The sequence below is a fragment of the Lepidochelys kempii genome, chromosome 3 (assembly GCF_965140265.1).
Source record: "Lepidochelys kempii isolate rLepKem1 chromosome 3, rLepKem1.hap2, whole genome shotgun sequence".
NCBI lineage: Eukaryota > Metazoa > Chordata > Testudines > Cheloniidae > Lepidochelys > Lepidochelys kempii.
This window is the reverse complement of record NC_133258.1, coordinates 203719434-203790403: the sequence shown is the minus strand read 5'-3', so window position 1 is coordinate 203790403 and position 70970 is coordinate 203719434. Positions and strand designations below refer to the sequence as shown.

Here is a 70970-nt window from a genome sequence, read left to right as displayed (position 1 = left end):
ACTCAGCAGTCCAAAGGGGGCAACACCTGTGAAACCAGCTTCCCATGGATCTGAGCAAATCAAATATGTTTATATCTTTTCCAAAAGGCCATGTGTCAGCCCATGTGACTAGCGTACAATAATAATCAGGGTTTTACTCATTAATACAATACAAAGAGCTAAAAGACTCCACACAATAAACATAAGTCGTTTGTTTGTGTATGTAAATCCAGAGAGGTTTGATGATCCTGTCAAAGGCAAAATCCTGACTCAGCCTGAAACTATAGCCCCACAAACAGTGTCGCCATAATAAGTTATTCGTTTGTATATCAATCTACTGCAACCATTGGAATCCACTTTCAAGAGAGGACCAGATTCATCAACTTTATTTTCCAAACCAAAATTATTTGGATGAGCAGATGTCTCACCTCTGTAACATCGCCTCACGTTCAATAACGAGCTCATAACTTGGGGTCTCCTACGTACGCAGCGCTCTGTGTTAGTCACTGAGCAGTATACCATTTCTATAGTATAACATGAACATAGCTACACTTTGGTCAGGTCAATAACATCATCCTGAAAGGTAAAATAAAATAACGTTGCTCCTCTGCACATGTCTAGGGGTTCACAGGTCAGCTTCCCATTGGAGGACATGGATTCCCAAATCAGTGACATGGAGTCTGGGTATATTCTTAGCATAACAGATTTTATTTACACTATATACAGTATTCCTGGTCAGAAACAACTCTTCCAGAAATCTCAGCCCCATCCCAATGCCTAGTATCCAGGAAGCTTCTGTCTGCAAGGTTGACTTGAGTGATAGGGATCAAGGCAGAAAGCAAATTCTCCTGCTGCTGGATACAGCGGATTGTAAAAATCTGCAACAACAAAACTAACAATTCAGCATTTCTTCAAAGGCTAAAAGCTTGCTCACACACTAAGGAAAAGGACTTGTAAGACTATGCGTAACAGCACAACCTGGTGACTTCCACCATAACAACTACTAAATGTTAGCAATACAGCTGGGAACACATTCCTGTGAAAGCTCAGCCCATGTTTTGACTAGCTCTAGTCAGCATCTTCCCTGACCTTCTTATGAGAAAATCCTTATACTCCTTTCCCCCTTCTTGTGGCACCTACTTGAACTGTCCCTTGCCTGTAGTTAAGACACTATATTGGTACTACCGTGATCTGCAGTCCCCAAAGATATAGGCCAGATTGCTCAACAAGCCCTGAACCAACTATTTATCAACCATCCCCTGCAGCTGGCCTAACAGACTCTCTCATAAGGGTACGTCTACACAGCAGCTGGGAGATACAACCTCATCTGAGATCCTAGGTACAGACTCGGGCAACCAGCCAAAGCTGCCGCTGCCACCACACTGCTATTCCCAGGTTTCTAGTCTGAGCAGAGCTAGGGTGTGTACAAGCTGTGTAGACGTACCTTAAGAGGTTTGAGAGACAGCTTGGCCTTGGATACACAAGTGAGCCTTTTTGTAATTACTCTGCTGAGCCATTCACCACTTGATGAATCCCTCTGCCACAATACTGCAAGGTAAGCGTCCGTAACCCAGAGGGCAGAGCGGGGGAATGAAATACCTAGGCCTTTTACTTTTATTTTCAGTCAGGTTTCATCTTCATTACTATTGTTCTGCAACATCTGCCCTTGTGACAATAGTTACTGGATACTCCTAATAACCAACTCACTTTACACAGCGATGCCGACTCGCGAGTAACAACTTGCACTTTGCATGTCTGGTTGTAAGGTTTGCTACTGCCCTAACGCTTACCCCTAGCTGCTTTAACCACCGATTCCCATTGCCTGGGCACCACTCTACAAACACTCGGCTGGATGGCTTAGGTTAGTTGCAGGAGTCGATTTACAAACAGGAACGCTACACTCGCCTGTGGAGTCCACTTCTCTTCTCCATGCTGAGCATATTTCCCTCCAGCTCTCTGAATATAGTCTCCACCTCTCTTCATCCCTTACTTTGAGCCATCTTACAGGATCAAGGCTGTTCTTATTAACAGGAGAGAGGCTCTTTCCATGACCATGCAAGGAGTTCTGCCTAAGTCTGCTGCTGATGCCGGAGCTTATTGTTTTCTTATGCTACAATGAGCTCTTATATGAACTAGCAAGGGCTTGTGAGCAGTCCTGGTTTTATTCACCAGTGCTTTAGGGTATATGATAGAACAACTTGATCTGGAACTATGTCACTTCAACTAACTAGGACAGATCCTAGTCAAGTGTAAACTGGCATTAATGTCAATTGGAGCTTTCAAAATGTTTTCAATACAATATTTTTTTTAAAATGGCATTTCAAGGGAGCGGAAATTTCCATTACAAAAATTCTGTTTCTTTTGGAATTGTTCTGGATTTTGTCAAAAACCCAGATGGAAAGTTTTTCAGTTTGGGGGATTTTTGACTTGCCAAAAAAAAAAAAAAGTTTTTGGTGAACAACTTTAAAGATTTTCAACCGAAGTGAAAAAACTGTTTGATTTTATCTAAATTGCTCATGGGGCCAGGGGATGACATCTCAGTTCCCACCCAGCTCTAACGTCAATGGAGCAGTGCAGATTGCCCACGCTGAACCTCCGGCTCATGTTTGCTTTCTACCCCTCTCCAATTTGAAAGTTCATTAAACTAAATTAAGGGCAGCATTCCTTGCAGACATTTGTTTTTATTAACAGAGGATACATGCGCTCTCTCAGGATATCCTAAACCTTGCAGAAGAAGGTTACAGCTCCATGAACCCTGCTGTCATTATTTTCACAAAGACAATCGATAGAAATCGTTGTAAGGCATTCCGGGAGAATAGAAAAAACAAAACATGACAGCTCTTTCTTGACCGGACACAATGTGCCAACTAGAATATTCTCATTAGAGCTGCTTAAGCAAACAGCATTTTTGCAAGCATAGTCCGTTAATATATTTTAGCTCATTGCTACATTCCCAAATAACTTGCCCTAAGCCTGAGCATCAAGATAGGAGCAGATGCTAGACCCTACCCTGAGCAGATGCTTAAATTTTATCTATATTAAACCAAGAGAAAAGAGAATTTAGCATGTGATATTTGAACTTGACCAGCCTGCGAGTCTTGCTGTTGACTTCAATGGGCTTCAAATCAGGCCCTAATGGCATAACTGTACACGCAAATTAAAGGTCATTGTCTCAGTAACTGCTTATCAAAAACGAAGCAGCAGCTTTAATTAAAGCTCTAGGTAGGTTATGTTATTAGCATGAACTCTTGTCCTCCTAATCTCTTTTCTTGCTCCTCATGGTTTCTTGGTACCTTTTCCACAGGTTAATTGAGAGAATCAGAGCAGATTAAAATGCATCTTCAGAGTTTGTCATGGAGTCTCAATTTCACAGAAAGTTTTGCATCCCCAGGTCATATATTTGATTCCCTTCCTAATCTGACCCACTCTGACCTGAGCTCAGTGGTTTAGAGAAGGGAAAGAATAGCCAGCTATGCATTCCAACTGCATCCCCATGTAATTAACGTTTTCAGACCCTGGCTACTGCAAAGAGATAAGTTACCACAATAACACACTCTTCCAGCATTTGGTATCTGAGAGAATTCATGGAACAGATACTGGTGCCCCTCCTAGAAGAAAGGCCATTGCAGTCCTCAGATCTGAGATTCCATTATGTTATTTGCTTCTTTCAGCTTCTAACTAAGATCTGAAAGGCATTTGCCATTCGAGAGATATCAGACACAGAAAAGAGATCAGAAGGCGAAGATGAACAGAACTTACAAAAAGACATAAAAGGGCATTAAGAGATGTGCTGGAGAAACAGAAAAGGAAGGATGTGTAAGGGAGAAAAGAATGAAAAAGAAAAGGCCTAATGTATTTTAGACCCTTGACTCCTAGTACATGCTTCTGATACCCTTACTCATGATGAGTGGTGCCTGCCTCCATGACAGGTCTATAGTGATAACTGGGGCCTGGTAGGTCTACCCCACTGGTCAGCCTAACTGTGGGAAAGTGGATAAAAGTTCATAAAGTGTTACAATAACCTATGACAATAAATTTTGGGGGTGGGGGGAGGTGCAAAAGGGAGACAGAGGGACTGGCTCAGTCTAAGTCAGTGGTTTTCAACCTTTTTTCATTTGCAGACCCCTAAAAATTTTCAAATGGAGGTGTGGACCCCTCTGGAAATCTTAGGCATAGTCTGCAGACCCCCAGGGGTCTGCAAGCCACAGGTCGAAAACCACAGGTTGAAATAAAAAGGCTTACTGATATAATTCAAGGACTGTGTTAAGATCATATTTGGTAAACAAGGGGATGGGATTTTCTGCCCATCACTCGCCTTAAAAAAGACTTTGGGCGGAAAGCTGCCTGCTGCAAAGCTGGACGACTGGAAGATGAGAAAATGGGAAGGAGCAAGCTTTGCCATCACAGCTACCACCCTCACCTCCTGGGACATTATTTGTCCTTTGTCCCCCTGATCTTGAGAAATGTCCTGTAAATGTACAAGAAAACAGGCCCCTTTCGGGGCACACAGTCCCACAGTCTTCTCACAGTGCTCTTAGCTGGGTCTCTATTGGGAGCCCTGTCCCTGGGCTCAATCCCCAAACAGTCCAACAGGGCCTATCTTTAGCCATCTCGCCAAGCTTAGTGCTCAGCCCTCCAGCTGGGCTGGCTTTCAAAGGGTCGCGGCTCTGGGATGGAGCAGTGCCCCCAGGATTTCCCTCCTTGGAGACTCTTCTTCTCCTGGCAAGCCTCAACTGACCCCAGCTGAGTTGCCCTCTCAGTTCAGTTCCCTTCCGGGGGTATCAAAGTCAACAAATGCTGACCCTCTTTGGGGTCCTCAGTCCATTCCCCAGACCTGTTTAAACTTCCCTTCTTTAGGGTTTTTGGCCACTTGACCTGTGGCTGGAGAGGAGGGGGGGCAGGGAAGAGACCTGGGCCCACCCACTACTCCAGGTCTCAGCCCAGGGACCCTATAAATAGCAGCCACGTGCTGCATCCCTTTTAACACTGTGGCTACTGTTCCCTGGGCCACTTCCCCACAGCCCCTGCACCTTCACTTTCAAGTCAGGGCTGAAGATCCCACATGTGTTCCCACAGCTGGCCAGGAACACCCTCCTTGCTCCAGCCAGCAACTTCTCTGTCTAAACCATCCTTATTCCTCTGGCTCCAGCCAGCAACTGGTCTGCTCTGTCCAGCAGCTCCTTTTTATACTGGGCTCTGATTGGCTGTTCCCAGCAATCTCTCTAGGCAAGCTGGAGGACCCACCTCTACTGCTGCCTTTTAGGGGCGGGGTGTGGTAGGACTGCTAGGCTTCCAGTAGGGGCCTCAAAGGGCCTGATACACCCAACCAAAGGGACCATTCGAGGTAGATTGGCCCATTAACACCTCTGCAGTCATACAGTAAAAAGAGGGGGTTAGTGGGTTATAGAATGTTGTAATAAACCATATATCCAAAATTTATTCTAAATAACTTCTTCTTCGAGTATGTGCAATGTGCCTCAGGTGGCACGTGACCAGGATTCATCACCGAATTTGGTCCGTTGCTTGGATCATTAGCTTTCCCAGCCCGGGCACTGACGGGGAGCGCGACATGAATGCTGATCCATGCCCCCCTTCTAAAGAACTAAAACAACAACAAAGGATATCATTCCATAACATCAGCCTATTTGCCCATCCAAAGTTCTCCATCCATCTTAGAACAAGCTGAGGTTCTTCCAGGTGACCCTTCTGCACCAGCCTTGCAACTCTGAGTCCCTAGCTGGGGGAGGGAAGGGGAGGTGAGAAGGAAGCGGGGAGAGCTCAGTGTTTGACAGAGAGCTTCCTTACCCAAAATCCTTTGCAGAGAAGGGAAGTCAGTCCAATTTCTTCATCAAAGGGACATTGAAAATGGGGAAAAAATTTTGATCTATGTAAAAGTTATCCAAAGAGCAATGCATCACTGTCACCGTGCCCCAGTGGGTCACAGTGGTGGATGACAGGTTCAGGACAAACTACTGAGAAATAGGGAAGACTCATCCCACACTGGTGGTTTTTCTACCATCAGATATATCAAGCCAGTAACAAAAGTAAATTTCTGTCTCACCACACTGGTTAACAAGAAGTCAGAAATGCAGTCTCCTTTAGCATTCCAGCACTCACTTCACCACCCAGACACTGGACTTTGTGATGAGTGGTTATTTAAAACCAATTTCATCAAACGAAGGATCCTTCTAATCCCAAGAGCTTAGCCACATAGGTCAATAGACAGCAAAAGCTGATTTATCCGGCACTTCACCAACTGGAAAGCTCTATAAACCAGCATTTCTGATCTTCACTGAAATTCCAGTTTATATTCCGGTCAGTGCGGGGCCAGCAGCAGGTTTGGGCATGGGAAGGAGTGTGGAGTGCAGGCTCTGGGAGAGAGTCTGGGTGCGGGAGGGGTCTTGGGAGGAGGCGCGGGGTGCTGGATCCTGGGGCTGCTCTCCTAGGGCAGCTCCCCGCAAGCAGCGACCTGTCCTGACTGCTCCTAGGTAGAGGTGCGGCAGGTGGATCTGCGCGCTGCCCCCGCCCCTCCCCGAGCACTAGCAACACAGCTCCCATTGGCTGGGAACTGCCTCCATCTAGGAGCAGCCCCCAGCACCCCGCACCCCAATCGACCCTCACACACCCAAACTCCCTCCCAAAGCCCGCGCCCTGCACCCTATCCCACACCCTCTTAGTTAACTGACATGTTTAACTTACCAGCACCCCCCATTCCCCCAACATTCTGGATAAAACAGCTTTTACTGTATAACTTAGATCTTACCCAATAATCACGTTGCTGCTAATCCTTTAGTACCTAACATGGAAAGGTTTATTTATAAGAGAAAAGAAAGAGGAGAGAGTTAAAATGGTGAAGGAAGTCAAATACATACAACCATTGCAAAGTTCTTGGAGCAGGTTTGTAGCAGTGCTGTTACAGACTGCTGGCTCGTAAAGTCTCTAGTAATTTCCAAAAGATTGGAAGGTCCTCAGTCCATTGATTGAAATGCTTCCTTTAGCACAAGTCCAAAAATCAGAGCAGGAAAGAGGCAAAACGGAGAAGCTTCCAGGGTCCTTTATATGTAAATGGATGGACTGCTCCCAGACTTAGTTTGTGGAAAATTACAGGCACAAGATGGAGTCCAGGGCCACATGAGCTAGTCACATGCCTTTGCATGCTTTGATGACTCATAGGAACAGCCATTACCCATATTCTGGCTAAAGGGTCCACAGGAAGGCTCACCGGGCAGGGACAAGCTTCTTCTGTGGCCTATTGTGTTCTTTAATGGGCCACCAGCTTGAATGGTCCATTCACAATGTGCTGGCTAGCCTGGATGTAAACTACTTTGTGGGTGTTATCCCAGGAGCAAATACAGTTGAGATATAGCTCTATATAGCCTATTTTCATAACTTCAGATACAAAAATGATACATGCATATAAATAGGATAATCTTACTCAGCAAATCATAACTTTTCCGTTGACACCTTACATGATATACTTTGTACAAGATTTGTGGCAATTGTTTAAGAGTGGCAATATTTGTGATATAAATGGTCATGTTTCAATCATACAGCATCACAATCACGAACATGTTTGCGCTGCTACAGTTTATTTTTAAAATCGGATCTTGCTATTAGTCCTCAGTGTTCTCTCATCTCTATTAAAATACCTTGATTGGAAAGCATGCCTTACAATGAGAGATTTAAGGAGTTCACTCTATTCATTTTATCAAAGAGAAGGTAATAGATTGATCAAACCACCTCTTAAGTACCTACCCAGGAGAAGATATCTGATTTTAGGGCTCTCTCTAAGCTAGCAGACAAAGGTATAACAAGATGTATTAGCTGGGGTGCAACTTTTTAATAGTGAAAGTAATTAACGGCTTAATAAAGGCAGGGATAAATTCAGCGCCACTTGAAGGTTTTAAATGGAGATTGACGTCTTTTTACAAAATGCAGTCTGATTCAACCACAAGTTGTTGGACTCAAACATGGTCACCCAGGTAAAAAGGCAGTATCACTCCCGCCCCTGCAGGAATGATTGGGTGCAGTTCTCTGGCCTATGTCATGCAGGAGATCAGGCTAGAGCAGTGTTTCTCAATGACGGGTCCCTGAGATCTCCCTGACGCAAGCCAGTCCCTGGTATCCAAAAGGCTGAGAAACACTGTGGTAGGTGATCACAGTGCCCTCTTCTGGCTTTAAAAAAACACAGAAGCTTTGATTTGGAGGATGAAAGGATTCCCTCCCCACAGACAGCCCTACTGGTAAGGAGCAAACATTCAAGAATACGTGCAACTTTACTCAGCAGAGTAGCCCCACAGACTTGCCTGAGTAAGTTTACTCATATGCTTGTGTGTGTGCAGGATTAGGGCCACCCTGAGGAGTGGGGCTGCAGGGGCATGGGAGTTTTCAGAGGAAAGTGGGGGCAGGGCTGTGGGGCTCAGGCAGAGAACAGGTTTGTGCATGGGGGTCTGGGGGAAACCCAGGGGCCCATAGGGCTGCAGGTGGGAGCATGGCCTGTGAGCGGGAATGTGGGAGACACAGAGGGAGCATGGATGAAAAGCAGAGTTTGAGCTGGGTGGGGAGAAGCGGAAGGCAGAGGAGTGATGTCCGCTCCATCAGTGCAGTGCATCCATCCCCCCGCAAACTATTTGTTTAGCTGGAAAAGGGCTTCTAGATAAAAATAGAAATTTTCACCAAAAAAACTCCCACCAATTTTCATTTAAAATGTTGTGGGGGAAGAGGGGGGTTGTCTGAAATCCTGTGAGGAGGAGCAGGTTCTCCTGCCCAGCGGTTAGGGCCCAAGGCAGAAGTCACACCCAACAGTTCTTCCCCGGCGGCAACCCCGCCTCGTGGGCACAGTTCTGGGGGAACCCGGGCCCTCCCACGCCACCGGATTCCAACCCAGGGTCCTGGGAGGCTGGTTCCGTTTCGCTCGCCTGATGGTGTTTTTCGTCAGCCTCAAGTCAGCTTCCCTGGGTCACTTCCTCCCTCATTCTGCATCCCCGTCAGCCGCCCCTGGGGAATGCTGGCTTCCAGCCCTGGTCTCCGTCTCCTGTTGCTCCTCAATTCCCTGGCTTGGTGTGGGCTCAGCTCATGTCCTTCCCTCGAGCTCCCAGAGCATGTCCTTCTCCCTCCTCTGCCAGCCCATCACTGAGCTGTCTCGCTGCCTTTTAAAGCCTGCCTCTATCCTGAGTATATTCTGCAGGGGCAGAGCCTCCATAGCCCAGAGCTGCTCCTTAACCTCCTCCTGTCCAGTGAGGACAAACCCCAAAATTGTTTTTTTGTTCTTGTGTTTTTGGTTTTGGAAACAATGAAATTTGGGGTTTGGGTTTTCAGATTTTCTGTAAATAAAAGTTTCCTTTCACTGAAATTTTTTGCAGCCCTATTTATCAGAGCATAGAATTGACTGTATGGAGAAATCCTTTTCCCCATAAGCACTCCCATTTGTCCAATGGTGGGTACATTCTAGCTGCCAGCAGTAAAAAGGAGGGCCATATTCCCAGCTGGCGTAAACAGGCATAACCACACTGATGTCAATGGAGCTATGCTGATTTACACCCGCTGAGGATCTAGCTCCTTGGCATTAACCTATAGGCAGGCAGGCAAATGCAGTTCACCTCTGAAAAGAGACTCTAAAGCAGCACCTTGAGATCGCGTGTTTAATGTGCCTCAGTGATTCCTTATCAGTTGTGCTCAGCTTATAAATCAAATGAAGCTTCTTTCCTGGCTGCCAGGCCTTGTGAGGTTCTGGAGGCTAAATATTGCCTCTACTTCCTGAGCGGAAAGACCTTGGTCACCTCACCAAGGCTGTAGCAGGCTGTTCGGTGACCTCACTCTTTTAGCTCAGGCAGGAGAGGCTCATAAGATGGAGAAGCCCAGCCATGAGAGCGCTACAGTGACTAAGGGTGTGCTACACCTCTGCGGCTGCCGTTAGCACAAAGCAGTAAAACTTGTTCTGGTCACTCACGTCTGCGACTCTGACCCTGAATACACCGACAGCTGAGTAACCAAGGGGCCGTCCTTTTAGTCAGTTCTGGGAGGAGACACCATGCAGATATCGCTCGACAGGTACCGGGCCAGATCCTGAGCCTAGCCCCAGTGAAATAAATGGAGCTGCACTGATTTGCACCAGCTGAGGATTTGGGTCTATGATTTAAAAGCGAGTTAGCACGCCATTGACAAAGCCTTCGTCTGACGGACCACAGGCAACGGTTCCCAGCCGGTCCTGAGGAATTCAAAATCTCTGGTTAATGAGCCCCCTCATCACATATACATTATTGGCTTTTCTGGAGAAAGCTGCTTTGGCGAACCATGACAAGGGCTGGAAATGCTGCCAGCTCACAGCTAGTCTGGCTCCCCCTGTATTTTCTTGCATAGGTCTCTGTGCAATGCTGAAGACAAAATCTCTCTAGGACTCTGCAGATGATAGATGGATTAAATCTCCCAGCAAACGAGAAGGGAAGTGGCATCTGCGGTGACAGCAAAATGTGTAACAATCGCAAAATGGCAATTCAGCCCTTCTCCAGCATATTCAGAATGAAGACACTTTGACGTACAGGTATTTCAAATGAGGTTAAGGGCACCTGGAGTGAGGGGATACATGATCTTTTTTGCCCTGTATAAACCTATGCCCCAGCTTGTCCTAGCCCTTACTTGAAAGTGCCAGGGTAAAGGGCCTCCTCAGTGCCTTGCACAGAGCGTGACTGTCAACACAGTGGGCAGTAGGAGAGAGCAGGGGGCACTTGCCAGGCACCCTCCATTGCAAGGGAGTGACAGAGGAGGAGGGGGAGAGGGGCGGGAAGTGGGAGGAGAGCCTGGCTCCACCCCCTTGGCTTGCCAACCAGAGTAACTGGTTGAGGTCACAGGGGTGAGAAAACTGCTCCACAAAGAGGACAAAAGAAATTTACTCCTCACACCTAGAGCAGGGTGGGGCCCAGGGAAGGACTCATGCTCTGGGTTGCCCCTGGGTGCGGCGGTTACATGCAAACCCCTTACGTAGGGCAGAGTGGAAAGATACCATCTAAATAAAATAAATTAGATGATTCTGCCACCACTTATAGTGTAAGGGCTTTTTGTTCTGTGTTTGTACAGTGCCTAGCACGGTGGGGTCCTGGTCCATGACTGGGGGTCCTACATGCTACAGTAATACACAATAATGATAGATAGTACTTGATGAGCAGTACGCACATGCATTATGGACTCAGGTGATGGGGACACCCTCTTTGTCCTTCGGCTTTATCTCAAGGTGGATTTTTGCTTCTGACATGAAAAAATAAACCATTAAATGTGTTTTGGTACAAGAGACAGAATACTAAAGTTTACAACCATTTACCTAACGATGATCACAGGCTGCAGTTCAGAGAGTCATAGGTTCCAAGGACCAAATTCTGTGATGAATCCTGTTCAGGTGCCATTTGAAGCACATTGTATCTAGGCTAAGCAGAAGAGGCCAGCAGGGACCAATGTGATCTCCTAGTTTGACCTCATGTATAACCCAGGCCAGGGAACTTCCCCACACTAATTCCCAGAGCAGATCTTTTAGAAAAACATCCAGTCTTGATTTAAAAATGATCAGAGATGGAGAATCCAACATGACCCCTTGGTAAATTGTTCCAATGGTTAACTACTCTCAGTGTTAAAAATGTAAGCCTTATTTCCAGTCTGAATTTGTCTAGCTTCAACTTCCAGCCATTAGATCCTGTTATACCTTTCCCAGCTAGATGGAAGAGCCCATTATTAAATATGGGTTCCCCACATAGGAGAGTCCTGCAGGAAGCATGGGGAGAATGTAAAGACTACAGATAAAGGCCACATTAGAGGAGCATAAGGGAGAGAGGCCTCATGAACTTTCAGAAGATACTAATGCTGTTTGTCATAATGCTACTACCAGAATAGTTGGAGTGAGAAGACAGAAAGTAGGATATGGGGCATTAGCAGCAATTTTTAGGGAAAAGGGTGGTCTTGGAGTTAAGGCAATAAACCAGAACTCAAGAGAGGCAAGTTCAATACAGTTGAACCTTGGAGTTATGAACACCAGAGTTACAAACTGGCCAGTCAACAACCACACACCTCATTTGGAACCCGAAGTATGCAATCAGGCAGCAGCAGAGACCAAACCAAAAAAGCAGTACAGAACAGTACTGTGTTGAATGTAAACTACTAAAATAATAAACGGAAAGTAAAAAAGAAAGAAAAAGATTTGACAAGGTAAGGAAGCTGTTTCTGTTTGTTTCATTTAAATTAAGATGGTTAAAAGCAGCATTTTTCTTCTGCATAGTAAAGTTTCAAATCTGTATTAAGTCAACGTTCAGTTGTAAACTTTTGAAAGAACACCCAGAACGTTTTGTTCTGAGTTCTGAACATTTCAGAGTTCACAAGCAGCCTCCATTCCTGAGGTGTTCGTCACGCCGAGGTTCTACTCTACATGGCTCTCCCACAGACTTCCTGTGAGATCTGGGTTTCTTTGTGTCCAAGTTCCCCCCAATCCTTGCTGCCTCCTCCCCTTTTCTTGTCGAGAAGGTAAGCTCCTGGGAGAGGGGCTATCTTTGTCCACGTGTATGAACTGGTCTGCACCTAGCACTGGTCTGGAAGGAACTGATTTCAGATGCGACCTCTAGGTGCCACCATCATACAAATAATAAATCTAATTATACCAACAGAAAGGAATATTTTTTAATGTTACACTGAAAATGAGCCCTACGGACTCAGTGAGTGTTTCACAATAATACATTCAAAAATGATGAGTATCCAGTCAAATTCCCTTTGACTTCAGTGGGACCAGGATTTCACCCTCCATGTATTAGATTACAGGTGCTTTGAATGCATTACCTTAACGCATACCAGTTGTGGTAAGGAAGTCTAAGCAATAAGCCTTCAGCACTAGTACTGTATCTCATATGAAATTACTTCAGACAGTTCATGAAATCAAGAAGGAGTGGGTTTGTAGCTCCATAGTTGCTGAATCCAAAAAGATGCACCACTGAGAAAAGCTTCATGCTTGAAGATGAAACTCTAGGTTGACCATATTGTAGGGAGGACAGGACGTATTTTCATTAGCCAGCTGTCAAAAGATGCAAAGCCTCACCCATTGATTGCTTAGCAGATAAACAAATACAGTGCAGGGGACAGTTTCCCTAAATCCAGATTGAGCAAACATAGTTTTTCACCCAGACACGTGCAGAGCAGGAGGCGTTACAAGATAAGCATATTTTCTTCTCTCCATAGAGGGTAAATCCTGAGTCCTGTTACAGGTGCTGAAAGCCCCTGGCAGCGGAACCAGTGTGCTACAGCAATATAAGGTTTCTAGGACTGTAGGGGTTATGCACGAGACTTGCACATCCTTCTTGGGGTGGGTCTCTGTGCAGCAGGGGATAGGGGAGTTTGGTTGTGGCGCAGTGTGAACCAGAGGAGGGACTAATGACCTGCACCACACATTCTCTTGCCTGCCTCTCCTCTGTAACGGGGGGCATGAGGAGGGAATAGCTTCTGTGGAATAGCTCTACTGTTGTTCCATGTCTTAGGAGAAGGATTCCTCCTTCTCCTGACCTCCTGTGGATCTTTTCAGGATTCAGTTGGGTTCTGGGAGGTGGATTTCCTCCTAAGAGAAGTTCTTCCAATAAAGCGGGAGGGATAATTTTGTGAATTCTGTTTCTTCTGGTGTTTTTAGCTGTGCTTCACCAAAGTCTAGTACAGTACAGACTTTGGCACCCAGTAGGCACCCACAGGACAACTTTAGAAGAGGGGACACAGTGTTCTCATTCATTCATAGGCATTGCCATTCGGGCAGATCTTGATTCCCTTTGCTCAAGTTGAGTAGCACTGATAGCATTTGTGGAGTCCGATGGTATTAATGGGATCAGAATATGCTCCACAGAGCACTTAGCACTGTCCCACCAGTTAAGGGTATGAGAGAATTCTGTAAGTGAGCCTGGGATAAACTGCTTCACTTTGTCCTGGGCAATGGATCTTCTGGAGATCCCTCCTTAAAATTCTCCTTTGCTGTGATGCCTACAGAACACTTGACAATAGTTAGACAGCTGATATGCTAAGACTGCTATCAAGTTGTCTAGTGTTGTCTCACTGTTTCCTTGTGTCCCCTTTGTCTGTCTATATTCACCTGTTGTCTTTCGACCTCTACTTAGATTGTAAGCTTTTGGGGGCAGGGACTGTCTCTTTGTTATGTGTTTGTACAGTGCCTAGTACCATGAAGTCCTTGTCTGTGATTGGGGCTCTTAGGCAGCAAGGCAAGACATAATATTATTAATTATTATTATATTGATAAGGAGGGACCTTCCAAAGCTGTTGATCCAACCTAAGTCACAGGCACGAAAATTCACAACCAATGAGAGCAAGAGAGAATATACAGGAGGATACATGAAGTGTTATATAAAGATTTCATAAGCATGAGTTGGGAATGGCCATATCACTCATGAGTCCAGCTGGTGGGCATTTTCCAAATTTTGAGTTTTCACCGGACATTTTCATTGGAAATTCAGTTTCTGCCCCAAAACAAAGACATTTTTCAATAATATTTTTCCCAGTAATTTTCAACACTAAAGCTGGGGGAGATGTTGTCATTTTTCAAAATTTAATCAAATTTCCATATATATTTTCTTACCACTTGAGAGGTGAAAACCACAATTGAGTTTCGCTAATCATCTCAATGAAGGCCTGTAAAACCTTTACACCACACCATTGTATATTTTCTGTATGGCACCTATTTTACACACAGTCAGGATCTATGCAGTATTGTTGTAGCCAAGCTAGTGGTGTGCACCAACACTTCTTAGCAATTACTGAGGTTTTAGCAGTTACCATCAGCCTATTCCTACCATGGAGTTTGGCTTGAAAAACTAAGAATTAATCCTGTGTGCTACAGTACGGCATTTAGTTGTTAGTATACTGAGTCACCAGAAACATCATCACCTGGCAAGTAGAGACCCTGTGTTTTGACCTGAAGAAGAGCTCTGTATCGCTCAAAAGCTTGCCTCTCTCACACACAGAAGTTGGTCCAATTAAAAGGTATTATCTCACCCAGTTTGTCTCACAAATTCAGAAGGTTTTAAAACTGTTTTCAAATTTTTGTTGGGACTACTATTTTCTACCTTTCCAATTCCCTTAGTTACACTTGAGTTGGTTGGGAATTGTCCATTGATATAGTGGGTTTGGTTTCTTATTTTGTTTGCAGAAAATGCAGTTTCTGCAAAATCAATGTTTTGATTTTGGCAAAATATTTTTTTTTCTGAAAATTTTCACTTTTCATGTGAGATATAATCTGACCAGGGAAACTCGCCCAGGGAGGATAATGAAGGCATGAGCAACTTAAACTACGTCTCCCATGAGGTACTACAGCAGGGGGACACAGCAGGGACACAGATTAAAGTTGAACCATGCTGAAATGAAATGTTTTCAATTCCATTCACCAAATTAAAAAAAAGCACAGTTCTGAATTCAGGAATGTCAAGATGTTTTATTTCAATCAGAACTGTTTCACCATTTCAGAACTGAAATATTTTCAAGCTTTCCTTTCCACAAAATGTTTTGACTTTTCATGCCAATTTGGATGGAAATCCCAATTTTTACAGTTACCATGAGTCTGACTGAGCAGAAACAAGTGAAAAACAATCAATTTGAGATCCTCTACAATGACCTCAAATAGCTTTTCTGGACATGCAAATGCCATGGCCTTTAAAGTTCTAGATCTCAAGGACCTGTCAGGGTTAGAAACAAGCACTCACTGGAAAGCCGTGAATATCTCCTATCCCATGGTACAAAATTTCCATTCCCAGTCCAAACGGGCTATAAGACATTACTCCTTAAACCTGTCAACAGTCCAGACTTGGCCTCAGACCAAAGAAATTTAGGTGTGGGGGAATTTCACACAGAGGAAGTGGAAAGAGAGATTTTTATGGTAGGTTGATTTTTTTTTTAAAATAGTGCATGAGTTGATAGTTGCATAACTTTTGTTATTTATTTATGTTACAGTAACACCTAGAGGCCCTGACTAAGATCAGGCCTCATTGTGCTAGGCACTGCATAAACACACAGTAAGGGGCAGTCCCTGGCCCGAAGAGCTTTCAGTCTAAACGGACATGACAGAAAAATGGTGACAGAAAAGAAGGATTTATCATTCCCATTTTACAGATGGAAAACTGAGGCCCAGGAAGTCTGTGACATAGCCAAGAATGGAATCTAGATCTCCTGAGTCCCAGCCCAGTGGTTTTACCACAAGACCAACCTAAGACATCAGCATTGCCTCATCTGTAAGTTACAAGTTGGTTTCAACTACTGGTGTGTCACGTCCAGCTGACAATATTCAGAGCAATGTGAGCATGGACATGGTATGCCTTTGCAAAATGCCATGCATTCAGACATATATGAAAGCCCATGATACATTATTAACACAGTACATGGAACTCTTGATCTCACTTGCCAGCTGATGATGTTTCTAATGACTCACTATACTAATTAAACACTAGATTTCAGGACACGGGATTAATTCTTATTGTTTCAAGCCAAATTCCATGATAGGAATAAGTAATTGCTAAAACCTCGGTAATTGCTAAGAAGTTTTGGAGCACACCACTTTCCTCCTTTACAGTAAAAGAGTATTTAATCATTTCCTGTTCAATTCTAGCACTTGGAGCAATTCAATGTAATCTGCGTTCCATTACACTGTTTTATTGCACACCTTCCGGTTTATTGCTGTAACAGGAACCATGTTTAACACGGCACCCCCACCTCCAGAACAGAATGTATTACTTGGCCATAGCTTCTTTTAGGAATGTTCGTATGAGCTTGCCAGACTGAGGCTTCACTTTCACCACATTAAAATGTTCAGGATCCTCCAGCAAGACACAGAAAGCAATGGGGAAGTTGCTATAATGAAATGCATTGGGCGGTATTCAGGGCATCTGTACCTCCTCAGAGTCTCCGCTCGTATAAATCAGCATAAAGCTGAAGCTGTGCCCAGTTACACCAGCTGAGGATTTGGCCCCGGGTATCTTAGTGTTTTCCATACAGCAGTCAGTTGTGAAGGGAAAGACAAGGTGCAGGAGGTAATCTCTGTTACTGGAGCAACTTCTGTAGGTGAAAGAGACAAGCTTTGGAGTCCCATAAAGCTCTTCTTTGGGTCACTGGCAAGCTTCTCTTTCCCCCGCAGAAGTCGGTCCAATAAAAGAGATCGCCTCCCCCAACTTGTCTCGCTAATATCCTGGGACCAACAGGGCTACAACACCACTGCAAACAAGTTGTGGAGGGAGGCATCTTGTAGAAGAGATGATGGATGGCGGCCGGACATGTGTAAGCAGACTGCTTGAGGGCAAGGAAGAGGTCATCAAAACAAGTGCCAGAAACCATATTGCTAACTTCCAAAGGGTCAAAAATTATGAGTCAGATTTCAAAAAATCATGAGGACTGCCCCCAAAATCAGGAATTGGTTTTTGTTTTTAAAGGCGACGCGTGGGGGTTTGGGGCTGCCTTTTGATTGTTGACCCCCCTCTGCTCACCCCAGTGTGTGTGTGAGACGGTTACAAGTGCCGCCATCTCTCCCGATTTTATACTGTGAGGTGATTTGGCCCCTGCTCTCGGCGCGCTCACTGGCTGCCAGGTGGGGCGAAGCTTCCAGCTTCTCCCTAACCCCCCAAATTCTAACTCATTCTGCGCCCCCAGCCCCAAATCTGCCTGCTCCCCAGCCCAGCAATTACTACTGCCCAGCCCCCCTGCCCTACAACCACCCTGTGCCCCTCACTGCATCTCTGCTCCTCCTGCAGATCCAGAGGTCTTCCACCCCCACCCCGGTCAGTGTCGCAGGAATGGAGAGGGGTGGGAGGAGGAGCTGAGAGCAGACTGGTCCATTGCTCATGGGGGGGGGGTGAGGAGGGAGCAGAGTCGCCCCAAGCTGATGGGGTTTTTCTGCTCCCTTCTCTGCTCTCCCTTACCCCAAATCTCCTTTTGGGTCCCGCAGGGCTGGGGAGGGGAGAGCTCTCCCTGCCGCCAAAGCAGCCCTGATTGGCTGTTCTTCCCCAGGAGGCAGGGAAGTGGAAGAGGCAACCAATCAGAGGGGCCTTCCCCCTGGGCAGGGCTAGAAATTGGAGGAGGGCTGGAGTTTCTCATGTCATTGTGAAACTGGCTCAGCCGCGGTCCAAGTGGTGAGCGTTGGCACCACTGGACGTTGGAGGAGACTGTGGGCTGCACCGGAATTAACTGGCCACGGCCTCTGAAGCGCAGCCAGATGCCCCGACTCAGCAGATGGGGCCCATGGCAGTGGTCACAGACGGCACTTATGTTCTCGGGATGGCGAGATGGGACGGTGGGCACGTGTTAATGGAGCTGCTGACGCGGGCATGTAAAGGTGGGGGCCCTCCCTGCGCAACCCCTTGTGGTCAGGTGAGGTACTGCTGGTGAGCCCCACTTTAGTTTCCACAGATGGGACACCAGAATGTTCCCTGCAAAGGACCCGTGTCAAGGGAAGCCAAAAAACAAACACAATCCAAACGAGTCCGTCTCCTCGAATAGAGTCTCATGGAAGGAGCAGTTGTAATCAGAGCAAAGGCCCTTAGGACCCTGCTTCAGAGCTCCTCAACTCAGAGTCCTCAAACAAAGTCTCTACCTGGTCAGGCTTCTCTTCTGGAGCAGCAAGGGAGAGATCTCACCACCACTTGCAAACTGGATAGCTTCTAGTCCCCTCTCTGCTCTGCTTCCTGTTCCTGTTTAAATAGGACAGCCTTCAGGTGGAGCAGGTAGCCCTCTTGATTACCCGAGGCTGTTTTGGTTGTGAGCACCTGGCTGTCCCTTAAAGGGGTAGTACACTCCTTTGCAAGGTACCACCATTTCCTTCCTCAGGAACAAGAAACAGGCCTGTGATGAAATGCTGAGAATCAGGTGTCCCAGACTACTGGAGACACACCCTTTGTGTTATCAAGGAGGACTTGTGGCACCTTAGAGACTAACAAATTTATTTGAGCATAAGCTTTCGTGAGCTACAGCTCACTTCATTGGATGCTGTAGCTCACGAAAGCTTATGCTCAAATAAATTTGTTAGTTTCTAAGGTGCCACAAGTCCTCCTTTTTGCAGATACAGACTAACACGGCTGCTACTCTGAAACCTTTGTGTTATAACATTTATATAATGCTTTGGGAACATTTTAATTAACCCGGTGATGGGACAGCCAACCTGCTCCAGAACCTCTGCCAGCCTGTTGTATTCCTCCTTCCATCATGTCTTTATTTATAAAAAGAAGTGTGTCGTTTTCTTGCTGACATTGCATGTCTCAAATAGACAGATTGACCAATCCCATTTCCAGTCACTTACTCCAGAAGCTGGGATACCTTCCAGCACAAAGCTTTCAGGAGGTATATGAGCACCCATTTGTGGCCACAGGTCTCTCTGCAGTGCCCTCCCTTCAGTAGCCCCCTCACACTCCACAAAGTCTTTGTTGTAGCTTAGCACCTCTTTCTGGGGCTGGTTCAATACTAAATACAATAGGAGCCGTGATCACAAAAGAATCCAACATAAAGTACAAAACCATACGCTCTACCTGAAGCCACCAGTTCCCAGCCCTCTCTGGACAGAGCTCTGGCCGTGCATCCATCTGACCCCCACCTCCCCAGCCTCCCAACCAGCCACACCCCCTGAAGCTTCCTGCTGCCTTTTATGTTAAATCACCTGATTCCCCTCAGGTAAATCTCTTCTTTTAATCCAGGCTGCCTTAGCCCCAGGCTCTCCAGCCCATGAGCAAGCCACCATGTTATAAGATACACATACGTATTTTCCAAATAAAATACGCTGTGGAGAACCCATGTGGAGGATGCTGTGAGTGGTGCTCACTTCAGAGCAGAAAACCCAGAGCAATTATTTCCCTGATGTAAACTATCCAGTTCCTTTTCTATTTCCTGGGGTGGGTTGGGACTCCCATCGCCACAGTCCTCCAGCCCTGGAATGAAAACTCGAACACACAGACATATTCAAAATATCGTCAAAGGACCCCTGATAGACACCACACAGCTGCTACAGAGTAGGGCTGGCTGGAAAACAAGAATTCTGTTTGGCAAAAAACCCTCAGAATTTCAACATTCGTTTCCATTCTACATCAGAACAAACCCAAGACCTTTCCAATTTTGGGGGGGGGGGGGGAGAGAGAGAGATACCCATCCCAGAATAGGAGACTCATCTGAGAGATGGAAGGTCCAAGTTCAAGTTTCTGGGCTGAATGAGGCAATGCAAGGACTTGAACCTGGGTTTCCCATTGCCCATTTCCCACATCTCTCATTCTCCCTCCGGAAATTCCACGTGAGATCTGAGAAATCTTCACAATGAAAGTTTAGCCAAACTGATACCTTTGCACAAAAAGTTCAGTTTCCCTGAATCTACATTTTCTGATGGAAATGTGAAGCCATGGACAAATCCCCTGCCAGCTCCACTACCAAGATAAGACTGGCTTGTTCTGATAGCGACCCCCAGGTGGAGATGCCAAAGAAAGACACTCATGATAAATGAACAGAAAAAGCAAAATGAAAACAAATAGAAAAGGGGACCCAACAAAGAGCTCTATGTGGCTCGAAAGCTTGTATCTGTCCCCCACAGAAGTTGGTCCAATAAAAGATATTCCCTCACCCACCTTGTCTCTCTAGAAAAGAACAGACACACTGGTGGTCAAATCCTTTGCTACCATCACAGCTGACTACTCCATTCCTACGGGCTGATGGCTGCACCTTGATTTTCCTCCACATCACACCTGGTTGGTCCGGGGCAGCCAGGCGTCCCCTCTGGGTGAGGCTGGGGTCATTGCTTTAGCTGCACCTCACTAGGCATAATCAGAGTCCACATTTCCTCCCCAGGTCCCTTTCTCTAGGCCAGCTGTCTGCTTCATTCAAGAGCTCTAGCTCATTCTGCTCCTTGTTCTTTCTGCCCTTTCCCCACTGGGCTTGTTCAGAGAATCCTTCCCTTGCTCCCGGAGGGATGGATTCCGATACCCTTACACACGCCAAACGGGACTTTACTCCACGAATAATCCAAGCCAATGGGACTGCTTGTGGAGTAAGGAGAGTCAGGGGATCAGAATGACTTCTGCACTCGGTTTTTGCTTGGTCTGTTTCAGTGGTTTTCAACCTTTTTATTTTTCATTTGCGGTCACCTTTGGAAATGACGAATGGAGACGTGGGATCCTTTGGAAATCTATTGTCTGTGTATATATTGTTGAAGTCTGTTCAGTCAGTTTTCAGTCTAAGCCTTTTGCGGACCCCTCAGACATAGTCTGAGCAGACCCCCAGATTGAGAACCACTGGTTTATTTGATTCCCTTCCTTCCTTTTCCCTGCTCTGCTTCTGTGTCCACTTCAGTAGACTGGCAAGAGAAATTCCATCTGGGGGACGAGGGGGGGGAGGCAAACCCCAACCCTTTGCTCTTCTCTGCAGTGGGAAGTGATTTCAAACCAAACACTTGAGTGCTAGCCAATCGGGGAGGGCCATCTCTAGTTGCCAAGGAAACCTTCCTTCCTCAAATGCGTAGCCCATGTGGAGACACCTTGCATTGTGCGGTGTGCCGCTTGCCTGCATGACTGTCTCCCAGAGGTACCTCCTTGAGTCCTGTACGTATATAATTTGCGCAGTCCTTTGGGATGATAAATGTAAATGTTGCTACTGAGTGGGGACAATTTTGCCGTGAACCTCTCTCCCCCTCGCCAAGATGCCCGGATTGCCGGTTGTGAGCCCCTGCAATGCAACCAGCAGCTATTACGCAGGGTTACCGGCAACTGTTTGATCTGTGTATTATGAACCTCCCCCCCCCCCCACCTTCTAACAGCCTTCTCGGACTGACAGTGGAGATACTGCAAAAGGAAGCGTTTCCCTCAGCCATTTTCAGAGCACTGGCAAGGCGAATATCAAACAGAAGGGGGAAGGGTTGGCATTGATTTTAAAGGTGAAACTCCTGATCAGAAAGTTGTACCTTCTTGTGGAAACATGCCAGAAATGATTCAAGCAAATGAGAATAACTCAGATTAAAATGGAAGGAGAATGGCCTGTCTTTTACTTTTAAAAGGCCAGATCCCGCTAACTTTATTCACCTTGATTAGGACCTTCTTGTGCCCGGAGCCTGTTGATGTCATTGCGGCTGTCTGCCGGGTAGGAGTACTGCTCAGCAGCGGTAAAGTTTGTTCATTCTATGGACCTTCCTTGCAGGGGCTAATGAAATAATTAAGGTCTGGGGAACACCTCAGTGAAGAGGAAAAGTTTAATTATTCTCATTCCTTTGTATTTAACGGCCAGCGGCCACTGCTGCAGAGGCGTCGCAGCAAATGACAGCACCCCCTGGCTCTGCGTCCATTGTCTGAATCGGTCAATGCCGAAGCTTCCGAGGGCTGCATGTTGCAGTACACTATTGTCTCGCCGTGAAGCAAATCAAAGGCACCCTCGCCGGTGGGAGGGCGGCCTGTGATTGGAGCTACCGGAGGTGTGTGACAGCGATTTGACAATTAAGGGAGCAGCAGCAGAGAGCACAATTTTGCAGCTGCTGCTGCTACAGGCACTGAAAACTCACATTTCTGCCTCTTTCTCTCTCTCTGTCTCTCTTTGAACCATCTGCATGCTGAGAAGCGTACCTGCCAGGCGGCATCCTCCAACCCCGGCAGTATTCTTCATCTCCCGGCAGCACCATCCGTTGGCAGGCAGCAGCCACTTGTCCCCCAACAGAATCCAGCTCCTGGCAGCAGCCTCCATCCTTCAGCAGCCTCCATTCCTTAGCAGGCAAAACCAGCCATCCCCCTCCCCAGCATCACCCATGCTCTAGCATCATCCATCCCCAACCACATCCAGGCCCTGCAGCCCTTTGCTCCCTCTCCTCCCGATGGGACAGCTGCCAGCATGAGCACCGATGCCAAGCACCTGCCTGCAGGATCCCAGGAGGGGAGCGGGGCTATGTGGACTCCATCCAGCTGGATGGCTTCTGACGTCCCTCCCAACGCCAGCACCTCCTTGGCACAGCTGGATCAGCGGCAAAGGGCGGAGGAGTGGGGTGGCAATGCCGGAGAGATTACGGGCACGGTAGTGATCCAGTGTCTCTACGCCCTGGTGTGCCTGCTGGGGCTGCTCGGCAACTCACTGGTGATCTTCGTCATCCTGCGCTACGCCAAGATGAAGACGGCGACCAACATTTACCTGCTCAACCTGGCCATCGCCGACGAGCTCCTCATGCTCAGCATCCCCTTCGTGGCGGCCTCGGCTGCCCTGCACCATTGGCCCTTCGGCCGGGCCCTGTGCCGCACCGTGCTGGGCGTGGACGGGCTCAACATGTTCACCAGCGTCTTCTGCCTGACCGTGCTCAGCCTGGACCGCTACATCGCTGTGGTGCACCCGCTGCGGGCAGCCACCTACCGCCGGCCCCGGGTGGCCAAGATGGTCAACGGAGGGGTCTGGCTGCTCTCGCTTCTGGTGGCCTCGCCCATTCCCATCTTCGCCGGCACCGCCAGCACGCACGATGGCCGAGCAGTGGCCTGCAACCTGCTGTGGCCTAGTCCGGCCTGGGCGGCTGCCTTTGTGGTCTACACGACCTTGCTGGGCTTCCTGCTGCCGGTGCTGGCCATGGGCCTCTGCTACCTGCCGATTGTGGGCAAGATGCGGGCGGTGGCTCAGCAGGTGGGCTGGCAGCAGTGGCGGCATTCGGAGGGGAAGCTGACCCGGCTGGCGTTGATCGTGGTGGCCATGTTCATGGTGTGCTGGATGCCCTTTCACGTGGTTCAGCTGGTGAATCTGCTGCTGCCCGGCCACCTGGATGCCACCGTGAACAGTGCCTCTCTCGTCCTCAGCTACTCCAACAGCTGCACCAACCCCATCCTCTACGGCTTCCTCTCGGACAACTTCAGGCACTCCTTCCATGGGGCGCTACGGCGGTGCTGCAATGCCAGCTTCTGCTGCTGCCGCCACCCGGACCTGGATGGCGCTGAGGAGGAAGAGGAGGAGGAGCCGCTAGATTACTGTGCCGTCCCCAAGGGGGAGGAGACGAGCAAGGGCTGCATGTGCCCGTCTTTGCATTGCCAGCGGGAGCCGGTGCACCCTGAGCCCTGCTGTACACCCGGCACCCTCCTTGCAAAGACCACCACCTTCTAGATGGCATGTGTCCTCCTCCTCGGGACCCCTGCCTTCCGAAAGGGTGCCTCCTCCTGGCCCAGCCCGCGCCTTGCAGGACCAGCATCTTGTAATGAGCACCATCACCCTGCTGCTGCATCTCACCCTTCAGAAACAGACGAGCGGGGTAAAGAAGCCTGCGTAAGTCCTCAGCCTGGGGCCATTTGCTTCTAGGTTGGCTCCTGCCTTTGGGCTGTGGCTGGGATGGGGCTTGTATGGCTGCTGGGTAAGCTGGCTGAGGGAGCTGCCCCTGCTTTTTTTCTCTTTGGGTAGCTGGGCTTGTTTCTTGATCGATTCCTTCTGTAGCCTGAGCAGTCCCTTGCCACTGAGACCGTGGGGACCATGCTTGGAGTAAGGTGCCACTCAAGGTGGCAAAGGGTCTAGAATGAGGATTCTCTTAGCCACTCCCATCCCAGGCATTTGCTCACAGGGCAGGAGTACTCTGTTGGCTTCTCTGACATGGGTTGTTTCCTATGAGCCTGCTCAGCACAAGAGGCTAGGGATATAATACAGGTTAATGGTCAGCATTGGGTCCACATCCTGAGCCCGATGACTTCAGGAGGAGTTTTTCTGCAGCTCTCACTGGGAACAGGCTCAGCCCTTCTAAGGCCAGGCTGGTAATTAAAATGCAAGAGAGAGAGAGAGAGAGAGAGAGAGAGAGAGTATATCTTCTTTAATCTTTTGTGACCAGTGTTTGGAAAGGAATGTGCCATCCTTAGCAATTTATTACTAGATTTTCAAAAGGGCACAACTCCCATTAAGAACAATGGGGGCTGCAGGGTCCTTTTGAAAATCCACCCATTAACCTAGTAAAGTGTGTCTAAAGGGAAAATAGTACCCTAGTTTGCAGAAAGTACGAGTGACAGTAACCTAACCCCAAAGTACTGATTTAAGGCTCAGTCTAGCTCCGATTTAGTGAATGAGAATTTTGCCATTGACATGAACATAAACAGAATCTAGACTTTTTAAATGCTTGAGGTTCTTTTAGATCCTTAGAAAGAGCAACGGTGGGTAGGACTGAGCTGCAGTTGTGTCATGAATGATCCAATCTGTAATTGTGCCATAGAAAAATAAAAAGCCATAATGTTGGCCTGTAACACTGTTATTATTATCCCTCAGGATTACATTACAGGAGTGGTTTTGTGTTTTAAACAAACAGCCTTCACAACATACAAGATCTTTAGGCATAAAAAGGGAGAAGCTACAGTCTAAACTGTATCCCGGTGAATCAGCAATAAATCCTAACCATGAACTGACTCTGAAGGTTTGGGTAGTCAGGAGTTTTGTTCCACCCTCCGCAGAATTCCTGCATTTTAGGTGCTCAAATGCACTTGTTCTTGTTTGGCTTTCCTTAAAATTCTTGCAGTACCTAAAAACACTGTCTCCTGGAAGTCACTGATTGTGATGGTCCTAACATGCTCTTGAGCTGCCCGTTCATAGCCTTAAAGAGATTTCTCCAAGTGCTCCAGCAATCACTGGAATCGTTGTTGTCCGAGTTTTCCATAATCGTTCCACTTTGTGGCAGAGCTCTGCATAGTACTTCACGTACGTCTCGTCTTGTTTCCTTTTTATGTTTCTGTCTGCTGGCGTGGCAACATCCATCAACACGGTCTCATTGGTCTTCTCTTCTACAACACTCATTATTGTTACTTATTACCATTACCAAAGCTCCTAGTGAGAGACCAGGACTCCATTGCACTAGAAACCCAGAACAAAAAGACAGTTGGAGAGCTCACAATCTAAGTAGTCACATGTCCAAAGACAAACGCTGGAGACCACTTTAATCCTCATCACTCTCAGTTGACAAAGGAGTACAATAATTTGAGGTGGACAGGTTTATCTGTGATGCTTCAGATTTGGGCCCCCACCAGGGATTGAACCATTTACTTAACATGCTTACCGTTCCACACTGCGAGTAGTCCCGTTGTCAGTCGATGAGACAGCTCGCAGCGTGGATAAGCATGTGCGTCTATCTTTTCGAGATCAGGGCGTTGGGAGCCATAGCAGTCCTGGGAAGATTTATGTAAGGGATTCCATCTGCTGGATATGCCCTGTAAAATGGCATGAAGTGACTCCTGTCCTCTGGCTAACCACTGCACTCTCCTGGCAGCTCATCACGGGGCTGGTTCTCCTGGCTCTTCACTTTGTGCAGTCCTTTCCACCAGTGTAAAGTGTCCCTAGTGTTCTGATCCAGTAACATGTCGCGCCCATTTTGCCTTCATGTAAAGGATGGCACAAGATGCAGGGCAACGGAGACTCAGGCCCCACAAACGCTTGCACAGCGACCACCAGTGCTGGGCCCTGCACGATTTCCCAGAGCTGCTGATCACTCTTCAACTGCATCACTGCCAGCTGATGTACAGGCAAAGGTTATGTTCCCAAAGAACAACTCCGTGCTGCTCTTTTGACTTTGACAATTGTTACGATGTTCTTAACTTTCAATTGCACACAAGGGAGGCAAAGGGATCTTGGCATGGGAGAGGTTCTTTAATAACATTTCAATTATGCTCAAGCAACAAAACGTACAAATCTAATTTCTGGGTGTGTCCTGTGCTGGGATAGTGCCATGCCTTGGATGTGTACAATAGCACTCAGCCCCATGACTACAAATGTTCCCAACATTGAAACACGCCCTTCTCTCCCTTGCTGCTCACAGGAGCCTTGACACGGCATGTAACTCAGGATATTGTCAAATCTCGAGAGTGCTTTAGTTAAGTGTCTTCGATTCAGAGATCTAAGGCCAGAATTGTCACCTAATCTGACCCCTTGTAGCCACAGAACGTCACCCAGCGAGTCCTACATCAAACCCAGCATTGCAGGATGAACTAGACTAGAGTGTATCTTGTAGAAAGACGTCCGGTATTGATTTAAAGACTCCAAGTGGTGGCAAATTTGCCACATCCCTTCGCAACCTGTCCCAGTGGTTAATTACCCTCACTGGTAAAAACATGCATCTTATTTCCCATCTGACTGAGTTAAGATGATAACCCTAAAAAAAAATCCCACTGGATAGCTTCTTTTAGGGGTGGCTATAGAGTAGGTTTTTGTTTATGTTGTGACTTTTTTCACTTAAAACACCTCTGGATATTTAATTGATTTTTTCCATTGTTTTTTGCTATAAAAATTATTCAAAGTAGAAGGGTCAGAGGAAATAGTAGAAAAGGCGTGTTTGGGGGACTTTTACTATGATTAATTTAAGGGGGGGGCCTTTTTCTTGATTTTTCAGCTAGTTCAGATACACTGGATGGGATTTTCAGAAGCCGTCAGTGTTGGCCTATGGCTTTGTCTACACGAGAAAGTTCTGCCTCCTCACTATGCTGGTATAGGGCTAGTGTTATTCTGGTCTGGTTAAAGTGGGGCAAACACACACACACTGGAACGGGGTGGGGATGAGGAATAAACTGTATTGGTATAAAGCATCTTTATTCCAGCATAACTGTATCCTCCTCAGAGCTTGTGCCAGTAGAAGTGTATCAGTAAAAAATATCACACCCCTAACCATCATATTTATACCAGTCCAACTTTCCTATGGAGACCAGGCCTAATTCTGTTCCCATGTGGTAAAACTCCTCTTCATTTCAATGGGAGGCCGTGTCTACACTACAGTTGCTACAGTGGCCCAGGTCCGGCACTGCAGCGACGTGCCGCTGTAGTGTCATAGTGTAGGTGATTCCTACAGCACCAAAAGGGGTTTTTCCATCACTTTACATAATCTACCTCCCTGAGCATTGGTAGCTAGGTTGAAGGAAGAATTCTTCCATTGACCTATCCACGTCTACACCAGGGGTGAGGTCAGCCTAGCCATGTACTCAATGGTGGGAATTGTTCACACCCCCTGAGCACCATAGCTATGTCAACCTAACTTTTAAGTGCTGATCAGACCTTAGACCAGAAGTGGGCAAATGAGGGCCCGCAGGCCACATTCGGTCCACGGGACCGTCCTGCCCAGCCCCTGTGCTCCCGGCCGAGGAGGCTAGCCCCCGGCCCCTCCCCCGCTGTCCCCCCTTCCCTGCAGCCTCAGTTCGCCACGCCACCGCGGTGGTGTGGCTGGCTCCGGCTGGGCAAGCTTCTGCTGTTCTGAGCAGCATGGTAAGGCAGTGAGGGGAGGGGGAGGGGGGGGGGTTGGATAAGGGGCAGGGGGTTCCAGGGGGCAGTCAGGGGACAGGGAGCAGTGGGCGGTTGGATGGGGTGGAGGTTCTGGAGGGGGGGTCAGGGGATGGCAAACAGGGGCAGTTGGATAGGCCTGGGAGTCCTGGGGGGGCCTGTGAGGGGCAGGGGTGTGAATAGGGCTCAGGGGACAGGGAGCAGGGGGCTTGGATGGGGGTGGGGTCCCGGGGGAGCGGTTAGGGGACAAGGAATGGGGGGTTGGACGGGTCGGGGATTCTGAGGGGGGCAGTTGGGAGCGGGAAGTGGGGGGGCAGATAGGGGGCAGGGCCCAGGCTGTTTGGGGGCACAGCCTTCCCTACCCGGCCCTCCATACAGTTTCACAACCCTGATGTGGTCCATGGGCCCAAAAATTTGCCCACCCCTGCCTTAGACCAACACTGACTGCTTTTGAACGTCCCACCGAAGGCCTAGGACTCTGAACCAACATATATCCTGGGGAAGATTGTTACTGTTGGTGTTCAGAAGTTTCTCTGGCCTTCCCTTTCTGTTCAGGACGTTAACCTAGTTACAAAGCCTGGATTCACTGGAGAAGAGGACAATGTTCAATTAGAACATTTAACATGGAGTACATGGGGGCAGAGAAGCAATTAAGAGTGGCCTGTCCCAAATGAAGGACTTGGAAGTCTGGATCAGACAGATAACTTCTCTTTGTAAAAGTCTGGATCAGTTTCCCCACGAATCACCACGTTCCAATGAAGCTTCATTTCTCCAGCTTGGTTATTTTTGTCACTTACAAATCAAAATTCAAAAACTCAAGTGTTGGGTATTTAATGCCTCCTGATTTTACTTGTTATTCATCATCTCGGGCCAGTTACTCCAAGACAAAGTGAATGCTAAACACCACCAAACCAGAGTGGTAGCATTATGCAACTGCTTTGTACCTACTTTGCATGCATCCTGCACTGGTGTCAATGATTGCACAGGGAGCAAGAAACAAGGTGCAAGATCAAGACCGTACAGCTGGCAGTGTGAACAGGACATGAATTCCACTGGAAGTAGGGTAACCAGATGTCCCGTTTTTAAAGGGACAGTCCCGTTTTGGGGGACTTTTTCTTATACAGGCGCCTATTATCTGCCACCCCCTGTCCCGTTTTTTCACAGCTGCTATCTGGTAACCCTAACTGGAAGTCCCTTTAGAGGAATCTATTTCTTGGTGGTGGGGGTGCGGGGAGTTTGGTTCTCAGTGTTGTTTATTTTATAAGTATGTGGGGCGGGGGGGGGGGAGTGTCATGGCAGCATGTTCTCCTCCACATAACTGGTTAGCACATCTCCTCTCTATAACTGGTGAGCTCTGCTAACTGGTATTAGTGGATGGCAGGGGGAGGGGCACTCCTTCCACAGACTTCCCGCCCCCCATGAGGTAGGCTGCACCCTCGCAAGCTCCAACAGAGAGCAGTCACTGTGTTTAACTGCAATTACCTGGCCCCTGTACCAAGACTCCTTACGTTCCTCCCCCCGCAGTTTGTACTATCAGGAATTTGTGCTGCAGCTCCCTAATGCACAGGAAGAATTTGTCTGCTGCTACATGCTGCCCACTGAGTGCCTGGGAGCAGAGCTGACCAGTGCATGGAGGGCAGGGGAACAAGGGCGATGGGTCCTCCTCCTCTCCAACCCCTTTAGGGCATCAGAGGGTGCATAGAGGGAGCAGCCTCTGTCTCATTGTCACAGGCATGTGGGCAGGGCACTTAAAACAGATGGCAAGTTCCTTGGGTGCATCTCCTCCACGCGCTGTAGAAAGAGCCTGGCAATATCCGGCCCTTCAATTACATTTTGCTTCACCCTGAACAGTTAAAACAATATTTGGTAGCTCTCCCGCTGTCGGCAGACAGGTGAGCTGGCTGACACAGCAGCCCAGGGCAAAGCTCAAAAGGCAGAGGGAGAAAAGGACTGAAATCAGGGGGGAATCGTTCACCCACAGCTGGATCTTCCAAGAGTTCATTCAAATGAAGGCTCAGCTGGGAGTTTAAACCCTGACCTGACTTTGCCGTCCAAGATCTCCCACACGTAAATCAGGGTGGGGTGGATCATCTGGAACCCATATTCAATGGATTACATCAGTGGCAGGTGGGGTATTTGTAGGGCTGGAATTCATCGTATCACACTAAATCCCACTTCCCTTTCTCATAGGAATTGTCCCATGGGTCTCCTGCGAGCCTCCTGGTGTAGGATTTAGTCTCTCATATGCCATCCAAAGGGAAACACTTGGATGCACTGTTAGATGTAAACTTTTGGGGTTGTTTTAAAACAAAACAATATTATTTATGGGCATACAATGAAGGAACTCTAGGGGAAACATCTGTATTTCATTTACTTGTAGCTGCTTTAAATAAAATTGAAGTGGACGTACATAATGTAAACCTCTTAGAATAATGAAAGCTTGCTTCCCAGTTGCTCCTTTCCTGCACCGGGGCAGGGAGAATGCAGAGATGAAGAGAGGGGATGAAGTGGCTTTTAGTATGGTCTGGGGCTATGCATGGCACTGCCTGCCCTTTGGTATAAGTCAGAGAAGCCTCAGGGTGACTCTAATTTACATGCTGCTTCCCATGGCTCTCAATTAGCTCTGAGAAGCAATGAACAGCCATAGTGCCATCCAGTCCAGCCACACCCCTGATCTATCTCCTGTGCTTGGACCTGGAAGCCAGGCTGCTGTAGAGCATTTCACCAGCTTTTCACTGGCCAGGTGTTCTTAGAGGGCCATTTTCACCCCTTTGAGGTTCCTTTATGTTAGAGTGGTTTAAATGTCACTGAGAATCAGGCCTGGAGACTTTAAAAGCCTGTGAGTAATAAGGGGACATGGCCAAAAAGTCTCTCTGAAAGGAGTTATTAAAATGGCGAATGATGGGTCCTGGAGGTGCTGCAGCAAGAGTTGGTAATCGACTTTTAGAAAACCAAAGGGGCAAATCCTACTCTCCGTTACATCGTTACCCTCCAAGGAGTTGGACCCGTGCAGCTGGGGGCGGACAGGAACATTTGGGCTCAAATCCTGGGAAAGAGAGCACAGCTGAGAACAAATAAATAAAAGGTAACTCCTGCACCAAACACAAGCCCCTGGATGCATGGGGCTGGAGCACAGAAACAAGGGCACTTCCGGATGATGTTGGGGTTTTCATTCATCAGCCTGGATTTACAGTAAGGTTGGATTCCCTTTAATTTTCTGGTTCTGGGACTTTTGTTGCTTTGGTTTAGAGAAATAAAGGGGGCCAGGGAAACCAAAATAAGAATTGCCAGTAGTTTGCAAGTTCCTTGAGTTGCACCTATGTGGACTGGTTCCACAACCTAGCTGCTGCCCTTGAATAAAGTGACCAGTTCCTAACCATCCTTGAATGAGATCACTGGAATCCAGCCACCCTGGATGGAAGCTTTGCAAAACCAGCTACCCTTGCCCAAAACCTCCTGACCACCCATGGATAGTGGGCCACCCCTTCATCTTTTATTGTCAATCTTCTCTCTTAGGGGTGAAGTCCTGGACGTGAATGACCAAACCCCCATGGACTTCAAGGGGGCCAAGGTTTCACCCATCACCTTTTAATTGCATTTTCTTGCCAAAGAAAATGCTTCTGGCAACCTTTCCTCCCCCAACCTTGATCCCTCCTCATTTCTTTGGAACATATGTGCCCATCAGATTCCCCAGCCCCCTCTGTTCCCTGCAGAAGTCAGTAAAACTAGGATACTGGGCAGGACATTTCTTCTGTGATTATTTTTATTCATGCAGCACTTTTCTTTCTCAAAGCACTGTACAAGGATTAATCAATCCTCACAACCCTCCTGAGAGGAAGGTAATCTTTGTACAGATGGGAAAGTGGAGCACAGAGAGTTTAAAGAGATGTGGCAAAGTCACACAGCGAGTCCCGGTGGAGCCCGCCAGGCCTCCCCACTCTCAGTCTTGTGTTTAATTCACCAGTGCCACAATTTCTGATCAGAACACACAGAGGAGATTCTCTTCTCCCCTGTGCAGCGCTCAAAAGTAGCTCAGAACTTTTTGCTGAAGCTTTCTATAAACAGACTCACCCCTGGGTTGGGAATGGGAGTAAATTCAGCCCAAAAAGGAATTTATTTCTCAAATTTATGAGCAACTGGAAAAGGAAGATTATAGCAGGAGCTGCATTTCAACTTTAACAGGTGCCACTACTGCTAATTTAATCTGCGGTAATGTACAAACTTTAGGCCCAATCCTTGCTCATATTAAACTCCCATTCAAGTCAACAGGATTTGGATAAAGACACATGGCAAAATTGTCTCAGCCACAGGAAACTCCCACAGGGCCAAATCCTGTTCACACTCACAAAAATCCACTGACTTCAAAGGAGTTTTGTATGTGTGTATAGATAGATATTTCAGTGGAGTGACATGAAGGATACATCTGGCCCTACGTAGCTATCATTTTATTTCTATTTCATTAACATTGATCTTTTAATGTTAATCTTGTTCTCCATTATTTACAGTCCATTATCACGGATAATAATCACACTTGCAAAATAGTTATAAAAGAATGTTTGGCCTGATTTTCAAAGGTGCTGGAACTTGCAGCACGCATGGACTCCAATGGGATCTGTGGGAGTTGGGCACTTCTGATAATCTGGCCAGTAACAAAATTGTTCTTGGTAAGGAAAGATCAGCATCTGCTGTTATTAGGGAGGTTGTGGGGAGAGGAGAGAAAGAACATTTCATTACCACATTTTCTATAAACCAGGTTTGTCAAGCTTTATTTGTATGCCTGTGAAATCACGCAGTGATTTTGCATTGCATAGGGTACATTTCCAATAAATAACTATTTACAAATGTGCTGCATTTACAAAACCATGGATTGAACCATTTACAGTAAGAAAGCTAGATTTCATGTAACACATTTCTTCTTCTGTTTGTTTTTTTTCAAAATTTGAAATGTATTTTGATCATTCTGGCATATCAGGAAAAAAATAATACCATGTGTTAGCAGTCTCACTTTGTATGTACCTACAGTTATTTTCACCCCAAAAGGGGAAGATTAGAAAAATCAAGTTTCTCAATCTCTTAACAGTAAACTTTCTTAAGAACAACCAGCTGGTAGCCTGCATACTTCTTTATCAATCAGTTCATCAATCAGGGTAGGGATAGGATACAGAGGGACCTAGACAAATTAGAGGATTAGGCCAAAAGAAATCTGATGAGGTTCAACAAGGACAAGTGCAGAGTCCTGCATTTAGGAAGGAAGAATCCCGTGCACTGCTACAGACTAGGGACCGAGTGGCTAGGCAGCAGTTCTGCAGAAAAAGATCCAGGGGTTACAGTGGACAACAGTGTGCCCTTGTTGCCAAGAAGGCTAACGGCATTTTGGGCTGTATAAGTAGGGGCACTGCCAGCTGATCGAGGGACGTGATCATTCCCCTCTATTCGGCATTGGCGAGGCCTCATCTGGAGTACTGTGTCCAGTTTTGGGCCCCACACTACAAGCAGGATGTGGAAGAACTGGAAAGAGTCCAGCAGAGGACAACAAAAATGATTAGGGGGCTGGAGCACATGAGTTATGAGGAGAGGCTGAGGGAACTGGGATTATTTAGTCTGCAGAAGAGAAGAATGAGGAGGGATTTGATAGCTGCGTTCAACTACCTGAAAGGGGGTTCCAAAGAGGATGGATCTAGACTGTTCTCAGTGGTACCAGATGATAGAACAAGGAGTAATGGTCTCAAGTTGCAGTGCGGGAGGTTTAGGTTGGATATAAGGAAAAACTTTTTCACTAGGAGGGTGGTGAAGCACTGGAATGGGTTACCTAGGGAGGTGGTGGAATCTCCTTCCTTAGAAGTTTAAGGTCAGGCTTAACAAAGCCTTGGTTGGGATTATTTAGTTGGGGATTATGTCCTGCTTTGAGCAGGGGGTTGGACTAGATGACCTCCAAGCGGTCACCTATATGTCTGGGTTTGCTATCCCAGAATTGTAAAATGTACTGCTAGAAAACTGAGCACTGCTGCATATCAATATTTCATAGGCACGGGACCCTATCTAGTAGAGCTCAATCATGCTCCTCTTGAAGCCAATGTCAAAGCTTCCATAGAAGCAGAAAAAGGCCCTTGGAGTTCTCTCAGCATTTGGGCTTATTTTCTCCCACAATCTCATTAAGGTTATACTGCCCGTCTCCTTTGAACACTGGTCTGACCCTTGGCTTTTATAGCCTCCTAACCCTTCATCTCAACACTTGATAAAAGGATCTGGAAAGGAAAATGTGAAATAAATTTTTTGGATTTTGCCCACTATAGTACTGGATGGCAGACAGAGGACCTGAGCCTGCTCCCATTGAAGTCAATGGAAGTTTTGCCACTGTGTGGGTAGGACAGGGCCCATAGCAACCATCTGGACAGGGGCTGAGGGATTTAGCAGCACTGGGCAAAAATGCCCTGCCATCATATTAATAGGCAGCAGAGTTAAAACAAACAAAAGGAAGTATTTTTTCACACAATGCACAGTCAACCTGTGGAACTCCTTGCCAGAGGATGTTGTGAAGGCCAAGACTATAACAGGGTTTAAAAAAAAAAAAAAAAACAAGATAAATTCATGGAGGATGAACAGGGATTGTGTCCCTAGCCTATGTTTGCCAGAAGCTGGGAATGGGCAACAGGAGATGGATCACTTGAGGATTCCCTGTTCTGTTCATTGTCTCTGGGGCACCTGGCATTGGCCACTGTCAGAAGACAGGATACTGGGCTAGATGGACCTTTGGTCTGACCCGGTATGGCGGTTCGTTTGTTCTCATCAACAGGAGAATATGAAGTGGTTTTATTAATGATGTTTTAAGCTGACAGTGAGAGAAGGGGGAAAAAACCTCTAGAGAAAATGCGAATGGAAGACACAACCGTCAGATGGGAAGGCTTTTCCACCATAGCAAGAATGACACACCATTGACAGTTCCATGTACCCAAACACCCGCCCCCCTCAAAAACAAAAAACCTGTAACAAACAAACAAACAGCAACCAAATCAGCAGAGTTCTGACCCTGAAAGGGAGAAGGGGCAGAGATTCCATGAAGTCCATAAGGGGCTTTGCTTTTGCTATTGATTTTACATGAAAGGTGCTCAGATACTGTGGTAATGGGTGGCAGCACAAACCCCTAAAATAGATAAATGTGGGGAGCTGCAATTTCTTACAGATAACAAAGAGGACAGGACGATGGAAGGTAGGGGAAGAACTGATGGAAAGGTCTTTGCCACTTGTTAGTAATTAGCAGTTTTTAAAAAATAAACCAAACCTATATCTGTCGCAGGAGCATTCCACCTCTTCTCGATTGCTCAGTAGCTCCAGCCTGATGTGGGAAAGAACTCATGACACTGTCTCTGGATGAAAGCCGCTTTCACCATACCACTTCAAAGTCTATTACTGTTGAATAGTCAGTTGCATATATTCTCTTGTTTTATAGTCAGATTTCAATAGTCAGTTCCAAACAAGGGCAGTTTTTTCAATGCACAAAAAATAATGAAGTTCTCTCTTTAAACCCCACAAAGCTCGCCAAGTCTGGAAAAGGGGGGAAATCAAAAAGGCATCTAGGGGTTTCTTTAAAGATGCACAAATGGGACTAGCTCAGCATTGTATGCTCTACCATTCAGTTTTCTCATCTCTTGCAAAGCATATTTTTCTGCAGCTCGTTGAAAAATAGTGAATATTTTCCCTGCAAAGTTTTAATGACTTTCCTTGAAAAGTTTTCATCAGAAATTTGAAAAATTTCACCCAATTCCATCTTTTCCCCTTTCAATCCAATGGGATTCTTTACAGTTTCTGGTTAGTAGAGGGGCATCCGGGGGGAACTTGCTGCAGCATCACTCCCTTTTCTGTCCTGTTGCTACATTTATAATCCATGGCTCCATGAACTGGGAAGTGCTTCTTCATCAGGTGGTAGAGAATGGCCATCAGGACCAGAATTGTGGACAAGATGCCAATAATGATTCCGATCAGCACTCCAGGGTGGAGGCTGTCTGCAGGCGGCGGGACATGGGGGGGGACTGCTGTTTTTGGGTAGGGTTCCATTTCACCTGAAAACTCATCTTCAGAAATACAAGAGTGCTGCTTGTCAAGGCTGTACCCCTCCTGGCAAGAACAGGTGTAGCTGCCTGGCTTATTTGTGCACAGCTGTTCACAATAGTTTAGCTCACACTCATCAATATCAACACACATCTTTGCACTACCGTTGTGGTGATCCAAAACAAAGCCATCAGGGCAGTAGCACGTATCCTGTGTATGGGGGTCACAGTCTGCTGGGCATTCAGTCTGGTTGCAAAATAGGACACATTTATGGGGGTCCAGGGGGGATGGGGCGTATCCACTGGAGCAGCTGCAGCGGTAACCCCCTGGCACATCGTCACACTGGTGTTGACATTTCTCTCCGTCGCAATCTCTCACGTCCTCACATTTGCCCTCCACCAGCTCGTAGCCCGCGTGGCACTGGCAGGTGAAGCCCCCCTTGGTGTTGATGCACACTTGGTCACAAAGGCCCGGGTTGGTTTTACAGTCATCAATGTCTCTGCAGCTGATGCCATCCCCGGCCAGCTCATAGCCCTCGTGGCACATGCAAGTGAAGTTGAGGGCGAGGGGGATGCAGTGGTGCTCGCAGGGGGCGTCGGCACACAGGGAAGAGCAGCTGCGTTGGTCCTGGTCCAGCTGCTTCCCCTGGGGGCAGGTGCAGCGCGGAGTCCCGCCGTCCCCCTGGCAGGAATCCTCGCACCCGCCGTTCTCCAGCTGGCAGTGCCAGGCCCCGGGGCTGGCTGAGCTCCACCGCATGCCCCCGCTGCTGTGCTCTTGGCACACCAGCTCCACGCCCAGGGCCGGGATTGAGGCAGTGGTCTGGGGAGGAAGGACCAGGAGGTCACTGTCCTGCGCCCCGAAGGGGGTGGTGTAGGTCACAGCCAGGCCTGCCCCGGGGGAGAGCTTGGCGCACGTGTCAGGGTAATTGTACTCACACAGGAAGCCGTCTGCTTCGGAGTCACACCGCTTCTCCTCCCAGGTGAGATTCAGCGCCGCCACGGCGACACACCGGCGCCCGCAGACGGGGCCGCCCGGCCTCCACTGGGTGTAGTCCGTGCGCTCGTCGCCCGTGACCCAGCGGAACCCCCGCAGCGGGCGGGCGGGCTCCGAGCACGCCTGGCCCGGGGGCAGCTGCAGCCCGATCCACAGGCTGGAGTCGCTCTGGTTCCGCACCAGCAGGGCGATGGCGGTCTCCGCCACCGTGGAGCGCACGGTCATGAGCTGCCCCCCGCGGGCCTGGCAGAGCCGGCTGGCGCCGGGGAACCGCTGCCGCCCCCAGAACAGGCCGAAGCAGACGTGCTCGATGCACTGGGCGCCCACGGGCTGCGGCGGGGCGGGAGCCGAGCGCCCGAGCTGGGCCGTGGCCACCAGCGCCAGGCAGAGCCCCAGCATGGTGCGGGGCGGCGGAGCTGAGCAGGGGCTGGCTGTCGGGGGGCTCCCCGCGAGCAATCGGCTGCTCCCCGGCGCGCCCGGCGCTGGGAAGTTTCGGTCATGCCTCCGCTCGCTCGGTGCCCACGTTTTTATAGGGGCGCTGCAGCGCAGGAAGCGCCGGCCGGGGCTGGGATCGCCCCCAGCTGCCGGAGCAAATCACGGTCACCCGAGGGGCGGAAGGAGGGTGGGTGGGAGACTCATTGTCTGCAGAAGGAGGCCGGGGGGGGGGGCTGATGAAACAATCAGACCCCCTCCGCCCTGTGAACTCGCCTGTCCCTGGAAGAACAGCTTGGCCCTTTGCCGCACCAGGGAGTCGGCCGGATAGGCGGGGGGACACTCAGCGCGCCCCACCCCAAGCAGGGATTTCGGGGGTCTCTGAGCCCACGCCCTGAAACGCGCTTTAGCGCAGCAAGGAGAGGGGGTGGCTCATTCCGGCCCCACAAGAGACCCGTTTGGATCCAGGGCAAAAGGAGGAGGTTAGTTCTGGGAACATGAAGTGGATCGTTATGTCCCAACTCTGCTTTTTGGTCTAGGTACGAACTGCTGCGTGTGAACGCTTCCCCTGCTCCTTGCAAAGAGACCATTCAGGGAGCAGATTTCTCAGCACGGATCTTCCAGGCGTGGGCATGTGTCCCTGTCACACGCCTGGCTGGACGCTTTTAAACCCGATCCCAGCTCCCGTTTCCCCAAGTGCACGAGAAGCAACCCGTGCCTGCTCCCAGGTTATAACAGAGGATTGGTGTTGAATGTGGATTGGCTCTGTGCGGGACTGCCTGTTCCCTAGGGAAGCCATGTGGCTTCCCCTAATAGCCCCTTCTTATTTCATCAGATTTGATATTATTGCTCGTATGTATCGTACTAGTGGGGCAAGATCCCGAACATTACAGGGGAGCCGCACAGCACAGGGTGGAGGATTTACTGAGCGGGTGTAACGAAAACCAGAGGGGGGGGAAATGGCAATGAGACCTGCAGACTGTGGAGACTGTCTCATGGGAGCTGTAGGCGCACACCGCCTATAGCTCCAGCTGGGGGCGCTGCTGAGCTCCCCAGCGTCACTGGCGGGAGCACGGACATGGATTCCCCTGCGCAAGGCTGGGGAAGCAAAGGACACGTTGCAGAGCTGAGCTGTAAACCGAACCCGCCTTGTTGAGCTAGCAGACCCGCAGCCCGGTCGGTGCGCTTCGCTTCGGCCTCTGCAGAGCGGATTGCCTGCTCCGCATTCCCCGTTGGGAAGTGAGGGAAGGAACTCGGGTCTCTCTGGGGGGGAGCTGGAGTCTTCTTTCTCCCTGGCTTTTGCAGACGAATTCCGCCCGCGTGTTGAGAGCTCTTCCCAGCCCGCCCGTGGGAAAACGAGCCAGCAACCACACCAGACCCATCCCTGACCCTGATGGACAACAGCAGCTGCAAGTGTCGCTGACGTGAACACAGGGAGGGATACTTAACAGCGGATTTGGGGGGTGGTGAAGCGCCGGAACCGGTTCCCTAGGGAGGTGGTGGAATCTCCATCCTTAGAGGTTTTTAAGGCCTGGCTTGACAAAGGCCTGGCTGGGATGATTTCGTTGGTGTTGGTCCTGCTTTGAGCAGGGGGTTGGACTAGATGACCTCCTGAGGTCTCTTCCAACCCTAATCTTCTATGATTCTGTCAGTTTCTTCTGTGTTGTCTAAAATTACACCCCACCCCCCCAGTGTAGTAACTTAAATAAAAATAATGAATGTACTCCCAGCCCCCAAATCTGGACATTTCTTCCTCATAAAGGGATCACCAGTGAGGTTTCTCCCAACCCTAAAGCCTTTGTATGCAGCGTCCGTGTAAGTCTGCAACCTGCAATTATTAAAACATTTGGAAGCTGGCCAGCTCCATGCACTGCAGCAGGAACTGGGAGCCCCGTGGTTCTGATTCCCATTCACCCTGTTCTTCCCTGCTCTGGGAGAGTGGAGAGGTGAGGGGCACTTCTGTTTTCCCTGAGCTGAAATATGATTCTGGACTGGACACCTTGTGCCTGTCATAGAATCATAGAAGGTCAAGGTTGGACGGGACCTCAGGAGGTCATCTAGTCCGACCCCCTGCTCAAAGCAGGATCAATCCCCAACTAAAACATCCTGTCAAGAGGAAAAGGTCACTTGGCTGCCTGGCTGGAGCCACATGCGTCAGCCTGCACAGCCCCACCAAGCAGGGGTTCCGGGAGGTCAGGAATACCCCTCCTTGTGGGCAGGGCAGTCTGGAGTGACTCAGATGTGCGTCAGAGGCATGGGCTGGAAAGGGAAAGGTTCCCCTCTCTTCCCAAAGTACAAGAGCACCAGCCAGCAGCATGCAAGGGAGCTGGGCCTCTGCCAGGCCAGTGCGGTCTGGAGCAGCAGGAAGTTTCACTACGGACAAAGGGTAAGATCGTCGCAATACATGCATCTGATGAAGTGAGCTGTAGCTCACAAAAGCTTATGCTCAAATAAATTTGTTAGTCTCTAAGGTGCCACAAGTCCTCCTTTTCTTTTTGCCAATACGTTTTGAAGCAGAACTTTCCCTTGAGTTTTCTGGGGAGCTCTGCCCTACACTGGATTGGACCACACCAAGCTTGAAGATCATAGCAGGTGTTGTGAGGAGAAATACATTAAAAGTTGAAAAGTGCTTTGAGCTGTACTGATGGAAAGCGCTAGGTAAGAGCTAGGGATTATCACTCTGATTAAATAATCCACTGCCCATGTCTAGCTTCTTCCATCCAAGACTCTCAAAGCTCAGGAGCCATCTGTATCTATCAGAGTATATCTCCATCTGTGTCTCTATATGTATCATTCATAGTACATGAGTTCCTCAGATAAATTATAAAGTTCTACCTTCATTATTATATGACAGTAGTGTCTAGAGGTCCCGCCCGAGATCAGGGCATTCAGGAGATCTGCATGCTCTTCCCTGCTCTGCCACTGCTTTCCTGGGTGACCTCAGTCAAGTCACTTTGCCTCCCTGTGCCTCAGTTTCCCTATCTTAAAATAGGAATAATGATATCTACCTCCGTTGGAAAGTGCCTTAAGATTTATGGATGAAAAGTGCTACAAGAGAGGTATTCTCATTATTGTGCTAGGCACAGCATGTGCGTAGAGCAAGAGAAAGCCCCAAAGCGCTTACAGGCTAAATAGACAAGACAGACAAAGAATAGGAGAAAGGAAGTGCTATTACCCTCATTTTACAGAGAGGGAACCGAGGCACAGAGAGATTAAGTGACTTGCAGAAAATCACACAGGGAGTCTGTGTCAAAGACAGGGATTTAGCTCAGATCACCTGAGTTCCAGTCCAGTGCCTTAACCACAAGCTCATCCTTGCGCCACACCATATTTCAGGGTGGTGTTATGGGCTACATGCAGCCCTCACTGTGTGCACATGCATTTCTGATATCCAAAGGCTTGAGAAACTGATTTAAACTCACTGAACAGAGCCAGCAGTGAGGACTGTTTAATACAAATAATAATTCCAGTTAATGGGCAGTTGGGGTCTGAGGAACTAAGCTCAGACTATGTGATCTAATGGTGCCTTCTAGCCTTAAAAATCTATTAATCTATTACATGGTTGGGGGCTTAGGCCATCTGAGTGTCTCAGGCTGCCTCCTTTTATTTGCTCCTCTGGTAGGAGATTTCAGTCCCTCCATAGCTGGGACGCATGCAAAAAGAGTATGGATTTATTTCATATAACCTGTTCCCAGCTGTCATTTTGCTGCTTCCCAGCCAACTACTCATACAGGGCTACATGCCACGTGTCTTGCAGCTGTCCTTACTGGCCGGAGTGGGCACGCAGCGAGTTCAGCTCCCACTCTGCTGTACAGAGTACTTACCAACTCCACAGCCTGTCCCGTAACGCACTGCCTATGCAATGTTTCAGGGAGCAGCACAGTACTACCATGATAATACTAAAGTCAATTCTATATCGCACAGTTTGTACTGGTGACCCCTTTCACACAGCAAGCTTTTGAGTGCGACCCCCCCCCTTATAAATTAAAAACACTTTTTATATACTTAACACCATTATAAATGCTGGAGGCAAAGCGGGAGTTGGGGTGGAGGCTGACAGCTCGTGACCCCCCCACATTATAACCTTGTAACCCCCTGAGGGGTCATGACCCCCAGTTTGAGAACCCCAATATAGCACTTCAGACCTGCACATCTCAAAGTGCTCTACAAAGGTGGGTGAGCTCTGCTATCCCCATTACTCCAGAGAGGGTAACTGAGGCCCAGAGAAACTAAGTGTCTTGTTCAAGGTTAGGCAGTAAGTCAGTCCCTGAATTGGGAATAGACCCCAGTCTGCAGACTCTTAACACATAGGATTGCAGCTGCCTCTGTTACAGAAATAGTGTCTTCTGTTAGCCAGTAATTCCTCTCAGCAGCGATAAAAGGTCACTCTGGTACACCATGGTTGAGGAGGATTTTACTGAACATGTAAATAATAGAAGCACTCCAAGACATTCCTTTTAGTTTTGGAGCAGTGCCTTACGCAGCGGTGGCTGGTGCCCAATGTAAGTGGGGGTGGGGGTCCATACCCTTCTCCCCCATCTGATTCCCATCCTTCCTAGAGCTTGACCAGATTTTCACACTGGAAAACCAGGAGACTGGTGGGGTGTTGAGGGAGAGTTATAGTGGAGGATGATAAACAGAGATACTTCACAGTGAAGGACATGGTGGAAGAACACTGGTTTCCCCTCTGTAGTTCCTTCAGTGCCTTCTCATCTCACTGTCCCTCCACTCTAACCTTTTCCTGCCCGTTGCCCTCATGCCCACCCACATCCCTTCAGCCATACTCATCATCATCCCTCATTTCACCCCCACGTGCCGCCTGCCCCATGCTCTTCCCTCCCAGCTCAGAACTCTCCACCCAGTCCCCTGGAGCCCCTTTCCTCCAGCTCAGCCTCCTCTTGTTCAGAAAGTCCCTAGTCCCAGCTCAAGCTCAAGCCCTGCTGCCCCATCCCACCTGACCCCACCAGGCTCAGCCCCTTCTCCCATGAGGAGGTAAAATCCACAACTCCTCAGGCTAGGACTCCCCCCTCCCCCCAAAACAGAGAAACTCTCCACTGCTCAGAATCTCCCCTGGCTCAACTCTTCCCCCATCCCACCCAGGCTCTGAACCCAACCTCCTCTTATAATCCTCTGAATGCTCCAGGGACCATCTCACCCGTGCCTGTCTGCTCCATTCTTGTGAACGGGCAGGGAATTCAATTCCACGGCGCTACCTTTTCACATGAGCAGAACCAGCACGGAGTGGATGACATGACAGTTAAGTGCATGCCAGCCATCACAATATGCTGTGCTCCCTAGATGTGCTCTTGAGGGGTCCCCAGTGGAAAAGCCAGGGGCAAAATTCCAGCCCCCTTAACATCAATGGGAGTTTTGCTTTTGATTTCAGTGTGGCCAGGATCTCACGCCTGGATTTTAACAGCATTGCAGCCATTGGTAGGAAGGTGTGAAAGTTTTTTCAGTGGCAAGGCGACATTTTTGAAGAAGAAGCTCTGTGTAGCTTGAAGGCTAGTCTCTCTCACCAACAGAAGTTAGTCCAATGAAAGATATTACCCCACCCTGCCTTCTCTCTAATATGTTTTAACTCCTGTCTCTGCCAGCAGATGGCATTTGATTGCGCACTCCAAGGATGCTGAGCTGCGGTTAAGTAAGTGCAATGGTGGTTAAACACATTACAATATAGTAGTGTTTTTATTCTGCTAACTCACTTAAGGGAAAACAAGATGCTTTCACTTTCTAATGGAGGCTGTTTCGTTTTTGTAGGCTAGAGACATACAGCAACAGCAGATCTTGACTTCGACATATGAAGCGGGTAACAAAGAGGCCAGGCGCGCGTTGGCGTGTCAGGCTCCTTAATAAAGGGTTAGACTGGGGAAGATTCTCTGTTCTTTGGAAGAGGAGAAAGAAGCCTGAAAGCTTCGGTGGGAATTTACTGAAATTTCCCATAGCAGCTGGGGACTTGGAAAACATTACCTCTTGCTTGAAGCATTATATTAATAATGATGAATGATCATCACAGGCCCCTTGCATTCTACAGTGGTTAACTGCAAAATAAAGCAGAGGCAGGGGAGTGGAGGTAAAATGGATTAGCTGATGAGACAGCCTTTGGGGATTTCCTCTCTGCGTTTTCGTGTTAGCTTCTGGTTACCCAACCCGAACAAACGGCGCTGACCCAGACTCAGCCTCTAGATTAGTCAGAGAATTTCATAAGCTGTCCACTTGCATGCTGTGCCAGCTGCATGGACATGTCCCCTGGGATGGTAAACAGAGCCCAGCATACAGGTGCAGTTGCTGGCAATCTGAATGATTTGGGCTCCAAAGAGGATATTTTTCAGGACTATACACAACTCCTCTCCCTCCCTTCCCCTAGGGCGCCCACCTTTCAAAATGCAAAAACAGAATGCATGGCATTTAAAAAAGTAGGGGGAGAGGGAGTTATAGTATATGTGCACATTTTATATTCTATATTTAATAATGGTAATTAAAAACTAAATATCAATTTGCCAATGTGTCTTGTTCTTCATTGGACTGCATCGCCAAAGCAGATTAGTTTCAGCTGTTTGGAAACCTGGGAGACGTGTAACAAGTCACATGCTACTGGGATGATAACTGAGGTCTTACATTGGCTACACCACGTGTCAGTCGTTCCGGGACTATGTCAGCATTGTGGATAGCGTGGCAGTGGCGGGGCTTTGCACTGCGCTGTAGTTGCTATGGTTTGACCCTTGCTAAGCGGTAAATTTGAACTGTGTCAAGGGGAATCAGGGACAAATGCTGTCCTGGAGTCATTCAGCCCAGGACTGGGACTTGAAATCTACATTTCGGGACTGCCCCGCCCAATTAGGGACCGGTGGTCACCCTACCCCCACTCCCACCCCCATATTATGCAGTTACATGGCAGTACAAATGACTGCCTAATTCTTTCTTTTGTAAAACTGCTGCATAAAGGCCTGATCCAAGCCCACTGGAGGCCATGGAAAGCTCTCGTGAACATCCCTGGACTCTGGATCAGGCCCTAAAGTTCTCATTTTATGCTGCAGTAATGCGCAGCAGAGGCCAAGGCGTGGCTGCGAAGGCAGAAGTAAATGAATGCTTTCAGAAGACATGCTTGCTCAGCGGAGCCTCACCAGAACAGAGCACCTGCTACCCCACAGGGGAGATACTCTACATAAAACAGTGCTGCCTCTCTCTGTGGCTGTCCTATGCTGGTCTGGGGGGAGCTCATGTGCAAAGGATTTGGCAGTGACTATTCAGTACAAGATAAAAATGAAAGAGCTGGGGGGCGGGAGGGGAGGAAGTGACATAAAAGAGTACTCTGGCCTGATCCCAGTGTAGAAATCGGACGTGTTATCATGGAGATCACTTCCGATCCATCTCAGAAGCACAGAAATGTAACTCCAGCTCCAGGACCAACATTTCCAAGTCTTGAAGCACAAAAACGTACCCCATTAATTACAGGGGAGATTCTGTCCTCATCTGCAGATCTGAGTATCTGAGCCAGGATTTGGCTCTAGGCTTCTAACAAGGCAGATTTATAGATATTTTCTGCACCTATCACCATTTTCCCTCTTAATTCCTTCTAATTCTTAAACACTTTACAAAACATAAATAAAACCGATAATACATGTAACTGGCTTGACCAACACACAACACCGTAGGTCATGTATTCAGTGAAGAGAAGGCTTCATTACATTCCCTTTGCAGTGCAATTTGACTTGCTGGGGAAAGCATAACCTTTTACCAACTTTAATCCTTCCAGTGATATTTTTGTATGTAGGCTCAGCCGTACTGTCAGAGGGCAGCCAGCACAAAGGGAAAGTTAAAAACAATCATCTAAATCTCCGTCATTCAGAGGAAAGTGTATTTGATCCTTTTCTTCAATTTAAAAAGCAGTATTTTACCACAAAACAGAATCACAGCAGTTAGCTTCTGGAATTCCCTGCAGGGAAAAAAAAATCAATATCACTCTTTACTTGGTTCATTCCAATGATGTTATTCTCTTTCATTCACATGGTACGTCTGATCCTTTTCCAGTCCAGTCCAAGCCACAGAGGTTACAGGAGGTTGTGGAGATTGGCTCCTGCTGTGCAAATAGAGACGGGGGAAAATAATAATAAACCTCTAAAATTCTGTCCTCTGGTGAGTTGCACGGTTGGCCAAGCTGAATCAGAGGGGGAAGAGCTCATGCAAGCAACTTCCTTGCCTCACATGCTCCCTAATCTTGCCCTCTTTTACCACACTTACCAGCTACCCCGTGGCCATGCAGAAGACTACTCAGGACTGCCATGGGCTATTTGACCATCCAGAGTGGAGATGGACCGGTGACTCCCCATTTTGCCTATGGGCTGTTCGAACAAGTTATCTAGGAGGTTACTAAACCTCTGCTGGAGAAGTTTGTGGGTGTTCACCTCCCCCAACTCAATTGCCTTTTGGGGATGGGGTAATGGGGCGTTCCAAACCCACTGGGTGCATTAATTGCCAATATCAATATCAAAAGAGCCTGGCCATTTTGTAAACAATAGCATTAGGGTTGCAAAGTTTTGGCTAATTTCTTGCTAAACATGACAGTGAAGAGCCAGCTGCCTTGTTTTCTGATTGTTACCTGGCTGAGGAGCGGTAGCAGAATTTTGGGGCCTTTCATAGACAGCAATAGTGACTTATTATCTGTCCCATTCCTAATGGTTCCTAACATTTTGTTAGCTTTTTTGACTGCTGCTGCACCTTGAGCAGATGTTTTCGGAGAGCTATCCACAATGACTCCAGGATCTCTTCCTTCAGTGGTAACAGCTAATTTAGACCCCATCATTTTGGATGTATAATTGGGATTGTGTTTTCCAGTGTACATTGCTTTGAATTTATAAGCACTGAATTTCATCTGCTATTGTGTTGCTCAGTCACCCAGTCTAGTGAAATCCCTTTGTAACTCTTCATAGCCTGCTTTAGACTTAACTATCTTGAGTAGTTTGTAGATGATACAAAAGTTTGCCACCTCACTGTTTACCCTTTTCCCAGTTCATTTATAATAAGTTGAACAGTACTGGTCCCAGTATGGATCCCTGGGGGACACCACTACTGACCTCTCTCCATTCTGAAAATTGACCGTTTATTCCTACCCTTTGTTTCCTGTCTTTTATCAGTTCGTGATCAGCTTCCCCTTTGGAGGAGAAATCCATGACATGGAATCAAAGTTTTCCTAGTGTAACTTGTTTATTTAAATGATACATTCCAGTCCTTGAACAGAGTGGTCACAAACAGCATGCAAGCAATCCCTTCTTCCAGAAATCGCAGCCTGAACTCCAACACCTGGTTCCTAGGAAGCCACTCCACCCCCAAAATTGACTCTGGAGAGATTAAAGCAAAGAGCAAATTCTCTTGTTGTTTGCTGCTGCTCACCCAAAAGAATATCCATCATAATGCTAACAACAATTCAGCATTTCTTCAAAACTGAACACTGCTCATACCCTAAAAGTGTTTTTTGCAGGGTTATGTGTAGCAGTGCCACCTGGTGAGTTCTGCAATAACATTATGTAATCAGGTACAAATAAGGGCAGATCCAGCAAAATACGCCTGGCCTTTTGGGCTCAGGAAGGCTGCAGCTTCCTGCTCCGTGGTACATTGACCTATTCAGAGAACAGGTCAGCCTACTCCAGAAGAGCTCCAGCTCAGCAGTGCAAATTGCAATGCCTCAAAGGAGTTGAAAATCTCCTACAAATTATCTCTCCTCCCTCCCACTTCACAGTGGTAGAGCATACTTGGCAGTCTCTCGCTCTAAGAAATGAGACCACAATCCAGAAAAGCATTTAAGTATGAGTTTAGATTTAAGCATGCCTATTGTCAATTGACTGCAGTGAGACTATTCACATGTTTAAAGTTATGCACATGCTTAAACGCTTTGCTGGATCAGAACCTCAGATTCCACCACATGTTGCCCAGGGTTTCCTGTGGCTTTCCCTGTGGCTTCCCTGCAGTGTTGTTTTTGCTTTAGAAGTTGCGTTTTAATTTAGAACAGAACAGTAATTAGAGCTGCAAAATATCTTCTCCACTTCCTGTTTCGCACAAGGCACCCCCTTACCCTTTCACCTGCCATGGTCTTCCTAAAGGGGAAAGGAGCATATCAGTCAGCCTCCTGAGTCAGCCTCCTGAGGTCCGCTGACCTATTACGTCTCTGGCTGCCATTCTGCAAAACATGAGCACAATCATCATTTCCCTGCGTTTCCACAACAGCAGCAGACAGTGAAGAAAGTCTAAGGACACTGTTGCTTCTGTACGGCGTAGGGTGCGACGCACTGGGCAGTGTCATTGTCAAGGTTCCTTTTCCACTCTGAATTTTAGGGTACAGATGTGGGGACCTGCATGAAAGACCCCCTAAGCTTTTTCTTACCAGCTTAGGTTAAAAACTTCCCCAAGGTACAAACTTCCCCTTGACCTTGAATCCTATGCTGCCACCACCAAGCGTGTTAAACAAAGAACAGGGAAAGAGCCCCCTTGGAGACGTCTTCCCCCAAAATATCCCCCCAAGCCCTACACCCCCTTTCCTGGGGAAGGTTTGATAAAAATCCTCACCAATTGGTACAGGTGAACACAGACCCAAACCCTTGGATCTTAAGAACAATCAGGTTCTTAAAAGAAGAATTTTAATAAAGAAAAGGTAAAAGAATCACCTCTGTAAAATCAGGATGGTAAATACCTTACAGGGTAATCAGATTCAAAACATAGAGAATCCCTCTAGGCAAAACCTTAAGTTACAAAAAGACACAAAAACAGGAATATACATTCCATTCTGCACAGCCATTTTACCAGCCATTAAACAAAAGGAAATCTAACGCATTTCTAGCTAGATTATTTACTAGCAGAAGTTCTGAGACTGCATTCCTGATCTGTTCCTGGCAAAAGCATCACACAGACAGACAGACCCTTTGTTTCCCCCCCTCCAGCTTTGAAAGTATCTTGTGTCCTCATTGGTCATTTTGGTCAGGTGCCAGCGAGGTTATCTTAGCTTCTTAACCCTTTACAGGTGAAAGGGTTTTGCCTCTGGTCAGGAGGGATTTTATAGCACTGTATACAGAAAGGTGGTTACCCTTCCCTTTATTTTTATGACCGTTGTGTTCCAGGAGTTGCAATTCAGCCGACAGTGATGAAATGTACAGAATGATAGGCCCTGATTCACCGCTGCATTATGACTCTGGGTGATCCCACTGGTTTCAATGGCTATAGACCATCACACAACCGGAGTAACACAGTAGAGAGGCAGATCCATAACGTTTTCTCAAGAACACGAATATGCAGGTGGTGTGCAATACAGACCTATAAGCTGAACAGTGATTTCACTAACTATCTAGGGCACTCCTGGGACTACCAAATCTTTGCAAAGTCATCAGTTCACCAAGACCTACACTGTGCCCAGCCTCATGCTTCAGGGTGTAAATAAATTCCCTCAGAGGGCTAGGAAGGAACACTTTCCTACCAGAAATTCCCAGCGACTATTAGAATCTGTTGATTCTCACAACTGGTTTCTACTGGAGGCTAGATGGGGTGGTAACCAGTAATGGCTATCAAGGGTGGGATTTGCCAGAGCATATAAAGGAGTTAGACACCCAACTCCTGTTGACTAGTGCTGGTCAGAAAGTTTCCAGTGAAACTTCTCCTCTGGAAAGTTAATTTTCATTTAACTGAAAACTCTGCCACGGGAAGTGACTGCTTTCCTTGAAAACTTTATTTTTCACTGAAGAAAAAAAAAAGAAGAAGAAGAAGAAGAAGAATTTGGCCCCAAAGTGAGAAGGTTTGATTTTCAGTTTTTCATTTCAGTCCATTTTCATCTAAATTTTCTGCAGTGGAAACAATCCATTTCCCTACCAGCTCCATTAGGGACTTTCATTGGGACTCGGGCACGTTTGTTTCTTACTCCCTTTTGAAAATTCCAGCCCTAACGCATAAAAGAAAAAATGTTTGCATGATTTCATTTCAGCACTATGGATTTGCCTGGGTTAGGAAAGAGGGTTGAGGCTAGGTCAGGGATAGTGATGGAACCCTGTTGTAACAAGCACCTTTAGTGTAGACGCAGGTTAACACCATTTACCCCAATTTTACTGGTCAAGGTCAATCCTGGGGAAAAGGCTGTGGTTATATATGTGCCAAGTGGATGTACAAAGCTACCATACTTTACATTCACTTTGCATAGGTGCAAATGATTACCCATGGTGTCAGAGAGAGGAGGAAAAAGCCCAGGAAAGAAAGACTTACAAGACAGCTGCCAATTACTCCCTAGGTATAATTAGAGCTGAGTGAATAATTGACTTTTTTGCCATGGGGGGCTCAACCAAAAAATCCTCCCACAATTTTGGTTTCAAGGAGAAACTAATTTTGAGGGGGTTTCTCATGAAAACAAAAATAAAAATTAATGATGGATCAAAGACACACAGAAAAGAAAAAAAAACTAAAAAATTCAGGTTTTTGTTTCAGCTGGTATTTTGATCCAAGATCAAGATTTTTTGGAAGACTGTTTCATTTTGGGGGGGGTTCATCCCTTAAAATATCGCTAAACTTCACAACAATATGTCATTTACAAGCAAAACGTTGAAATATTTAATTTGAAAATGGTTTTGACATTAAAAAAAAATCCTTTTCTTCCCACCAAAACTATTCACCCAATCTAACCCAGATTCCCAGTACTTTTGGTGCCCTGAAATTTTTTTTGCCCAGCTCAATAATTCACCCAAAAGGGGCACAGTTTACTCATAATCTTTGTCATCCTTCCAGATTCTCTCTGTTTGCTTTTAAAGGGAACATTGCCATAATGTACTTAAAACATGCCTGTATTCAGAAAAAAAAACCTCATTGGGAGAAAAACCCCATCAGCATTTGGCAACAGATCTTCCAGAAAGGAAGGATACAATCATCTGTGCTGCTTTCATACTTGAAGAGTTTTCAGCAGCAAAGGGGCAGAATGTGGCTCTAAGACAGAGCAGGTCAACATCTTTAGTTCAACTTTTCCCCAAAATGCCTTTTTTTAAAAAAAAAACAACAAAAAAGTTATTGATTAAATAAACATTTTTCATTTTCAGATTCTGATTTTTCTGTAATTTGTCCCCCCCCCATTCCTCCCCATTTTTAATGGCAAAATGAGGTGGGGGGGGCAGAGGGGCGGAACAAAAACTAAAATCTGAACATTAAAACAAAAATTCATTTTTTTTGGGCGGGGGAAATCAGTAAAAAAAAAAAGTCACAATCTTTTTAAGCTGAAAAATTATTCTTTTGAAACCTACCTGATGAGAGTGATTTCAAAATTTTCTAAGGAAAATGATGGCATTTTCCAACCAGCTCAACTGGAAAAGACGAAACAAAGTGTGAGATTCTACACCTACTCCTTGCTCCTCAGTTGAACAGCTGCAGAGCACCAAAGTTTCTATGGGCGTTGGCTTTCCCTTTAATCATAATTTTTTGTTCTGCTCATGTTCAGTTTCAACTAACTCAAACCACCATAGGCATCTGATCATGTGGATTTCCCAGTCTGATTTGGGGGTTTTCGCCTTCTGCAGCATGGCGGTGCAGGCATGGGCAGCAGGTAGCAAAGGCTGGGGGAGGCTGAGCCTCCCCAAACAGCCAGGCGTGGCCCCGTCCACACTCCACACTCAGGCCCTGCACCCCCGCTTCCTGCTTGGCGTGGCTCCAGTCTCCCTGTGGGTGGCCTGCCCTCCTGGCGCTCTGGGTCTGGGGCCCCGCCGCCGTCCTGGCACTGGGGGCCCTAGCCTGGGCCGGGGGCCAGCAGCCGTGGGAGGGAGGGGGGCGTGGAAGGGGCAGGCCCTTGGGCAGAAGGGGTTAGGCTAGGGGCTAACCTCCCCCAGCCAGTGGTTCACGTGCCGCCCATGGGTCCAGGGGACTTACCAGGATTATCTGGGTGTATCTCATTTAATAATTTCCCTGTCACTGTGAGGCCTCGGGCACTGGTGCACTTCCGTTCCTCCTATTCTCTGCCTGTGGCAAGACAGCCTAGACTCCTGTGGGCTGTAATACTTGGTTTAATTTCGGTTATTGGATTTAGTGTGTGGGTGCTGGGTGGTACTGGAGGCCAGTGATCATGGGCGGCGCGTGAACCGCTGGCTGGGGGAGGCTAGCCCCCAGTCCCACCCCTTCCATCCAAGGCTCTGCCCCTTCTGTTTGCCCTGGAAGCCAGCCCCCACCCCACCCCCATGGCCACCAGCCCCCACCCCAGGCTGGCTATTGCCCACAGCGCCCCCAGGAAAGGCGAGTGGCCTGGCCCTAACCCCTGGAGCCCAGCCGAAGCAGAGCCCTGAGGGCAGAGTGTGAGTGGGGCCACTCCTGGCTGTTTGTGGATGCTCAGCCTCCCCTACCCGCCACCCATGCCTGTGATACACAGGAGGTCAGACTAGATCGTCTGGTGAACCCTTCCGGCCTTCAACTCTATGACACGCACAGAAACATTTCCCCCAGATGTACTTCTTTCCCCTTTGTGAGGCTTGATTAAAAGCAGTCTCTCAATCATACTGCAGTGCAGTTTACAAAGTTATAGTAACACACTGCCGGCTGTCAACTGTGATAACAAAAGAGGGACCTTTAATTTTTTTCATCTGAGTCATCTCAAACTGAGTCATCTAAAACTGTCATAAATTTTATATCAAAGGAGTGCCGATAGGGAATATTTCCAATAATTTCGCCTGACCTCTGGTTGCTTGATGAGACTATGTCAAGGTTTTTTTGGTTTGATTTTAAAATAAGATTCTTAACTTTTGAATGCAGATGGGTTATACACAGACAAGCATGACAGATTTTTTTTGTCTTTTTTGAAAAGCCACAGAAATCCCCAGTTACGATGCTGTACCTAGACAGCCGAAAAGGAAATCCCAACCCTTTTTTATATAGAAATGTGGGCCAGTTTAGGAACACTACAGAAGCCCATCCAAGTCAAACTTTCACCTGTCTTGGAACATTTTAGAACTACAATGAAAAAATATTAAGTCATTTCAGCATGACTGACCACAAGAAGGAAATAGCACAAGAATCTCTGCTCATTTTTGGCTTTCTTCCTGAGGAGCTCGTAGAATGGACCAAACACAGGATTCAGCAGCTTGGCCATACTGAGGATGATGAAATCAGCCTCGTATAGAAGCACATTTGAGAATCGAGGGTGCTGCCTTCTGAACCAAATGCTGAAAAGAGGGTTTTAGGATTTTCAGGTCTGATCCAAAGCCCACTGAAGTCAGTGGGGGGGAAAAAAAAAAAAAGACTCCCATAGACAGGTGTTGCGTGTAGTGAGCAGAGTTTGGTAAAAATTCATACATAAAAGACCGAGCCCTATGCCTGACCTGCCAGGTTTCTATTCCAGAAGAGAACATGCAACACTGAAGAAACCTGGCCCATGTTTCTGAAGACATTTGAAGCGTTTAGAACCAGTTTGCCCAATGCTTCATACTCTAAATATTGGGCTCAATCCTGCACAATTAACACAGTGGCAGAACTCCCACTGGGTCTGATTCTCCAGTGCCATACCTCTCGTGTAGTTATTTATACCTCTGCCAAGTCGGTACAATATGCTGCCAAATCATCATTCTCTGTTCACGTATGCCAGTGCTTGTGTTTTACCCCTGCTTTATAAAGGATTATATAAGGGGCACGGGAATGGAGAATCAGGCCCATTCCCTTTAGCAGTGCAGAATCAAGTGCTAAGTGTCTTCTGGGAGATATGCAGCGCATGCAGCTCCCACTCTTTGCTTCCTAGGAGGCGGTCAGCATTGTGGAGGATAAGGCTCATTCACAAGAGGCCCTAGAAGTCCCAAGACTACTTCTAGTCCTAATGCCTATTGCTACAAGGGGGTCTCTCTTCAGTTCTCTAGCAGTCCCTCTGTAACGTGGGACTTCGGTGCTGCCAGGGTTCCTGCTGGGAATAGCTGCTATTGAAAGACAGCTGTCGTTATGAGAAAACAAAGTTATTAAAAGCCAGGATATTCAGGACAAAGAATGACATTCTCCCCTGAACTCAGATGTCTTCTGACTTTGTTGCAAGACAGAGGAAGAGACACTGGGGCAGGGGGAGACCTCAGACAACTGAGGAAACGTAAAGCCAACATGGCAAAAAGAGAGAGAGATTCTCATTTACATAGATACCAAAGAAATTAATGCCTGCTTTATAGCCCCTTTAGGCTGCCAGAGCAGCGAAAAGGGGACTTAGTACAATGGACAATCTGGCCCAGAGCGACTAGTGAAGATTCCATACTGTGCCACGTGATCAGAGGAAAGAGTGATGTGACCGGGTGCTCAGCTCACCGCTGGCTGCTGCCGCCGCCTCCCAACGGGTCTGAGGATTAGCTCTGCCAGGCCAATGCCCCTTCCAGCAGTCGCACTCCATCACTGTCTCCTCCTCTCTCAGCCTCCTCATCGTGACTCGGCCCTCTGGCCAGGTCACTGCGTGGTTTCCCCTTCTGGGAATCCCAGAGTCCTTCTGCACAAACAGTCTCACTCCGGCAGTCTTCTCCAGCACTGCCCTGATGGTGTCACTTCCTTAGTGGCTACTAGAGGAACCCCGGCCCACACTCTACTCTGGGTTGCACCTCAGGGACCCTCTCGTCAGCAGCCAGGGTCTATTGATTCCCTCCTGAATCTTGCTGCCTTTTCCTGAGCCTCTTCTGTACCTTCTGGCTCTCCCCACTCCTCTGAGTTTGCCAGCCCAAACTTCCTCCTCACAGGGATTAACCGTAGGCTACCTGCCTCTACAGCCCCAACCACATTCCTGGGGAGAGGGGAGCATAGGTGGCGAGTTATATGGGTCCATGGTGACCATGCTCTAGCAATATTCAGGAATGTGGGCCCAGCTCCACCAATGTTTGGGCTTAAATTTTCAGAGCCATCTTGTCCATAGGATGGACTGGGGCAACCGCCCAGGGCCCCACGCTCTGTGTGGCCCCACGCTTCACAGGGACCCGGGGTCCAGGGCACCCTGGGGGGTTAGCAGAGGGGTTAGTGGGGGAGCTGGCACTGGCAGGAGCAAGTGACCCACCCCGCCTCTTCCTGCCCCTGCTCTGCCCCCACCCTCCTTTTCCCCCCAAGCTCCAGCCCTTGCCCCACCTCTTTCCGTCTTCTGCCTCCTCCCCTGAGCAATGCCGGGAGCTGTGCGTGTGGGGCAGGGTGGAGGGGACTGGGGCCGGGTTGCTTGCTGCTGCCCGCACCAGCCCCCCTGCTAACCCCCCAGGCTGACCTGGACCCCATGTCCCCCTGAAGCATGGGGCCCCCCAAAGCGCAGGGTCTGGGGCAATTGCCCCAGTCCCTCCTGTAGATGGGATGGCTCTGCTTGGACCTGTTTGGGACACCACCAAAAATTATACAAATCTGGCACCTATGGAAGGGAGGTGACGGCAGACTACTTCCCTGCAGCACCCCTCTGCTGCCAGCTTCCTGGCTTTATAAACCCAGCCCAGCCCCTCCTGCAGCTGGGCTCCCTCAGCCAATTAGCCCTTAGTGCTTCCTGGCTTTCCTCTGCCTAGAACAGCGGTTCTCACCCAGGGGTCTGCAGCCCACTTGAGGGGGGAGGTGGGTGAGCAGCTTTAATGGGGTCTGCCAAAATAAACCGGGCTTTGGCCCCAGGTGGCAGGGCTGAGAGAGGGAGGACGGACCACCTCCACCCCCACCCCCGGATCACCTCAGCGGGCCACCCAGCCTGTGCGTCAGCACCAGCAACGAGCTCCCCCCGAGTAAGTAAAACAAAAATAATGGTTCTGTTTATTTTTGCACTTATGTTATCCTTTTCTTTTTTATATTCTAGATGTGTGCGCTTGTGTTTAACTGTATAACTATCAATCGAATACAGCTTTTAATCTACTGGGTATGTAGGAAACTAGTTGTTGGGGCAAAGGTGGGCCATGCAGTTTTTAGAGCATGGGGTGGGGACTAAAGGAAAAGATTGAGAACCCCTGGTTGATAGGTTAACTGGCCTAATTTACCCCTCCAGGCCTTGTGTGGAGTGGACTCCCTATCCCAAGGGGTCTCCATCACTGCAATAGGCCCAGCTGCAAGAGTTTTATAATCCATGTGCTGTTAACATGTTAACAATAAAGATTCATCATTCCAAGAATTTCCTGTTGGGAAATTAAACTTGGATTCTCAGTTAGCCTGTTTTGGAAGTTAACACAGGCTAGACCTCTTTGAACTAGGCCCTTTGAAGTCAGAGTCCAATTGGCTGAATACAGTTTAGTTATTATGGGTCTGATTCTCATTTACATAGGTGCCTTTTTACATATCTCTGGCAGTGTAAAGGCCCTTTACAGGTGGGTGTAAATGTAATTGACTTGTTGGTTAGATTTGCTGTGAGCAGGTTTAATGGGCACCCTATTAAAATAACCTACAACTATGGGAGTTTTGCCTACATAAGGGGCTCCCAACATTTCTGACATGGGTGATGGACATATTCTTTAAAAAATCCCCCTTGTGCATGACAAGAATATTGAGGCGATGTAATATTGAGAGTAAATTTTACTTCTCAGGACACAGGAACATCCAACAGTATTTGTTTGCATTCATTTTGATTAAAATGAGTAAGAGAAAATCCTGCCCATTTTCCCTACAAATGGATGCATGGATGTGCACCACGTGATGATCACACTCGTTAGCATGGATGCTTATCCCAGAAAATAAGACGCCAAAGTATATTCTCATTCTCTGTGAAAACTCCGACTATAGAGGGGGTGCTACCACTATATCTCGGGGCATCTATCAAGTGAGAGCTGCAATCGTGCCCACATTTAGTACAGGTCTTTCCTCCGACCTGAATGGGTGCCTTGTCACCGTTAGAACAGAGGCCACAGACAAAATGGAAGTGCACCAAGCCACAAGTGGTTTACTTGAAAGAGTTCTCAACTATGTGGCCAGGAAGAACAAACAAGTTCTCCCATGATACACAGCAAAAGAATTCACAGAGCAGCTCAGCTGACTACAGTGCTGAGAACCGTGCGACGGGCCCCCAGAAATCTTAGAGCCACACACTCGTAGAGCTGGGTAAATAGCTGATTTGAGTTGACCGGCAATTTGGGGGGGATTGATTTGAAGTGAGTTTTTTTAAATTTTTGGTGAATAAAAAAAAAACAAAAAACACACTTTTGGGGTCAATGAAATGTTTTGTTTTGATTTTGAGGGATTTTTTAAAAACTTTAAACATTTTAAAAATAAAATTAAAAGGAAATTTCAAAACAAAGTCATTTCAAATTGAAAAATCCAAATGCTTCTTTCAGAAAGCCTCAAAACAAAGTTAGGTTTTTGGGAATTGTTTCAGGTTTTCCTGACTGAAACAATTCAGCAACATCAACGTACCCTGGGGAAGTATTTCTATGTTGCTACATTGGCATTTTTTGCCAAAAACAGTTTCAATCAAAAAATTTCACCCAGCTCTACACCACGAGTGAGTACAGCATCAGTGTGGACACAGCAACTTGAGTGTCAGTTTGAGGGGAAGCAGCTGCATTGCAAAATAACAGGAGAAAAATAACTCCAATGATCCACATTCCAGTTAATTCTGCAGGGAAAGACATACCCTTGGGGGTAGATTTTCACTGTCACCCAGTTTCCTCCCACTCTACTCACTCCTGAGGTCGTGTGTCACACTTGAGGTTTAGCATCACAGAAAACAGTGAATTTGGTCAAGGGGCATGGCACGGCAATGAGCTGTCCCAGCTCTAAGCAAAGGTTAAATGCAGAAGAACTGGGTGGTAACGGCAAATGAAAACGTTTTTAATCCTCTTGATATGAAAGCAGATGTACGTGAGTGGGGGTGGATCCCTAACCATGATGACAGAGGCTCTGACTCATACACCACTAGGCAGATTACTTTTATATTTTTATTTATAAAATTGTTACATTTATATTAGTTCTTCTATTGAGGGAGTTACAATGTGTATCAGCTGACAGCTCTGCCATTTCATTGTGGTTTTGAGCACATATAGAAGTTGCCTAGAGAAATGACAGACTGACATCTTGCTCAGCTAACAGGCAGCTCTGGAATTTCATTTGAGGGAAAAGGACCAAATATACAAATCATTAGGTGCTCAATCCAAAACATACTTACGTCAATGGGAACACTCCCACTGACTTCAATGGAGTTTGAATCAGGCCTTAGAGAAGTAACGTTTGAAATCCAGTTCACCCATGTGCCTCCCAAAAGGGATTGCTAGATTAATTATCTGTTGACTGCATACAACTACAAACACTAATCATCAGTGCCATAGCATGAGGGGGAAACCAAGTGAGATAGCAAAAGAAGAGAAAAAACACACAGCAGAAGAAAAACATCTTCTACAATAGAAGAGGCCATGTAAGTTAACACAACACCATTGAAGACAAGAGAGCTATACCAGTGAGGCTCTGGGACCTGTACTGTGCATCTTTTGTTTCTCATACTGCCATCCTAATCCATTTTAGAAAAATAATGAGCATTGTGGACAGGTGCCATCCCAGGACCTCCTTGCCTCAGTTTCCCTTTGAGCTCCCAGAAATAACCCACTCACAGCAAGAGTCTTTAGAACAGTATTCCCCCTCTCCTAGGATCTAATTGATTCAGCATAGTTTAGCTCCCAAAGCAAGCTCCCTTTCTATCAGTGTTCCTATAGCCTGCCTTTGGGAATTGAATGGTTCAAGTTCTGATCTCCCAGCCCACAAACTCACTCCTGTAGATGAGATTCTCACAACCCTCTTCCTATGCTCTTAGCAGCTCTTGCTGGCCTGGGCTTGAAGCCTCATTTTGAGAGGCTCACAGAATCATCCCACCACTCCCTTAATCTTCCCAGCTGGGTGTAATAACCTCAAACCTCTGTCTGGATTGGCTGGCAGAGAGAGGAGGCTTGCTCCACCCAGGCTCCTGGGCCCTTAAAGGAACAGTAATCTGAGTTTTTCCCATACCTTCCCCCTACCAGACATTAACTGTTCCTCAGGGACCAACTTCCTTTGTTCTAGTGATTGCTTCATTTACGTCCCAGGACACGCAGCGGGATGACTGGCCTCTCAAACTACCTCCTCTGGCCATAAAAGACCAGTGCCCCATTACAGGTATCTGCTTCAGATGTAACAGTGGTGGCTGATGTATAACCGTACCTACAATGGACACAGGTGTTGAACTTGTCTGCGCCCCAGTATTTTGGGGGATATGGAGAAGGAAAGCTTCAAGTCTTGCACATTCAGGGAGGTCAGACTATTATTCCTTCTCGCGATCTCTCTGCTGACTCTAACATCCTCTGAGACATAAGTGAGAACAGCAGATTCCTAACCTGGGAAGTTCTCTGGGTTCATCTTTAAAAAACATTAATTCTTGTCTTCCTAGCAATCTGGATCCTTCCTTCGGTCACATTGTCACAAGTAGCACTGTAGCCCAGTGGGCTAGTTTGCCTTTATTATATTTATTGCTTTGCATTATATTCAGCAGTAATGCAAGAAACCTACAGGCCTGTATTCTGTAAGACATTAGCTTCAGCAAGTTAGCATAAGGCTTGAAACCTATAAACTTTGAACAGATAAACTTTGCACAGATAAATGGTCCAATGGAAAACCGCAAGTATTTGGGGAGCTGAAAATAGAGTTTAAGGGGAAGTTCTGACGTAAATAATTCAACCACAGAAGTGTCCTGGCAACGAACTGGTTACAGGTACATGGGATATATTTAAGGCTAGCCTGCTTGCTTATATATCTTTTCTTGTAAGTGTCTTATTTTCTTATGGGTTTGATTATTTTATTATAATAGGTTTATAGGTCTATATTAGAGTATATTTTGTCTGTAACACAAGGGACCTGCAGGCCACATCCTGTATGGCGAGCTAAGGCCAGGTTAGAATACATATGTTTGGGACCTTTCACCTAGATAGATGGTGAAGAGCTAAAGCATAAGGTCCATGTATGGCTGTGACCTATAACATAGAGGATGCGTTAAAGTAGGTTGGCACAGGGGCTTTCCTAAGTTCATACCCTTTTAAACTTATCATGTACACCACAACTTGGAAAGAACCGAAATACTCGGTTAGGACAGAAATAACAAATGTGATACCTAACCACAAAAGGGCCATGGTAATGAATGGACATATATGATAATGAGTTGAGATCATTGATATACTAACCTATACGAAAAAAACATTCCAACATTAGCAAGGTGAGGAAATACAAATAAGGAAGGGGAAAAAATCCCCTACTGAATATGCATCAAATACAACAGTGTCAGCGTAACATATTACAAAAACGGCATCCCAGCCTAGGCGTGGTATGAGAGAGAGGTGTAGTCCTTGGGAGGTGCCAGGATGATGGCCACTGGTGATGATGGGGAAGGTGATGGTGATGAGGACAATGACCGCTAACATTTCACGTTGTTCTATAGGAGATGGTGTGATTATACAGATGTGGAGAAGGACATTCTGTAGTACCTCTATCTACCTTTACTGATTTGGGGTGTTTGTGACTATGCTAAATGTATGAATAAACTCTATTTGTAAATATAAGAGTTCCTATAGTGCAACTGTGCACGTCAGGGTTCCCACCAGTATAATAATTTGAATAATACTGGGCCTGAACTTGGGGCAAGAACCTGGCAACCCTCGAAGTGATAACTGGAGACTCTTAAGTAATCAATATAATTAATATGCAATCTAAAGATCAGGCAACAGCACTGCAATGTACTTGGTTAGACATGAAGGTCACCTACTGACTTTGAAGGGACCTGAGAGAGTCAAATGCCAAGAAAGGACTAAAAGATAAAAATAATGAAAACAGGCACAGATTAGAGGGGGAGGGTATGTGATGGGACATATACTCTACACTGGTATAGAGATAGCTAATTGAAGCCAGAGAGCAATTAGCCCATCCAGTTGCACCAGAAAGATGGGCCAGGCCCAATTAAGGATCAGTCCCAGTAGAAGTAGGGTAACTAATAGAGGAAGGATTCTAGGGCAGTAGAAGTCTTAGGGATTCTCTTCTGGGATAGGAGCCTCTGGTAAGGACCAGACTGAAGTAAGCTCTTGTGATAGGCCTTGATAAGAGACACCCCTGAGCCAGCCCAGGGCTGGGACTTCAGAGACAGAGAGAATTAAACTGGTAGGGAGGAATCATCTAGGAGGTGTCACTGTGCAATAGCGGGAAAGACCTCTGCGGAGACTGGGAAGGGGAGAAGAGCCTGTGGAAGAGTGACCCCAGAAAGGGGCTTGGGAACAGGTCCTAGAAACAGGCTGAGGTAAGAAGTAGTCTAGGAAAGCAGAAAGGGGGCTGAGGGTGCAGACCTTAGGTGCTTGTTACAGGGCCAGTAGACTGGAACCCAGAGTACAGGAAGGGCCTAAGTTTGTGAAAGTCCCCCCAATATATGAGGTGTAAGGACCATTGAGCTCAGAGATGGGCTGAAGACCTGGTGTAAGGCCATTGGACCATAGTATTAAGAAGAGGCACAGTGGCTGTCAGCAAGGGGTGTCAGAGGAGGACAGTCTAATAAGCTATGCCCAGCCATGAGGGGGCACATTGGCTGGTGAGTCACTCTTCTACAAGGGAAATGAAAAGGCATTTTTAAAGCACTTGTTTTTGCAGCGTGAGACACTTTGGAGAACATGGTAGATTTGAGAGAGCCATGTTAATCCTTGCAGAGTGCATCATATTTTGTTATTTGACACCTTTTCCTCCAAATCTTTCCATACTCCCTGCCCCACAGAAAAAAGGGGGTCTGCAGATCCTGGGGGAAACTTCAGAGGCCCAGAACGATCCTTGTGGAGATTTTATATCTCAGCACTGGTCCCAGGGAGTGTGATGCCCTGGCTTACCCTGACAGTGTCCCAGTTCATTTGCGATCTACTGCACCTGTGACAAGTAAGGGCCAAAATAACTAATATGGGCCTGATCCAAAGGCCGCTGAAATCAGTGGAAGTCTTTCCATTGACTTCAAGCTCTTGGTTGAGAAATCCCACGGCAGTAAATGGTAGGTCTGAATGTAGGCTGACTGAAAGAATGGACAAACTATGATTTTTGGATCTCTTTCCCCTATCCATCCTGTTTAGATTCTAAGCTCTTCAGTGTAATAGCACTCTCTACCCTGGGCTTGTATAATGCCTAGCACAATCTTGGTTAGGCCCAAGGCATACCATAATAAACATCAATAGCAATAATAGTGGTTTCTGACCATGTTATAGCAATGACTGCGCTACAGAATCAGCAGTTCAGTTCCACCCTATTGCACTTCTGTCAGATATAACCACATTTCTGTTTTCTTCTCCAGATCACCAGCCTAAATTAGATAGGGGTAGTACATGACCTACCTATCTCACTTCCCTGGATAAATATTGAGACTATGCCCATCACAGTGGTACCTAATTTTAGTCATCTCTTCCTATGGCAGATGCTGATACTAGCCAAAATGAATCCAGAAAAGCTTTTCCTGTTTTGAAAATGCTCATTTATTCATGTCCAGCTGCTGTTAGAGAACATCTTTTTTCTTAATATACCATTTAACAAAAACTTCTGTGATTGGTAGGACACAGGGGCTATAGAAATGAGAATCTTTAGAGGGGGTCTGGTCAGTAAGGCTAGTTCAAATTTTTGCTTATGTTTCAATTTTTCCTAGATGAATCTTTCATCAGCCGCGCAGATCTATCTTGGTAACCCCAAATGATTAATATTTTGCTGTTTTAAAGAAATTAGTGTTCTGTGCCTTGGTCCTGCCGTGAGAGCCACATGAATAGACCCCTGCCCCCTCCAGAACGACACTGAAGTCAAAAAGGCTCCATGTGGGTCTGTCTGAGTGCATTCCATTGGCCTTAGACTTAAATTCTGGGGAGCAGGAACCTTTACTTCGTATACATTTGTACATCACCTAGAACAAAAGGGCCCTGATTTTGCCTGAGGCCTCTAAACACTTTATTAGTATACATATTAAATCATTATTAGATGAAAGGTACCTAACTGACAGCTCCAGAAACCAAAGTCCTCTGTACAGAGCGGGGGCAGCATGAGTAGTGACAATGCAGATAGTTTTCCAGCACTGCCCTGCTTAATCTTGACTAGCAAGGACAATTTATCAGGGGGCTAGTCAAAAATTTTCCCTCAAAACCCGGGTTTCTGTCAATTTTTTTTTTAATCTAAATGACATTTTTCACAGAGGGTATCTGCTTTCCTTAAAAAAACAAAAATCAATTATTTGTCAGTTTTAGTATAAAAAAGGTCTTGGTTTGGGGGCAGTTTTAAGCAAATTATTAGAAACACCACAAATAAAACAATGTATCATGTATTGCCTCAATAAGTATTATCATGTTTATTTCAAAGCATCAATGACACATTTCATTTGGATTTTATTTGTACGTGCTTCCATCAGAAGAGCAATGTATCCACTGAGGTAATGCTATTTACGGTATTAAAGTTAAAAAAAAGGAAACCACTGTTTAAGAACACCTGTAATATCATCATACACAAATGTAACATTGATGTACCAATGATGCTGTTACCTGTGAAGAACAGAATATTTTTGGGCATGTATTATTTCAACCTGTGGGCAGCCACATGGAATTACCAATAATTAAAAGGATCTGAAAAAGTGTGTGTGGGGGGGTCTTATCACACCACATCTGCCTGGCCCCAGTAGTTCTGCCCACCCAGCCTCACCTCTGTTCCTCCTGCATCTCCTGGAATTCTTCACCCTGGTTTCCCAGGCCTGGAGGAAGGGGGAGGAGGTTCTGCAGTGAGAGCCTCTTGTATCCCTTCCCAGGCCTGGTTGCGTTGGGATGGGGAGGAGCTGTCCCATTGCTCACAGGAGGGGCAGGGGAAGGAAGGATCAGAGCTGTTCTGAGATGCTGGAGTCTTTCCGCTCCCTTTGTGCATCCTGTGAGATTGGTACTGGGTTGCTAAGGGAAAAAGGAGAAGACTCTGGTCTGCTTCCTCCAGCTACTCAGATTAGCTGCTCTTCACCAAAGGTGGGCAAGTCGGGAAAGCCGCCAATGAGAAGGACGTTCCTCAGGTGGTACTAAAAATGTGAGCATCTCAGCAAGCTGGCTGGCTTTTTAGCAATTGTATTTCCCAGGCCTGTATCATGTTTAAACCTGGTGCACTTTAAGCACTGGTAATTCCCATTAGCACTGAGGAGGTTTGTGCATACAACCCTGGCATAACAGGAATATAACAACACATACAAAGCACTTGCTGTGTTTAAAGCATTTCACATGTGTTAACAAATCAGTCCTCACAATGCCCACATGAGGTTAGCAGGTAAACACTATTATTCCCCATTTTCAGGGAGGAAATTGAAGTTACTCATCCAGCTCCACAGAGTAAATACATACAGAGCCCACATTAACGTTTGGGATCTCCTGACTCTTCATTTAGGTACCATAATCTGTTCCTTTGCCATTCCTACTCACTTCAAGGGCTTGATCCGTAGCCCAGTGAAGTCCATGGGAGTCTTTCCACTGACTTCAATTGGCTCTGCATTGAGCCCTGAATCAAGAAAACTAATTCATGGCAAAAAGCAAGCAAGGGCTGAATTCATCACTGATGTGACTCCACTGAGATGAAACTGGCCTCAAGAGGTTTCACCTGGTGAGGTAAAGGGCAGTTAAAGCTAAACCTACATACATAGCAAATCAATGTTTTTTGGTGGCCTTAACTGATTAGAATTTTTTACTCATAATTCTGTGAGACACACCAGAATACACAAAATTTATATAATACTAAAAACTCAGGATTATGGATTGAACTATTAACCTTTCTGAATAAATATGTGAGATTTTACACTGGCTTTATGGTTCCACACCTATACTTTCTAGTTTCCCATTCATTTTGAATGAAAAGAGTTAACATGGAAACACCTGGATATCTTCCACTATAAAATGAATGGGGAAAGACTGAGGATTATAAACATCTTGAAAACGACACAAAGCAAAACGAATAATCCCAGAATTTTAAAGTTTGTTGGTATGACTGTTCATACAGGCCCTGACCCAGCACAGCATTTAAGCACATGCATAACATTAATCTTAGTCCTATTGTTGGGACTACAAAGATGCTTAAAGCTACTCACGTGCTTAAATGCTTGACTAGATTGGTGTCATAACAAAGAATTAGTTAGTATGAATTTTCTGCAGGTCTTCCCAATAAACCAGGGATGAGTACACTGCTTCTTTCAACTATTGTCCAGAGAAATGGAAGCATATACAAACTATTCAAAACATTTACAGCTGCTAGAAGTTACATTTTCCTGTTTTCTTGACTTGTACAATGGATAACCAGAGAAGAAAAACAGCAGGAAAGGGTTTTCCTCCACACACTAAAAAGAACAGGATGTAGCTGTGAGGCTCACAGCTAACTCTTTTGTGTTAAGTTCACATTTCTGTCAAATGTGGCCTCAAGTATACAATAAAAGCTGCAAGAATATAAAGGTGGTGGGTATTTCAGGGAAAATATGTACCCTTATAACCAGATCCATATTCCTCTTTAGCACCTTTTGTACTCTGTATAGGCATGGTACTGCTCCATTGAAGTAAATGGCAAAACTGGTGTTGACTTGATTGGGAGCAAGACTTGGACTCTAAGCTTAGATTTTCAAAAGTGACTAGTGATTGGGTATCTCAGTTTTGGGTGTGCCCAGTCTGAAACATCTTAAAGGGGCCTCATTTAAAAAAACAACCAGCCCTCTGAAAATCAGGCACCATTAGGTCTCTTAAGTGGAGCACCCAGAAATGGAGGCACCTAAAATCATCAATCATTTAAAAAAAAAACAATAATTCTGCTTTGTCATAAATACACTTTATAAACATATCCAAGGAAACAATGGTGAATAGCACAATGAAATCCATAAGATGTATTTAAGGAGAAAAATCGATGAGCTAGTTCAGAACAGCATGGGGGCCATGGCTCCATCTCCTCCTGACCACTTCTGGAGCAATGAGTGCAGAGACTGAGATTGTGACTGAACTTTACATGCAGCATGCAAGGGGCTAACAGACACCCACTTTCTCCCCAGCATTGCAGACCCATACAAGGGCCAGGGATGACTTCACCTTGAGAAAAGTGATATGACTTTGGAAGGGGATAGCCTAATTACCCTAATTAGCAAAATACACTACAACCCCAGGCAGTTTCTCATCAATGGGTGAAAAACAAATATACTCAGCCTGGACTACTTACAAGCTTCTATGACACTGTAATACACACATATTTGAATAAAACAGGCATGGTTTGGGTTTTGATATTACTATATTTTGAAAGAGGAGATTATTTTCTATCCTAAGTGACAATAGATGGGCAACTCCTCCTCAAATACCTTTTCCTAACTTCTTGATCTTGCATCCTCTTATGCTTTCTCAACTGGACACCATCAAATTAGGCCTGAATAAAGACGGAGTGGATGGATCACTACAAAAACTAATTTTCCCTGCTGATACTTACACCTTCTTGTCAGCTGTTTGAAATGGGCCACCTTGATTACACTGGCCTCATTAGCACTACAAAAGTGATTTTTCCTCCCTTGGTATTCACCCCTTCTTGTCAACTGTTGAGAATAGCCCACTTCCACCTTACTTGAATTGGCTCATTAGCACTGACCCCCCACTTGGTAAGGCAGCTCCTATCTTTTCATGTGCTGTGTATTTATACCTGCCTACTGTATTTTCCACTCCATGCATCTGATGAAGTGGGTTTTAGCTCACGAAAGCTTATGCCTAAATAAATTTGTTAGTTTCTAAGGTGTCACAAGGACTCCTTGTTGTTTTTGCTGATACAGACTAACACAGCTACCACTCTGAAACCTGTCAGGTACACAAGTGTTTGCAAGATCAGGGCCATGATTATTCTGATTGTAAAGACATTTACCTTTTTGAAAGTTCCAATGAGCTCTTCAGTGTGATTGCTTTTATTTTTCAAAAGAAACCTATCACTCTGGGCCTAATCCTTGTCCTATTAAAATCAGTGGGAGTTTTGATACTGATTTCAGTGGGAACAGCAGGGGGATCTTGATCCAAGTGGCAGACTTACTGTTCCTCTGACACTGAGACAATGCCAAACCCAGGGTTCTAAAGTGAAAACAAAAGTTAAGTCACATAATGAAAGCATAGTTTTATATAATATGGGAAATATTCTCTGCTGCACACAATTATCCTTAGTTTAGTGTTCCCTCTCTCCAGAGAACCCTGATGCTACCCTAGTCCCTGCAAGCATGCTACCCTTTCTGCAGACTCCTGCCTTTACCTGTAGTCATTGTCTACTGCTTTTTTCTCTGCCTGCTCAAGTACCCAGCAGTAGTTGTCTGTGGCGCTCCTGGCTTTCCTCTTTTCCTTCTTGGCTTTCCTCTTCCTATAGATGAGCAAGCCCAGGGCAAAAGCCATCAGCAGCAGGATAACCACCAGGCTGCCCAGGATATAGTACAGGAGCAGTTTGGGGCCATCGGTGGCCTGGTCAGCGTCGGGTTTCATCATGGGTTCCCCAACCCCTGCCGCCCTGCTGACGGCAGCTGGCTGGAGGGTGCTGGGTTCTGCTCCCCCTGGCTGGGCTCGGGTGGTTGGATCAGAGCGCGGGGCTGGGCTCTCGGTAGCAGGGTGGGTGTCCGGCGGCTGTCCACCCCCAGCCGTCGGCTCCTCTTCTCCTGGGGGGCGCAGGGACGGGGACGGGGCCGCGCTGCCGGCGGTGGTGGGGCTGGAGCCGGAGAGGCAGGAGACGCCGTTGGGGGCCAGCGCCCAGCCCGGCGGGCAGAGGCACTGGTAGCTGCCGGGCTGGTTGACGCAGCGCTCCTGGCAGGGCTCCCCCAGGCACTCGTCCACGTCCCGGCAGGAGGCCCCGTCGGGGCCCCGCTGGTAGCCCGGCCGGCAGGCGCAGAGGAAGGAGCCCGGCGTGTTGGCGCAGAGCTGGGCGCAGGGCGCGCCCTGGGCGCACTCGTCCAAGTCCCGGCACTGGCGGCCGCCAGGCCCCGCGGGCTCGTAGCCCGGCGGGCAGGTGCAGGCGAAGCCCCCCGCCGTGTTGAGGCAGCTGCCCTGGCAGGGCTCCCCCAGGCACTCGTCCACGTCCCCGCAGCTCACCCCGTCCCCGGCCAGCGCGTAGCCCGCGGGGCAGCGGCACTCGAAGCCCCCCGGCCGGCCCAGGCACAGCCCCTGGCACGGCCGGGCGCTGCAGTAGTCCACGGGCGAGCAGGAGAGCAGGTCCCCGCCCAGCCGGTAGCCCGCGCGGCAGGCGCAGCGGAACGAGCCGCCGGCCAGCTCCAGGCACTGGTGCTGGCAGCCCCCGTTGCTGTAGGCGCAGCCGTGGCGGGGCGAGGCGCACAGCGGGCCCGGGCTGTTCCACGCGAACCCGCCGCCCTCCTGCGCCGTGCACACCAGGAAGGGCCCCGGCGCCTGACCCTCGCACGACACGGCGGCCAGGGAGCCGAAGGGCACGGCCGCCAGGGAGGCGTTGTTCAAGCCGAAGGGGGTGGTGTAGGTGACGCTGCCGGGCCCGGCCAGCGCCAGCTGGCGGCACATGCCCTGGAAGCTGAACTTGCAGAGGTAGCCCTGGACCCTGGCGGAGGAGCCGCTGCAGGGCCCGTCGGCCCAGCCCAGCCCGGGGGAGCTGGGGGCGGTGCTGTTCCGGTGCAGGCTCACGCAGCGCCTGCTCGTGCAAGTCTCCCGGGGCTCCCGCAGCCAGCCGGTGTAGCTGGTCTCCTCCCCGCCGGAGGCCCAGCTGAAGCCCTTGAGGAGCTGGTGCTGCTGGTAACACTTGCCCTTCTCCCGATGGAGCCCGATCCAAAGCCTCGCCTGCCCCTCTGGCCCAGCTTCCCTCCTGGGCAGCTTGGCTAGCAGATCCTGGACATGCAAGGCCTCTTCCTGGCTCTTCATGGTCACCAGGTTGCCTCCGTTGCTCTTGCAGTTCTCCTGGGCATCCGCCCAATTGTGCTTGCCCCAGTGGATGGTGTAGCAGGCAGTCTGGGCGCACAGGGCCTCTGCCTCCTCACTCGCCCACGAGGGCACCCCCCAAAGCAATGCCTGGCCTAGGAAGAAAAGGGCGATTCCCATGGTTGCTTTGGTCTGGTCTGGCAGAGAGCGGCAGGATCGGTGCTGTTGCTGTCCCAGGCACCAGATGCACAGATGGGACCTGCAGGGGACACACATCAGATGTTAGAACAAAAGAGCAGAAGCTGTTTGCCTTTCAGATCCCTTTGGCCCAAGGAGCTGCCCTGCACGCATCCTGTGCTGTTGCGACTCTTATTTATCACCGGAGACTAGAGTTTCCTGTATTTTAGTTACTGGTGGCTTCATCCCCGTGGTTTGTTGATAACAATCAAGATATTCAGCTGCTTTTCTTTGCCTTCCTTTAAGTGAAGTGGTTTAACACCAGTTTAAAAAAAGATTTACCATTAAAGGGCTTTCTTTATTTTGGCCCAGTGCTCCCCTCCCCCTGTAGGAGAAACTTGCTGGAATGCTGCTTTCTTGTTTTATTTTTAAAGGACATAAACTACTTACTCATTGGTGACTTTTTCTAACCCCCAATAGGGAGTTCTAGTTTTCCAGTATCTATTGGAGAAACAACAACAAAAAAGGCATGGAATCCCTGCTTATGATCCTAAGCATAGTTAACATTTCATCTTCTAGAAGAAATGGAATACTTGGTGCATATAAGTCATCCACACAATTAATTTCAGGCACTCCCCTCCCCCCCCCCATTCTTGCACTTTAAATAGATGGAAAAGTCCTTAAATAGGGATTGGGTCGTGAGAATGTCTGAGCTCCATGCACTAAGCCAAGTTGTTTAAGGACACCAAACCAACTCAAACTCAGTGTACAGTGGGGAGTTCTCTAAATGCAGCCCACTTAGTCACTGATCTGTTGTCCAGAACCAGTCACTTCAAACAGAAGAAAAGCACTGAACAGCAGCTGCTCATACCTGGGACTTTTGAGCATCAGAGCAATGATATTCCAAGTTAATGGTTTTGGGGAATTTACAGATCAGTGATCAGTTGTATCATCAGTTCAGTTGCAGCTTGAGCCAAACCCAGGGAAGTCAATAGGAACCTTAAAGAAAGGGCCAAGTAGTTAGTGTGAGAGGTTTTACTGGATGAACAAATGCATTAAAAATGCACAAGCCTTCAGGCCCCAAAAGTCCCCTTTTCTGGGACTGGCAACTTTTACGAAAAGCACAATTGATACTGAGTTGATTGACCTCTTTGTAATAAAGTAGAAATACTTCATTTGAGAATCAGAAAGTGTTTTACTGACGTCAGTTAAAACTCACAGTTACTGAGGTGTAATTATTTACAACTATTATTTTGCAGATGGGGATTTGCATGAGATGCAGAGAGGTTAAAGGTCGGATTTTCTTTATACAAGGGGGTCCTAGATCCATGCACATTTTCTGCCTGTGCATTCATGTGCTTGCTTTTGAGTGCACACTTATTGCAATTGTGAGCATAACTTAAATAGATGAAATGAAGGCATCTAAATATATATTAATGTGTCCAAATGTCTCATGTGGATGTCCAGATAGGCCTGTGTGTGCAAACATAGGTGCACTAATGAATATGCAAGTATGCCCATGGATCTTGGACTTCACTTTGGGGTATATCTCCCGCTCTTTAGGCCCACACAGAGTCCAGGATAGTGCCAAGATTATGGACCATGAAGGCAAATGGAACGGACTCAAGGAAGGGAGAGAGATAAAAGACAGGATGCTTCTTTTCCTCCCAGTTCTTGCCTTTGAGACATTCAGCTGAAAAAAGTTAACTTGGTCAAGGTAGGCAGTCATTTCAGTTGTCACAAGACAATGTACTGTACATACAGTTCATTTGTACAGTCATCAGAGTAACTGTGGCAATGTTAAAGGATGAAATACAGTAACCAAGGGAGAGAATAGAGAACAGATGCTAGAGAATGAGCCCAGGTGGGACATCTTGGCACAAGGGTCAACCATTGCCAGAGATATAGAAAGAGCAGTTTGATAGGCAGGGCTGTCCCTAGGGGAGTGCGGGGCCTGGCACAGATCAGCCTCCCCGCTAGTCTCCTCGCTGTCCGTCCAGCGCGTCCCCTCGTCCACGCGACTGCCGCTCTCCTCCTTGCTGTCCACCCGCCTACTTGCTTCCTCACCTCCTCCTGCCTGCCTGCCCGTCTGATGCTCGCCTCCCTGTTCGCCTCCTCACCCCACTCACCCACCCCCCTCCCGCCTCACCTGAATATCGGGACAAATGGCATCCTGATTGTACATTGGTTGGGACACGGGACAAAGGGCCAAATATCAGGACAGTGCTGATTTTATTGAAGTGTGGGGCCCCCCAAAGCACAGGGCCCAGGATGGTCACCCCGATTCGCCCTACCCAAGGGACAGCTCTGTTGATAGGCAAAAATGGAACGAATAACAGTAAGCCA

The 70970-nt window shown here is 47.4% G+C and overlaps 3 protein-coding genes across 8 annotated transcripts; 1 reads left to right on the top strand and 2 right to left on the bottom strand.

Annotated features, from left to right (window-relative positions):
- Positions 1-21498: 21498 nt before the first annotated feature.
- Positions 21499-25452, top strand: SSTR4 (somatostatin receptor 4). Its single transcript, XM_073339713.1, has 2 exons — positions 21499-21548; positions 22555-25452. Exon 2 carries the CDS (start codon positions 22822-22824, stop codon positions 24061-24063), a length of 1242 nt encoding a protein of 413 aa, XP_073195814.1. The 5' UTR covers positions 21499-21548; positions 22555-22821; the 3' UTR covers positions 24064-25452.
- Positions 25453-32924: 7472 nt separating this feature from the next.
- Positions 32925-37732, bottom strand: THBD (thrombomodulin). Its single transcript, XM_073339712.1, has one exon. It carries the CDS (start codon positions 37621-37623, stop codon positions 35980-35982), a length of 1644 nt encoding a protein of 547 aa, XP_073195813.1. The 5' UTR covers positions 37624-37732; the 3' UTR covers positions 32925-35979.
- A 7815-nt stretch (positions 37733-45547) lies between these two features.
- CD93 (CD93 molecule) lies at positions 45548-68978 on the bottom strand. 6 transcript variants are annotated; one of them, XR_012158337.1, is made up of 3 exons: positions 66835-68977; positions 47726-47830; positions 45651-45736 (listed from the first exon to the last, which is right to left on the bottom strand). XR_012158337.1 is itself a non-coding variant. In XM_073339709.1 (2 exons), the coding sequence occupies exons 1-2, from the start codon at positions 68721-68723 to the stop codon at positions 45646-45648; spliced, it is 1980 nt and encodes a 659-aa protein (XP_073195810.1). In that variant the 5' UTR covers positions 68724-68978; the 3' UTR covers positions 45548-45645. The 6 variants fall into 6 exon arrangements, 4 of the variants coding, with proteins under 4 accessions (XP_073195810.1, XP_073195811.1, XP_073195812.1 ...); XR_012158338.1 differs by having other exon boundaries at positions 45652-45733; XM_073339709.1 differs by lacking the exon at positions 47726-47830 and having other exon boundaries at positions 45548-45736; positions 66835-68978.
- Positions 68979-70970: the final 1992 nt, after the last annotated feature.

What these genes read in the sequence shown, in the direction of transcription:
- SSTR4 (XM_073339713.1), top strand. Translation starts at nt 22,822, where the DNA reads ATGAGCACCGATGCCAAGCACCTGCCTGCAGGATCCCAGGAGGGGAGC.
- CD93 (XM_073339708.1), bottom strand. Translation starts at nt 68,723, where the DNA reads ATGTGTGTCCCCTGCAGGTCCCATCTGTGCATCTGGTGCCTGGGACAG. An exon ending in GCAGTAGACAATGACTACAG is followed by an intron (nt 66,660 to 66,834) that starts GTAAAGGCAGGA and finishes TTTTCACTTTAG; the next exon opens with AACCCTGGGTTTGGCATTGT.
- THBD (XM_073339712.1), bottom strand. Translation starts at nt 37,623, where the DNA reads ATGCTGGGGCTCTGCCTGGCGCTGGTGGCCACGGCCCAGCTCGGGCGC.